We start from the raw sequence: 72,089 nt of genomic DNA on the forward strand, positions 1-72,089 counted from the left end.
GTGGCGCGGCCGCTGCGCTGCGCTGCGCTGCGGGCGACGGTTCGGGTTCCCGGTGTGGCGCAGAGCCGCTACAGGACAGCGGCGACTCGTGCTGCCGCCTCGCCCGTGTGCGGGAGGGGGCGGTGGTGGCTTCGGGTCGTCGCGACGTTGTGGGGAAAGGTGAAGGTGGCAGGGAGGGACGCGAGGGTGTGAGGAGAAGGCACGGCGGCAGCCGCCCTCAACGTGCAAGTACATGCGAGTAACGCAGGGTGTTTGTGGGGCTGCCGTTGTTCCCTCTTAACTGTTCCGGGGGTCCCACATGGCAGCCTGTCTCTTCAGACTGTTTTCTCAGCCTGGGGCCTACCCAGGTCTGCCTGCTTCCTCTGCTGGTCACTTGTCCTAACTCTCCAGCACCTCCTCTCTTACTTCCCTGCTCTTGGTCGTATGCTTCGGCGCCCTTATCAACTCATACAATTTTAATATGGTGTTCCGTTGCTCTTCTTACAGATAAGTTCTTGGCTGGCTGGCTGAACTAGAGGAGAGAAAGAGGAATTTAACATACCCCTGCCTCCAGAGTTTTCTGAGGTCTCTCCATACTTTGTTAGCCCTGAATCTGCTGAGAGGTTTCTTGATTACTGCATCTCTGTGTGTGCAGCCTGCAGGCTGTGAAACACGGTAAATAAAACTGATTTGCTGAGAGGAGGTGGAGCACCTTTGTAGCAAGTGGAAGTCATGCTGCTGTTGTCTGTAGCTGTTGACTTCCAGGACTTCGTTGTATTCTGTCCAGTTTCCTTTCTAGAATCTCCTTTTGATGAAGTCGGGGTCATTTGGGGATCAGTTGTTTTAATGACCTGTGATGCATGTCATATGAACATATCTCCAAAATGGCTGCTCACTTGGATTCCAGTCCCCAAATCAGTAACTTTTTGCTAGAAAAAGAAATGTTTCTCACCCCACCCCCCTTTTTCTGGGTTGAGAAAAAAATGTAGTTGTGTTTACTCCATTACTGTACTAATAGTTGTTTTGTAGAGTCTGTTATAATGTCATAAGAAGATTGTCATGAGAAGAATATTTGCTTATAGGAACAACTACAGTACAGTGTTTCAGAGTACCTTTAAAGTGACTCTGAGCTACTGGGGAAAAGAGAATATCCACCTCTAGACGGAAATATCACTGTATAATATGCACAAAAATAGCAGTGGAAGGGACTTTTTAATCTTGAAGTTCAGTCTAACTATAAGTAATTACAGTGTATGATATCTTAAAAATCTACTTTCAGTGTATGCAAAATCATATTAGTTTGGGATATTTGGGTAGTTTCAGTAGACTATTATAAAAGCTTCAACATTGTGGGGAAGTTAATACTTTGAGTTTGGAGACCATTGCTCACTTAGTGTGACAAGTAACAATCTGAAAGTCGTGTGTAAAGATGGAGTAATAGTTGTAAGCTAGCTACTAAGAATAGCTTTATTTTTAGTAGCACTTCTTGTTTTCTATAGAAGTAGGGAGTTAATAATCAGCTGTGTTATGAAATAAATAAACTGTGTAGATAATAGTGCTAATTTGGGTAGCCAGGCTAGATAAATGAGTTCTGCTGTTCTCAAACGAACTGAGGCTAAAGCCACAAGGAGGATGAAGAAGAGAAGGTGGCTGTATCTTCAGTCTGTAGAAGGAAAGGTAGTCATAGCTACATTTGAAGTCGTCTTCCCTTTCCTTTAGCAATGTTCATCAGCTCAGTGAAGCAACTGAGTTAGTTTGGGTTTGGTGCAGTACTTGAACTAACTGGGTTCCTGGGACCTTGACTAATGGGATACCTATTGAAGAGACATCTGAATGTTTATGCACCATTTACTGTCTGGTTTAGTATTCTTTATCCTCTGCTTTCCAAAATTTTTTTTAATTGAGCTCTTAAGTAAGAAGCTTCAACTTAATTGTTCAGCAAACAGTATGTTCTGTATGCAGAATTGAAGTTGATACTAAATATTTTTCTTGGGAGAAAATAAATCCTTGAGGTTTGAGGATGTTACTTGTTAAGGTCTGACACTGAAGACAAAGCAAGCTGAAGATGCAAAAGGCATTAAAGAACAAATAGGAGCTGCAGCTTCTATTTCTGGTGGTGATTCTTACTTGGAGTATTTGTTTTGGAGAATGAAGGGCATAGCAGTTGGTCTTAGCATGTTGCCAGGCTAGCAAACCTCTGGGCTGTTTTAAGCTGCTCTGGTTACTGTTTGTGCAGGTGATCATGCCCAGTGTTGACGAAGATTGCTTTTGACTAAATGTTGGGACCTTTAAGGCAAAAAAGTCTTGAGAAGAGAAGAAATAAGGCGGGAAAGGGAAAAAGAGGCAGTAAAAAAATCTAGGTTTTAAGTTACCTTTTTTGTTTTTTCCTTTTAAGGGGCTTCATTAACAGGCTTGATAATAGCATATAGGTTTCTTGGTATTGTTTCACATCACCTAGATGACAGAAACCCAAAGCTGTGGTAGAGGGTCTTGGCATACCTGGAAACAGTGGGTGGAGCAGTAGTAACTGTAATAATAAATCTTTGTGGGCATTGTGAAAGTGGATAAAAACAGCAAAGTAAGGATGATGAGTAAGGGTTTATTTCAGCTGCTTAGTTTTGTCAGGCTGTTCTCCCTAGTTTTATTATATACTGGTTTCAGTTAAATTGTACTGTTGTTCCTGAATTCTTTGAACTATTTGCGCTAATTAGGCATGGACTTAATGTACTTAATAAAGTTCTGGGACTCAAATACAGTTTTAAAATTACTGGTGTTTCTATAAAACATAGTAGTAAGAAAGTGGAACTTGCTACTTTGGATAGAGTGTAGGTCTACAGAACTACAATAATGTGATTTATGAGAGAAGTCTTTAATATACTGGAAAGCATACTTACAAAATAGTCTTCAGCAGTATGACAGCTAACTTGCATATTATGAAGGTTCTAATATGGAATCTACAGTTGCTAAAGTTTTGAAAGCAAATACATACATGGCAATAATTGGGTGTAGTGCTGGAGGCTTTATACTAACCTTAAAGTCGTAGTGAATAGTCACATATAGCATAAATTGCTTTTCTGTGCTTTCATAGCTTCTGTATGTAAATAGTAACTTAGAATTCTTTTAATTTAAAATACCTACCTTCCATTGAAGCTGCTGCCGATATGCATGAGGAAAATACAGATGTAACAAACGGATGCGGCAAGGTCAGAAGTGGTACTCAGAATGAGGCTGCCTTACTGGCTCTGATGGAGAAGACAGGATACAGCATGGTTCAAGAAAATGGGCAAAGAAAATTCGGTGGTCCTCCACCAGGTGAGCATTTCTTCAGAGATTTTGAAGTTAGAGTTTATTTTATACAAACAGCTATACTGGGTCAGACTAAAAATTCCTGTAGTCCCAGGTCCTATATCTTGACAGTGATCAGTAGCAGATGCTTAGGGAAAGAGTGTAAGAAACAGAACACACAGAGTTTTGGTATGCTTTTAAAACTTCAGCAGTTTGAGATTCTTTTTTTTGTGCCAGAACTGCATTGAACAGTGTTTGATAGACCTAAGAAATCACAGCTGTAAGAGCAGTTGTTGTGGTAAAGCAAATGTGGAATTGAAAATGCTGTGTGTGTTCATATGACTGAGAACATGCATGGAAGCGTTTAGTGGCACTGTCACTCAAAACGTATCAGTGGTAGCAGGCAGACCTTAGCCTAAACTAGTATGTCTCTGTGGTTACTCTCTGCATTGACATGTGCATTTCTTGACAAACTTGCTGAGATAACACTGATAAAGGTAACCTAACTCTTTTCAGAGTATACTAATCTGTTCCGACATCTAACATAACTTAAAAAAATGTTCTGAAGAGAAAACTTAGTAAGTGTTGAGCTTCTGGAGCTTATAACCTTTATTGGAAAAAGCAAGTATGTTTTTTACAGCTAAGTACAGCAGTCATGGTTTAATATGTGCTGTTCTGTCACTTACTATATTGAAGAACAGAAAATATGTTATATATGCACCTATGTGTAAAAATAAAAACATCTGATAAAAATCCCAGAAAACAGTGAGGACAGTTTTCACATTACAATAACTACTAATAGTTTCCTATGTACATTTTTGGTTGAGATTTATCTTCGTGTAAGTGGGAGACTTTTGCGGGTGAATTTATGTGTTACTACTGTCAAAAGAAACTTTCTCATTAGATATTTTTTACCCATTATACTTCCACTGAAGTCAATAGCAAAATAAAGAATTAAATCTTATAATAGGGAAGTAAACTCTATACAGAGTATGTACACTGCAATTTGGAAGCAGTGGCTGTAGTATCAGATACAGTAAGTGCTTGTCAGGATCTTACTGTTCTGGTTTAAAGGAATCAATTCCTTAAATTTTTGGGAAAAAACATTCAAAGCAGAAGAAATACATACATACTGTTGTTGTTGACATCAGCAATGTATGCTGAATTTTGCCATTAGTCCTGGCTATATCACATGAACTATAAACAAATCTTTTTGAGTCAACTTACGTAATTAAACAGGCAGAAAGCATGTACGTTTTTTTTGTGCTGCTCTTTTTCAGTTCAGTTTTACTTGTTGCCTGTGATCCCATATGTTTTTAAACCATACCCATAAGCATGAATTGTATTGCTTGTTCTCACATGAAGCTTAACATATAAGCATATCAAAATGATTTCTTTTTGGAAGTTTATCTTGTCTAAAATTACCTACATAGTTTTAGCAGCTTCCATGACACAGGTGAATGGAGCCCTATGAAATTCTTTTGAAAATAGCGCTGGATTGAGAACTCCCGTGCATCATTGGACTTTTTCTGAGAGCTCTGTTCTTATTTTATTTAATACATTATAGAATAATGACAGTTGTTTAATTAGAACATTAGACAATATTAAAAGTGTTCTTTTTGCAAAGCTAAAATTTGTTAATCTTTTCGGACACTGAAATTAGATGTGTTTGACAAGACACGTCTTTCATAAATCTGTTCATTAACCTAAAGAATTAGAGGACAGGTATGTAATTCATGTATTTTCATACTTGTTTAGGCTGGAAGTTGCCCTTTTACAGTAAGTGATAGCCTCGGCCAACTGAGACTGGATGTTTGAGAAGATTTGTGAGAAATTACAATTACAGTATGTAAATCAGGGTTGTGTTGTGAATACTGCGTGTTTAAAATGTGGTTTCTAGAGGCTTGTGTTACCAAAAAAGATGGCTTCATTATCAGCTGTGTTCTCTTCTTAGAATSTTGTTTGTGTGGCTGGCAAGTTACCAGAACAAGGAGCTGATCTGGCTGAAAGTTAACACTACAAAATGGTTTGTGTTGGGGGGTGTTTTTAAATCTCTCTGGTCAGCAGCACAATTCTTGCTCAGCTTAGGCTACTTTTGGAAAATGTACTTGTAAAGTATAAGACATGGAAATGAAAACAGTGAGTTTTCATTGCCTTTTTGGGGTCCTGTGCTTAGATTGTTGCAGACAGAAAAATGTGATTAGATACGTAAGTCATTAGGAGAATTACGTGGAAGAAAATTTGAGATGGATTGTATCTCACTAACCAGTGGAGGGTTACAATTAAAATATTGATTAAAGTTTGGTTTACTTGAACTACTTCAAAAAGAGAACCCAACAACCTGTTGTCCAGCACTGAATAAGGTACCCTGTGAGGGAAATTCATTGGTCAGTTGGTAACTGTTGGAAGAGTGGTGATTGGTGAACCAATTCAGTGGTTGTTTTGTTGAACACAAACCCAGCACTGGTAAATACTCCATGTACCAAGTTGTCCTTAAGTCAGGAGTTAGAACTGTACTCCCAGTTGGTAGTAATGTGCTGTAGGAGCTCAGATGATTTGCAAAGAAATTGTATATTCCCAGTTTTTAAATTCTTTTCTGCCTTTGATATATATGATAAATTTATATGCAGCTTGAAAAGTAGAAGGTAGGTTTTTTTCCAGTGGTAGTTAGCTTTTACTTAGTATTTATTAATTAATTACTGAGGATGATGGTAAAAGTTTGAATCTGATTAATAAATAAACATTGTCATTTAATTCCATGACTTTCTTACAGTATTAAGCATAACCTCGTCCATTTTTTTCTTGACTGAGGTTTGTGCTGCTGCTTTTCTTTGGAGTTCCTAAAAGATACAATGTTGAATTAGGTGTTTTTATTTGGGAAAGTGATTGGCAGGCAGTGAGTGATGGCAATACTAGGTTACCAACTGCATTATTTGCCTTATCAGTCCTCAGTTATGATACAGAGACTGGATGTGTAAAAGTGTTGTGTAAAAGTGTTGTGTGAACAGTGTGTTGTGTAGAATTTCTTCCTAGGTAAATCCCAACACTATGGCTCCGGATGAATAATTCTGATCACTTTAGTAGATGCCCTGTGTACCATGTAGTTCTTAGTACACAGCTTATAGAAGAAAACTTGTTCTGCAAAAAGACAAAAATTGTTCAATCATTCCGTTTTTTAAAAAAAAAATAGGAATAAATTACTTGCACTTTGATGATACTTACATGAAGGAAAAAGCTGTAAGGAAATTATAGAAGTCCACCTAAGTATAATTTACTTTGAAATTCAAGCCAAAGTAAAATATTTAATCATCTTGTTGTTGTAACTTGTCAGGTATCATCATTTTTCCCTTGCCTCCTTRTGCTTTGTCATTTAATATTAATAGTTATTTTTCAAACTTTATATTCCTTCTTTTCTACTAGTTTTGTACTCCTTGCTTTTTCTCCTGCTAAGAACCTTTCTTGTGAAAGTTTTAGAAAAATGTATTAGTTAACTGTTTATCTGCATCTAAAACTTCTGATTTGTCTAATCTGTTTTTTTGTAAAATGCAGAGTGCCRTATTTGCTCTGCAGACCTTATTCTCATGTTTTTAAATGTATGTATACATTTTTACATTATCTGTTGAATATATTTTTCGACATACATGGCAGAGATCTAAAGGGTATATGAATGTCTGCTTGACTTAATGGCAGGAACATGAGTCTATTTGTAACTTTCAGATGTGAACTAAGGACTCACTTTTTTTGTAGATACTGTTTTTTTTCCCCCTTACCATTCATCTCCAGCTTGTGGTAAACTGATTAGTTGTTTTTAGGAAGGTATTCTCTCTGTTTTGCTACTGTAGAAGGGATAGCTCTGTGTCCTGCCTTCCTTAGGGAACCCTGTTTCGGTGGATGAAAGGAGAAAGTGGAATCAAAATGTTCTGACATTTTGAGTGATGCGAAGGAAAAAAAAACACTGGCATTGGGAACCCTGACCAAAATTTCTTAAAATGTGGGCAAGAATTGCCTAGAAACAACTGCAACTTCTTAATGTTATGGGAAAAAATACAACTTAAAGTCTTCCTCTAGCAATTCAGTTAATTATCACATACCAGTTGTATTAATAAATGACATATACTTTTAAGGGGAAAAAAAATCCTTGAAAGGTAGACTTAAAGCAAGCCTGTCAGTGTTTTAAATAACACTAGTTTCTGTGGGCTGTCACATAAATTGAAATGAGAGAGGGAAATAAAAAAGCTGGGGCAGGAATGATACTAGCCAACAATTTAATTTCTAAGTGTAACGAATGCAAAATTTTATATATTAGATGAGAATATTCCAGTCCTAAACTGATGCTAAGAATAAATCCCTCTATCCTATCCTCCTGCCCCACCCCCACCCCCGGGGGAAAAAAAAAAATGTGTGAGCCAAGCGTGTGTGTCTGGCATTTGTACTAAGATTATTGTTGGACAATTTATTTTAAGGTTGGGAAGGTCCTCCTCCACCTCGTGGATGTGAAGTTTTTGTGGGTAAGATTCCTCGTGATATGTATGAAGATGAATTAGTTCCTGTTTTTGAGAGAGCTGGGAAGATCTATGAGTTCAGACTGATGATGGAATTCAGTGGCGAGAATCGAGGCTATGCCTTTGTGATGTACACTACTAAAGAAGAGGCCCAGCTAGCCATTAGGATTCTTAATAATTATGAAATTCGCCCGGGGAAATTTATTGGTGTCTGCGTAAGCTTGGACAACTGCAGACTATTTATTGGAGCMATTCCAAAAGAAAAGAAGAAGGAAGAAATACTGGATGAAATGAAAAAAGTTACAGAAGGAGTGGTGGATGTCATTGTTTATCCAAATGCCACTGATAAAACTAAAAATCGTGGCTTTGCTTTTGTTGAATATGAATCTCACAGAGCAGCCGCAATGGCTAGAAGACGGCTAATCCCAGGTAACTTCTTCTTCTTCTTTTTTTTTTTTTTTTAATTAGAATTCTGGGGGAGTGTGTTTCTCCAATTTTTTTGTCATTCCTGTTTTCATTGCTTTATAGTATCTTGAGCCTTTCAGGTAAAGAAGACTTTTTGATTCATGAATAAACAGTTCCTTTTCCTCTTTAAGTTCAAATTTAAAGCAATTTTGAGAATGAATGAACAGACATATGCTTTATAAAACACAGGTTACTGTAATTTATGCCAAGATAGGTATTTGCTTGGGCACACATCCAGTTTTCATTTGCATGCACTAGTCTCTGCATACAAATGCCTTTAAAGTTGAGCATAAAAATGTAATGGTTGGAATGTATCCCTTATTTCCTTTGAGTAGAATGAGTGATGTTATTGGTGTTCCATATCTTAGTGTTTGAAAGTCAGTATTAAACTTTCTATTTGAAAAATCATTTTAAGAGTTTAACAAGTAGAAAAAGACTTTATTTGCACCTTACTTTGTCTTTTGAGGGAGGGGAAGTAGAATTGAAAATAAAGAGGAGGAAATAGATAAATATGCAGTTTAAAGGTAAATAATAGAAAAGAAAGGAAATAAAAGGCAACGAAAGAAATAAGAGTGTCATTGGAGAAGCAAAGCAGTTAAGCATCATTAAAGCAGATCATACAGCATTGATCTCAGTGAAATGAATCACTGAATGTAAAACTAGTTCTGTAATGCTCAAAATGTTACTCATTTCAAGTCAACAAGTTTTTTCTGTGTGGGGTGTTTTCAGTGTCCATTACAAAATACATTAAGGCTCATGCTAGTGCATATGCATGTAGATTACTCTTTATAGGTGTTATGCTCATTATGCTGACTTTTTTTTAGATGTTAATCCTATTAAAGTTGGTGTGTTTACCAACTAGTAAAATCTCATGCTTGCGACTGCTCTTGTATGTACATGCATGTTTGATCAAGTCTTACATTCTGATAAGTAATGATGCTTAATGAACCTAAAGGATACTGATAGGAACTTTCCTAGTTTTTGTAGTCTTATGTAGTCTGTATTTTTTTTTTCTTTAGGTAGGTGATAAGAGCTAGATATCATTTGTTTTTTTTTTCCCTCTTGTGTCTTTCTTACTGGCCTAATGCTTCTTTGCCATAGGAACATTCCAACTCTGGGGTCATACTATTCAAGTAGACTGGGCAGACCCAGAGAAAGAAGTTGATGAAGAAACAATGCAGAGAGTTAAAGTGTTGTATGTGAGAAATTTAATGATATCTACTACAGAAGACACAATTAAAGCTGAATTCAACAAGTTCAAGCCAGGAGTAGTTGAACGTGTAAAGAAGCTGAGAGACTATGCATTTGTTCATTTTTTCAACAGAGAGGATGCAGTTGCTGCTATGTCCGTAATGAATGGAAAGTGCATTGATGGAGCTAGTATTGAAGTAACACTGGCAAAGCCAGTTAACAAAGAAAGTACTTGGAGGCAACATCTTAATGGTCAGATTAGTCCCAGTTCTGAAAACCTCTTAGGATTTTCTAATAAAGAAGATGGTCATCAAAAATCCTTAGGAAAAACAGCAAATCTTTCAGTTCGCCTGAATGGCCAGCACAGTCCAAACCCCCCTGAAATTGAAAGGTGCACATACCCGTTTTTTCCAGGAACAAAGCTTACTCCAATTAGCATGTATTCTTTAAAATCCAGTCACTTCAGTTCTGCAGTAATGCATCTGGATTATTATTGCAATAAAAATAACTGGGCACCACCAGAATACTACTTGTATTCAACCACAAGTCAGGATGGGAAAATACTCTTAGTGTACAAGATAGTTATTCCTAGTATTGCAAATGGTTCCCAGAGTTACTTCATGCCGGACAAACTCTGTACAACATTAGAAGATGCAAAGGAGTTGGCAGCACAGTTTACACTTCTGCATCTAGGTAAGCATAAACACTTTTAATTAGTTCTTAAGAACTGAAGCTAGAAAAGTTATTTTAAAATTATGCTTTACGTGTACATCTTACGTCCTGTGTGTGTATCTTGATACTTTGCACAGTGTGGAACATCAGAGTGAGAGCACTGAAGGAACATGGTGTCAGCATTTATACTGTTGCAATGGGGAAACATTTTTTGCTTTCATTTATTTACCTTATGATTTATAAGGAAGAACTAGATGACAGGTTAAGTGACTTAGGCAGGTATAAGGTCATGTGCATGATGCTGAAAATTTGTTTGAAGGCCTATGTATATTGATTCAATGTTTGAGAGATAAACCAGAAGTGTCTCGTGCATATTTGGATGAATAAATAGTTGTAGTAAGCTGGTTTGATTTGTCTCTATGGACATTCTCAAGGCTATAGCAGAATATCGATAGAGGGCTCTGCTGAAGATAATTTTGGGAAAAGAGTGTAGTTAAATACGTGTAGTTGTTACTTATTTTAAAAAGAAAGTAAACAGGAGAAGGTAGGGCAGTTACTTTTAATTACTTCGAAGTCTGACATCTCTCTCTCTCTCTATATATATATATGTATATATTCTGTTTCTTAAAATGTGACTGCTAGAAAAGGGAAGTTTTGATTATTGTAATAAAGTCTGTTCTCATAATTGAGGATGCAGATCACTACAGTTCTAGCAGTACTTGTTATCCCTGTTGCTTTGTAAGTTGATATACGTAAATAATATAACATGTAACACTTTAACATCTAGTTCCTGTCTGGTCTTTTCCACTTTTGTAATATTGTAGGATAGCATCCAGAATGCAGAACCGACTTGTAATGCAAGGTAGTTTCATTAGTAAATGAATGTCCACCCTAAAGGAAACTAGATTCTTAGTATGCAGATTTGAAGGCTGTTGTGCAACCATACCATAATGGCTTGAAATCTCCTTATGTTTCCAGACAAAGTTTTGTATAATTTATTCCATTTGTTCTTTTAAATGATTTTCTTTCTGCTTAATTAATTCTCCCTTTCTGGCCTGTAGGTCGTAGTATATTTGAAAAAGGGATAGAACTGATCTTTATAGTTTTGCAAGTGTTGGAAATCGTCACTTAATTTTTCTGATCTGCTGAGTAGCATTCTTGTGCATTTATTGAATGATTTCTTTGAGCATGACAAGGACTGTACATGATGTATTCTGAAATCTTACCAGTGTTTTGCATAGTGACATTAATATTTATCATTACAAAAAATGTTTCCAATGACTCCTAGAGTAAGCAGTTCTTTTTTTTGTAAATTGCAGTGGAAATGGTAGGCTGCTCAGCTAATACAAACTAGTTTTTTGTCTCATTGTCTGTAGCAGTCTTTTTGTCTTTTTTTGTTTTTAATTTTTATGACAATTCAGAAGAGGAACAATGCCAAAGTTGTGAGGGGTTGGGGTGGTTTTCCCATTTGTTCGTGTTTTGCTGTGATGATAAGTTGTATTCAAATCTATTATCTAGGAAGTTCAGGCAGGTTATGCTTTTGTGCGCTATTTTTCTGTGTATTAATAGATCACTACATTTTTTTCTGCTTCTCTAGTTTTAAGTAAAGTATGTTGTAGAATGTCATCCTTCTAAGGTACGGGCTTCCAGTTTGAAAGCAGTGACATTCTCAGTGGGAAGTGTTTCTGGCATCAGACTTGGTGACCCCGTGTAGTGCAGCTCTGGAATATAAGTACAATGCAGTCATACAGTGCAATAACAGTAAACCATCCTTTCCCGATCTGCAGTACGTACCTGGGACTGCAACCACTTTAAAAATGACACTGCTAAAACGGAATGTGTATGGCCTTGATCTCTAAGGTCAGAATGAGCTCTTGTGATCTCTTCTTGTGGTGTCTTCTGCTACTGGGTAAGCTTCTCAGTTTGATTCTGCTGTAGAAAAGGAAGAAAGAGAAATGAAAACAGATAAGAAAGTGTTTTTTTCAGATGGTTTTACTTGGTAACTTTGGCCCAGTGGAACTAAATTTCCAGAGAAATGGAGGCAGAAAAATTAGGTAGGATGTTTTTCTTACCTTTCTTTTCTCTATTCTAGTATTGTTGGGTGGGAAAAGTAAGTCCTGCTGGTAAAAATCTGGTAAAATGGTGTTGCCATCTTTCTCTTCCTAATAGCGCTATTCTACACTTGTTCTGGACATCTCTTGATGCTTAGATTTTGGTGAAGTCTTTCTTTTGGATGGAGTTTGTAGTGGACTTGCTTCAGGCTTGACTGTGATGCCTTTTATTGCAGCATAGAACTGAAATTCAGACAAACTCTTCCCTCGTGCTCAGAAGCTTACTTCTCCTTGTTTTTGTTTTTGCATGTCCAAAAGTTCTTAGAGGAAGAAGAATCTCCAAAATAAAAAACCTAATGAGTTTTCTCTACTTTAGCAGCAGTATGTTTTGTTTGCATTTGTTTGTCACTTCCAAAAAGATGATACTTTTAAGATGGTCAGAATGAGCTGAATTTTTTATTTATTTTTAATAATAAAACAGTAAAGTATCTGTGCTTGGTTTTGTATGCATTTATCTAATTCATAAGGCTAATCATCTTTTTCAGTTTTTTTCATAACTAGCAAAATTAGTCATACCTTTATAATCTCTGTAATCCTGAACCAAATTATGAAAACAGTGCTAAACTTGAAATAGTGATGTGGTGTCCTTATTGATGTGAAGCAGCTTCAGGTTCTGTGCCTGATTGTGCCCATTTTGTGTCTTCCAGGTAGCATTATCTAAGATAAAAAATATTTTCTCTCTCATACTGCTTTGAGAAAGAATTGCCAAAACAAGGAAACTATTTCCTATTACAAGGAAATAGTTGAGTAAGAACGATTTTTCACAACTGTGGTCAAAACTAGAATGTAAAGAAGCTTTTTTGTTGTTGTGTTGTTTCTTTAAAGCAAGTATGAGCTTTTCATCTTTTCAGTTACAGTTGTAAGTATTATAGGGAAGACGCTTTAAAGTAAATCTAAATGAATAGTGTCTCTCTCAAAGTCTGGTAGCACTTCAAAGGCTGTGAATTCTTACCTACTGGGATTTGCAAATCCCAGGTTCGGATTTTAAAAGCATGGCCTAGTATTTGTAGCGCTGTCTTACTAACTTTGAACTAAAGTTATTTTTATTTTGGTGGCCTCTGTGCATTCTTGGTACTAGGGATTTGCCCTAGCACAAAGCAGGCAGAGCCCTGTTTTGAAGCAGACATATATGACTGACTTTTGAAAGATACCACTTTTTCATGTTTATAAACATGTCGGTGTTAAACATTGTCCTGATGCCCTAAGGACTCTAGAAATAGAAAAGTTCTTCCCTACCTAACCTGCAGAGGTTGTTTTTGTTCTAACTTGATATAGTATTTTGAAAGAACTGTCTGAAGCTAAAGAAGAGTTGCTGGATGTAATAGAGGATCCCTCCTACTTGCTGAAATGGTCTGACATGTTTGACAAATGATGCTTCATGGACACATATGTGTCCCTGTAAGTAGCAGTAATATTAAGAAAAGCACTAGTATGTTTTTCTTGGAAGCAACTTGCTATAAATATGAATGTACAAAAATGAGACAGTGATTAATTGCTGCTGGTAAGTAATGTTTCTTACAGGATCTTAAAATTTCTACTTAATTTTTGTGATGTGCATGTTTTTTCTTTTAAGAACACATAAATTAAGGTAAGTGGATGAAAGGGGCTGCTTTGAGAGAATTTGAAAATTTAACTGCATAGACAAAATTGTTACCAATCAGAATGAAAAGCGAGAAACTTCTTTCTAATATTCTGTGCCATGCTAAAGTCCAGAGAGCATCCATTGTGCAAGCGTATGACTTCGCCAGAGGGTATAAAGGTTAGTTTCAGAACATAATTCTTGCAGTGTTTTAAGAACAAAGTGAGAAGGAAAGCTGCCTGCAAAATCTAAGATAATCAAATGTGTACTTCAGATATTCTTTCCTTTATTATAGACACTTTTTATTATTAGTTGCCCATTTTCTTTTCTTTTCTTTTCTTTTCTTTTCTTTTCTTTTCTTTTCTTTTCTTTTCTTTTCTTTTCTTTTCTTTTCTTTTCTTTTCTATGTGTTGTTTAATCTCTACTGACTGGTATTAGTAGAGAAGACAGACTCGAGACTTTGGCTTCCTCGTATATTGGTACTGGGTTTGAGTGGTGTGTAGCATTAAAGCCTCTTTCTTCCTCACTTCTGTTTTAAGCAGATTGAAATTCAGATTCCCTGTGCTGTTACTTACATTGGCCAGTCACAGACTCTTCCTGCTATAAATCATCTGCTTGATTTGATCTTGATAGAGAAACCATTGGGTACAGTCAGTATTCTGTTAATCCTTTTTTCCCTATGCCTTGTTTTGATTTATTTAGGCAAGTTTGTTAGGTTCTGCTTTCGTAAGGTTTCTGCTTTTTTAAAGGTAAAATACACAGTCTAATAAACTATCTTGGCTTTTGAAGCCAAGAGAGGATAGTCCTTATCTAGTCCAATCGCTTCAAAAGGTAGACGCAAAATTTAAAGAAGCTACATCTTAGTATCTCTTGAGTTGATAAGATGTATGAGACTCCTTTAATTTTATTTAATCTTTCCTTGTTCAAATGTGGAGTTGGTGTTGATGAGGAGACGTGGACTTTTTCAGAAAGATGTAAATGTTTTTGCGGTGTAGACAGAATTTTAATAGCTTACCACAGCTCTTTTCTTTTGAGGTATGGGAGCCTGCCCTTTCCCATTTGCAGTTATTGACCTTCCTAGTTAAAAGGGGTCAGAAATATTGTCAACATTTTAATGCTGTGTGGTAGTTAGGCAATGTCTGGAAACTTGCTGCAATGCTGTGTTCCAAAAGATGTATCTGAAAAACCACATATTCTACTGGTTTTGCCATTATGGAGTAATGAGGAACAATCCATGTAATCCATGCACTATTATAAGCAATAGTTTTCAAGGTACTTTGATCAGTGCTGCAAATGGAGAGGATGATTTGTTTGAGAAAAGACAATTTGTTGATACTTACTGTCGAGTGTACATTTTGGGTTATGCAAGAGGGTCCTGCAAGTTTGCATTAATATAAAGGAACATGACTTAATTACTGTTTCAGATTTTTGGGGGATCTAAGCAGACATTTCTATGCAAACACTTATTTTTATACAAATAATTATATCTTGTACAATGTAAGTTGAATGTATAAAACAAGATTTTTTTTTTCGCAGCTAAATTCTGCACCTGACAGAATCTGGAGAGGATTAAACTAAACAGGAAGTCTCTTTTTCATAATAATTTCAAATATTGTTTATATTTAGTCAGTAGAAAAAGCAGAACTGTAATTGCAGGAATAAAGGTTTCTACAGACAAACGTAATGTACAAATAATCACTGGATACTGAGTTTGGAACTTCAGAATGTTTCTCTTGGTTGTTACAGGTAGTGAGTGTATTTTTGTATCTGTATGTTATTATACTGCAAATAGAGCTAAAATTGTTTTCTCATTTTGAATACATTGGTACAGCAGTATCTATTTTTCCTCAACACAGTAAACAAAATATATAGAATCTGTTGTTTTCCCCCAAATGTTATGATTATTAATCTCCCTTATCCAATATAAAACCTCGTGATTTTTCTTGTTGTTCTACTTACTTTTGTGTTCTATTTTATGTACCAGAATACTTAGTTGATACCATATACAGTAGTCCTAAACAGACCGCGGTGCAACAGTTTACCACATGGTGTCACCAAAATATTTTGAAAACGATACTCTGAGAAAACAAAAATGCATGATTTCACTGAAAGATGAATAAACTATGTTTTAAAATTGCTACAGAAATTGTGAACAGAACAAGAAGGGGAAAAATTCAGGTGTGTGCAAATATATGCAAATTACCTGCCTAATTGCCAGTTTATATGAAAAACTGAGCAGGACTGCATGTTGAAGTTCCAGAAGAAGGTGAATGTTTAAGGTAGYGGTGGGGAACAGAATGGGAAAAAACAGGTGAATATACTGTAAAAGGAATAATTAGCTTTCCCATTGATGTCAGTCTCTTTTCAGCACAGATAAGTTTGTCTGTTAGAAGTAGCCCAACAACTTGATGTTACTTGAAAAAGATACTTGACTGTTAAATGTACTGTCCAGTTAGAAAAGTATGTTAGCATTTCCTACTCTTGCCTCTTCAGACTGCGCCATAAGCTGATGAGGTTGAGGCAGTTCCAGTTTGGAGACTGTAGTGTTAGCTGGCACTGAATCTGTATCCCACCTTTGGTCCAGAAGCTGTACTGGTGTGGTGCCAGTCCTAAACTGAGAGGCAGTGCTGAGAGGCAGCACTATATTGCTCAGGTTTGCTGCTCCATTAATGTAGCTCTGCAGCTTGTGTCATCAGGCTGGCCCAGCTGGATGACTTTAAGCTATAGGCAGGAGACCCTGAAGTTGTGGATACATGCTCTTGTTGTAGGTGAACTTCTGCCTACTTTTCTTCAGTGAAAATAAACATCTGAAAACTGAAAATACAGAATGTTCTTAGAATTTGTGTTTTCACTTATTACTGGAAGAAGTCCACTGATACAGGGAAATTCATTTTTGTTACTTGGGTTTGTTAGCTTATGGATTTCGTGGTTTATTAAAAAAAAACTGCACTTAAAAATTTTAGGCATAAAAGGTATACATATTTGATTATAATTGCATGTTAAATTATATCCAAATCAAATTGCTGAACATTTGTTAAATTGTTGGTTAAAGAATACTTCTAGAGATTATATTTGCCAGTTCACAGTTTCAAGATAAAGTACTATTTTCAGCTGGAGAACAAATTGTTTTTTATAAACATATATGAAGCATTATTTATTATAAAATCACTGTAATTATGTAATTGTACTCACTGTTACATTTTATTAAAGCATACACAGGCTATGACCTATCTCCTAAAGTAAAAAATTGTGCACTAAATTTCCTTGTGGTATTATGCTGGCTTCTTTTCAGTTCATGTAGTTGCGTTGACAGGCATTTATTTTTAAAGTGAAATTAGTTACAATAGTGTTGCAGATCAAATTTGAACTTCAAGGCTGAGTTTTGTATTTACTAGTAATTTCTTTAGCTGCTTAGGAACTGTGGGCATTGATTAAAAGAACAGTTTTTTGTCCTGCGTGTGCTGTAGCCACATTCCTGTGGGGGGAGGTGAGGGAGAATCACAAGGGTGCCCAGATTGTAGTTTGTCCCCTCTTGTCTTTCCTTTTTGTGTGATATCTTTGGAAGGCTGAGGATAGTCTCTTTAGTTTCCTTGTGTGAGTATAACAGGGTTAGGTTTCATAGTCCTGTACTAAATCCAAATTATAGCAGGATTCTGCTTTGCATACAGTCCCGAAATATGGAAGTTTTTCTAGGGATTTAGGCAGTTTAGGTGGGAAAACTTTTTTTTTTTTTTTAATTAAGATACTTTGAGTCCTAGAGTGTGGTGATGGTCTCTGCCTTCATACCACAATGTTATTCCTACTGTATTCTGTAGAGATACACCCAAACTGTAACTCAGAGTATGTTTAGCAGTTTATTGTGTACAAGAATCCAAGAGTTTACATCATTATTTAGCTGAAGGTTTTTTAGTAGAGTGACAGATGTTCCCCCTCCCCACAACTGAAACTAATCTTAGATATGAAAAAATATTTGCACCATTCTTAGTCCAAGTGAAAATAAGTCTGTTGTTTTAAATAGAGAAAAAATTATGAGCAGTGATCCTTGCTTGATAACAAAGCATCATACATATATATTGCAAAACATGAAGACCAAGACAAAACATTCAGAAATCTATTTATAGTGTTCATTCTGCAAAAATAAATGACTACTTTGTTTTGTTACTTCCATTATTACAAAATTAACATGTTGGACTTTTTATCTTCATACAATTTTATGAAAAACTGAAAGTTCTTTTATTTTTGATGAAGTTAAATACTATATTTCTTGCATCTCTTAAACCATTTTAGAAATACAGCAATAATCAAATTCTAGTAGTTGTTGCTCTTGTTGAATATTACTTCAATAGACCATCTGATTTAAATGGAATTTTGTGTAGAGGAAAGTGAGTTGATAATAAGTAAGGGTAACCAAATTGTGGTTCTTGACTGTTATAAAATATCCTTTATATTTATCTTAAAAAAAAAAATCTTTCTTTCTTGCATAGGTCTACATTGATGTTGTCCTCCTCCTCCAGAGTAACAGATAGAAAAACTGAAACTTAGCAAACTGCTCTATTAAGATTGTACTAGGAATCATGTTATTTCTGTCTTTAGAACAGACAGAACTATAATTTTGGCAGATCTTTATAGTACAATAAGTCGTCTTGTATCTTGATTTCTTTAACCTTTGTCCAGTCTTCCCCTCCTTAATCCTGCATTGCAAGATTTACCAAGGATTGTTTGGATGGCTTCATAGTGCAGTTAGTATTATTTTGCTTTGTTTTGTTTTTTCTCATTAGTTATAAAAGTCAGATTTCTTGAAACAGTGTGCCTCACAAGTGAATCTGGGGAGTGTAGAGAGAACKAGATATCAAAACTGTCCAATGACAATTAAGTAAACTTTACCTCCTAGGTGGATGTTCTCTGTTTGGCTCCTACAGTGTCAAGCCTTGATGTTGTGAAATGCCTTTTTTCTATGCAGCATGTGATTATGCTTCTTTCAGTGCTGATGTGAAGTCATCTCTTGAAAGAAATTTCAAATTATAAATTAAGGGAGAGGAAAATCTGTCAGCACATGTGGACCCATACAGCTTATCGGAAGATGCAGAACTTCCTCTTAGTCCTTAAGATAGCACTCTGTGTAGCAAAGGCTGAGTCCTGGGAGTTCTCTCCCAACTGAGACTGGCTTGAGGGTAGTGGGGAGGGTGAAGGAAGAAGGGAAATCATTTTAGTAAAGTTTCTTCAGTTTCAGGGATCTGCAGGGTTTTAGGCATGTGTCCCACAACATCTTTGTTCCCTTGCACAGGTTTCCATGTGGCAGTATAGAAAAATCTTGTTGAAAAATTATTTATGAAATTAATTCTTACATGGAAGAGAATGTTTAAAATACAAGAAAAATTCAAAAGGGTACTGAGGCATCTGAAGCAAACAAAAGCATTTTATCCTCTAATTATAGCATATAAATTACAGTTTACTCCAGTTCACTACTTAATATTGTTCATTATATATGTTCTGAAACAGTTTGTGCATCTTGTGAATTCACTTGTTTAAGTTTCTTAAATACTACATGCCATAACAATTCATAATCAAGGATAAAATTTGTAAAAACTAACTCAGGAGTCTATACTCAGCATCCAGCTTTCAGAGCAAAGGTATCAGTAGAAACTACTGTTCTAGATTTTTGGACATTCTCCTTAATGGTGTCACATTCAAGAGTGAAATATTTTTATTTTACTATTTCATAGTATGGATTTTCCTTACTTCAGCATGGTCATGGTCAGCTTTATCAAAATTCATTGTGTATTGGTTTTGGAACAATTACAGGCAAATACTAAATGTTTTCCACAGATGGTAGTAGTTGTTTAAGCGTTATGCTGAGTTTCATCATTATTCAGTATCTTTTCTGTTTCTCTGTGAAGCCTTGATTTCTAAGAGTCATTTCACCTCCTTACAATTTTACAAAAAAAAAAAAGAGTTCTTAAAATCAGAAGCTGTATTTTGTTGCACTTCAGTGAGTAGTTCTTTTAAATTAAATTTTTTAAAAATATAGCAATTGCTGTTTGTTTAGCAAATACAGTTGTTGATCTTGTTTTTTGTGGATTTAGGAAGACTCAGAGTGTGGAGTGAGATGTTCCTTTACAGTGTAAATTTGGAAGAGTTAAATATTTATTAGATGACTTCAATACATTCGTGCTTTGTTTAACCACCATCCCTGAGGAAGCCGATAGCTTTGCTGTTCCTGAAAGCAGCATAGTGGAATATGGTGAATAAACCTAAAAAGATTGTGTTCGGGGCAGTTTTCTTTCGCTCCAGGATGTACCTTGGCTGCACTGATTAGGCTGTTAGAGAAGCTGGTCCCAGGGGTATCTCTGCCTGTGGCCRTGCTCAAGGAGGCTCTTAGAAATGGTCGGTTCAGTCTCTTGTTTTCAGAGGAGACCAAGGCTCTACTGCTGATGACCTGCTGATGGATCACCACTTCAGTAGTGCCGAAAGCTAGGGTTTTCGCTGCTAAGACAACCCCAGTCTGATCTCTGTATTGGTTGTATTTGCAGCGTGGGTTTAAATTTACGTTCAAAACTGGATTGTTATTACACTGATGACTTGAACTTTTTCTTTAGGTAGTCAGTTTCGTGGGAAAGAAGAGGACCAGTGAGACACTACACTTCAAAGAAGTGTTATTTTTAGCTTTCTACATTTCATTGCAGAAAGATAAATGCTCTTTCCTGAAATATGCTATTGTGGATGAATTTAAGTTATGTGTGGTTGTCTGTGACTTCTGAGGACTTTTTTTTAAATTGGGATTACCATCTTTTCTGAGTGTCATGAATGAGGTTTTTTTGTTACTTTTAAAGCTTATAAGGCAGTTTGAAAATAGTGTTAAATCCATGCTCAGTGTTAACTTTACTGCTGGAAGCTTCTAATTTGAGTACCCAGCATTTGTCCTGAAGATGCAGTTATTTTTCTATCTCTGCTGCTTACAGATAGGAAACATAAAATTGTAAGTCTGAGCCTGTATAGGAGAACTTGGAAAAAAACAGGTAAGAAAGATTTGACAATGTTAGACCAAGTTTATCCATAATGTGACTGACTTCAGTAGAGTCAGTAGCTTCAAAAGAACACTGAATGTAGTGCCTTTTTCTGTTCAGTTGATGACTGCACTGAAGGCAGAGATTGTTTGTGAAGTGTTTGTAGCGGAACTTGGTACTTCCCCTTGATACAAAGGATTAAATATATGTAATATGAAAGACTGCTGCTATGATATCATTATATGTAACAAATTAATAAAACTTCTGATTTTAATGAACACAATAGCTAGTGATCTAATACATTGAAGTTGTCCTTATTAATATTTTCTGTTCAGTAGAGGTGAAACAAAGGGGAATTATTGTGAAGTTTCGTTAAAAGAATTAAAGGCTGAGAAAATAGTGATCTTCAATACCACAGACTTTTTTTTAAGGTGTAAGGCTTTTATACCCTTATTTATTGTGCTGTATGTTTTTGTAGGTTTGAAATTGGAAGAAAACAAAACTGAGTGTATTAGTTCTTTTTAACTAGGTCCTTTTTGATGTTGCTTGAAATGTTGACTAAACATTTTCTCAGTAATTTGATTTAGTAGTGGGGAGAGGGGAAGAGGAAGGAGAAGGCAGTGTCTGGAAAAAACTGTAAAAGCTTTCATTACACCTTCAGTTGAAGTTCCTTCATAGTTGAAGAGCTTCTTGAAATTGAGAATGCAGTATACTTGCTGAAATAACAAGTTTTTTTTCCCCCTCCTTCCTTTCTCTGTAGCCAACTRTACGCCCTATTTGGCTTGATCTGTCCCGAAGAACGTTGCCCTGAAGAGGATAGTTGAGCAGTTGAAAAGTTTGGAACTTGTTACTTTGGATCTTGCCATAAAAGGAAGAAGAACACCACATTGATACACAATTACCGGAAACACAAATTACATGTTTATTAGCTAATAATTTTGCAAAGAGCGTATGTATTTTAAACTTTCACTTTAAAGATTAGTGAAATTAAATGTTAAATTTAGTTAGTTTGATTAAATTTGTTTTGAAGAGATAATTTGTTTAAAAATATTTTATTACCTGTAGTAGTTTATAAACAGTAGCTCATTTTTAGTGTTGAAATAATTTGCTCCAATTCCTACCTTTGTACAGTCTTGGGCAGAATTTTTTTTAGTTCATAAGTAATAAATCTTAGGCAAAGCTTAAAAAAATCCCAACTGGCTACTCTGCCTTTTCATAAACGAACATAATTCCTAATATTTCAGTCCTAGATCTAATGTGAAACTTAAATACCACACTCAGATTTGCTTCTGTAACTTAATGCAGATTTTTACTGGATGAGCCTGTTCAATAGAATCTTTGCTTCTGGTATAGCATTACATCAATGAAGGACTGGTATTTTGAAGGGCTTTATTTATGTCAGCATAGCAATAAGCTATACCAGTGGCATTACTGCGGTCTTTGGGGCTCACAGTATTAAGTAATTCTTTGAGACAAAAATGGATTAAAAAAAGCATTAATACTTACAAATCTTAATACTTACCTTGTACCTTTACATACAGCTCAGTAAGTTGCCTTTCCTGCTGTGAGCAGTTCTGTGCTGCAGCAGGTGGGCGCTCCCTGCGTTGGAGGCCGCGCTCTCAGCTGGGGTGTCCCTGCACACCGGCAGTTCCACTTCCCTGCAGTAGTCATGTTGAACAGCAGCTTGCTTGCTCTCCAATCAGGCCATATTCTTATGAGAAAAGACAACATTTAACATAAAAACTACTTTCATTTTGAAGTTTAAAGTTTTTAAATCGGGTATGTGTAATTAATTTCTAGTAAGCTATCTTTACTTCTGTAGCTTGACTACTTAGCACTCCTCAGTGAAGTGCTTTATTTATTAAATGACAAAAAATAAAGGTCAGTATTTTTTTTCTCCTGAGATGAGTACAGTGGATCAACCTTCTTTTAAAATTTGGTTATATTTTCCATTTCTGCCCAAAGTATGGGCCAAGTGGCATATGTTAAGAGTCTAATGGCCTGACCTATGCAAGTGTTGGTTGTAAGCTGTTTTGTCTGAAAAGCATTTGTCAAAAGGGAATATTATGTAGCCAGAAAACAATGCAATGGAAAGATTTCTTTCAGGTTGAATAATTTTACTTAAAGCAGTCAACTACTGTGGTCCTTTACATATTTTAGTTAAACATGTTACACCAGTATATTCTTTTATTTGATGTTAATTTAGGTGCAGTTATAGTAGTTAAGCTTAATTTGTATTTGATATTAGATACATAGTAACTGTTTAAGCGTTGTAATTTATAATGTTGAAATCATGTGTTTGACTTCTGTACTTGAACATTGATATTAAATTTATGCTGTTAGTATTCAGTGTATGTCAATTAATCTTAGAATAGTTTTACATGGTACCTGCAGGAGCTTACCTTGGAGAGTTCACTTTCCTTTCACTAGTAGCCAGCTTTGGCCATAGGCTGCGGTTGAGGTGCTTTGCTGAGGAGAAGGAAGATAATTGAGTGAAGCCTTCTAAAAAGAAAAATATTTTTTAAACAGCATGTAGCTTGTGCCATCATCAAAAGCTATTAAATTCTATGATTTCCTAAGAAACTTTGTTGAGAGGAAGGAAAAGGGAAGGGGCTTGCTTTGCTTCATGTTTAAACTTCAGTGACTGGACCCTGAGACCAAGATAAAAATCAGTGTTTGAGACAGAATAATGAAGTATTGATACAGGATGGGGGAAGTAATTTCAAAGTATTTGAGCCTGTTAGACAGAATTCCAGCCTACAGATTGCAAAAATTAGCTGTATTTTTATTTGTTGGCAGTTTTACTAAGTTTTTTTATTTTAAGTTTTTAAGATAAGACTGTGGTCTACTGTGGTAGACTTCTGGTATGTGCAAGAAAAGACTTCATAAAACACAAGATGCTGTAGTCTTCCCAGTGGGAGTCTGGGCCAACCGAAYCTTGGTACTGTGAGAGGTGCTGGGCACTTCAGGGGACTGTGTGAGAACGCGGATGGATGGTGCAGCCCTGGAGCACGTACCTGCACCAGGGTGGCTTGCAGGGAACAGACGCAGGTATGGTCAGTGCTGCGCCAAGCACTGCTGTGTGCAGTGCTTCCTTCGTCGTCAGATTTTTGGCCTTACTCCCTCAGTTGAAGCAAACTCATGCAAAACCAGTTTTGTTACAGATCACTGAGCAACTCCTATCATCAGTAACAAACTTTTGATCATGGTTCTGTACAGTAATGCTGGGAATGCTTAAATAATTGAGAAAGTACATGTTTGAGTGTAATGAGTACTAGGTGGCTGTATGCCAACTACAGCCTCAGTCAGAATTTGGGTCTTTATTTTGCAGATAAAATCAAAGGTATAAGGAATAAGCTGAAGAAGCAGTTGCACTCAGTTGCTGTAATTCAATGTTTTTGAAGTTTATTTAAAACGAGCCATTAAAAATCTCTAATCAGTGCAAAAATGCTTGCATTTTTTGAGATTTATAGAAGTCTCACTGGAGCTTATTAACCTTCAGGAAAAAAAATCTATTTCTTCTAAAAAGCTGTGAAAAAAAGTAGAAATTATGTCACTTAAAAAAAGTACAATACTGCTCAAAAAATGAATACATATGCTCCCCTGGGCTAAAACTGGTGTAAAAACTAAAGCCACTCTGAAAGCAAAGGTCTCTGACTTTAGGGGAAAAAGAAGGTTGGCCCATTTCCTTTGTGCTAAACCCGTGGCATTAAAAAACTGTCCTAAATCAAAAAAAAAGTCATTTTTCTTAGTTACCTTTTCCATCTGTTTTATTTCTTTATTACCTTGAGGTAGGAGTCAAGTCCATGCTACAGAGCAAGCGTGCTGGGCGTAGCAGCCTAATATCCCTAGGCAAAAAAACTGCTAAGAAGGGGGAGAATGCAGGCTAGCCTGTCAGCCCGCTCCACCTTCCCCTTGTCGCTGACAAGGCTGGTGCGACAACCGGGTCGGGTTGCGGCTTCTAAGTTTTCTGTGAGTGAGCAAGTACGCATAAGAGAGTAAAGGCTTTGCCCCCTCGCTCTGTCACAATCTGGGGTAATGCTAAAACTTTTTGTTTAACTGGTCTTTTCATCCAACTGGCGTGGCTTTGGCCTTATTGCAGAAAGGCGTAATAGTTGTAAGGCTTGTCTTTTTTATTGAAAAAAGGTTTTTCTACCCGTTTCCAATAAAATGTAAGCAACAGCCATGCAAGTCAAATGACTCGTTCACTGTCACACCAGGTGGCATTTCTAGGACTTTGGAATGCAAATACACGCGTGTGGGAATTGTAGAAATTAGGCACTGTTTGAAGTTGGCTGGAATTTCAGAAAGCATGAGAACCCCTAGATACCTTCAGAGCAGAGACCTGCAAACCCAAGACAGTTCGGTCTTAGTTCCAGGCTTACATTTTGAGAAGCCAGTGATGCTTTTACTAAAGCTAACAAGAGCGAGAAAAATTTAGAGTTGAAAGAAATAATACACAATAAAAACTGTTGAGTAGCTTATTGGCTTGTAGATAAAACAATGGTGATTGTACACTGCACTTGCATAAAAACTGTGCTTCAGAAAGAAGGCATAATGCCATTTTGAGATGGAGAGGGGAAAGCTCAGGAACTTGTGACCGACTGCCGTAAAATAATTGGCACAGTCAAAAACTGAAATAAACTCCAGGAAGCAGAAGCAGCTACGAAGCAGCTCTGTATCTTACAGAGGCTCGTCCCTACATTACAGCTCAGTGTAGGGGGAGAAGCCACATTCCTTTAGAAAGCCATTTGGAGCATGACTGACCTCAGGAAGACCCTTTCCATATCTCTCTCTCTTACCTGACAATGAAAGAACATTAATAAACAGCTTTGACCAAAGTTAGAATATTTTGTGTGAATATTGATGGAACATGGTCAAGAGCTAGTGAAAAATCTATGTGAAACTCAACAGAAATAACTTGATGGAAAATACGAGCATACTGCTAAGGCAGCTTGCCAAGAAAGTACCCATTACAGTAAATGTAACTGTGTGAATTACCACCTTGGTTCTCTCTCTCTCTCTCTTTTTTTTTTTTTTTTTTTTTTTTTTTTTGGTGCTGCCGGAGGCTATAACTACTATTGACTTACAGTTTTCTGCAGAGGGAAGTATTCTCTAGTGTGTAAAAACCAAATACAGAGTCATACAGAGTCAAATGATCTTTGTCAAAGCTGGAAATGTTGCTAGGTGCGAGCAGAGACGAAAAGGGCAAGAACAGTTTCCAGCAAGTTAAACAGTTTGCAATGAGAAGTCAAAATACTTCAAGTAAAACCAGCAGTCAGCACTCTGAGCAAAGGAAACCCTTGTCAAACCAACAGGAAATACAAAAGCTGTGCCTTAAACCTCACCCCTTTAGGATTTAGGAGCTTCCTTGGTTTCATAGGCAGAGCCTCATATTTGCAACCGTCTCTTAGAGAAGGGAGATTAGTAGGTTGGATTCAGATTGATGAGCGAAGAGACCTTTGACCAACCCATATCAACCCTTGGTCTTCTTGTGTTTTAAGCTCGATATTCTGTATAGGAGGGAAAGGCCAACAGTGTCTCGGAGCTTTTTGTTGTTAAAGAAGAAAATGGCTGTGGTCATTCAGCTGTCTGCAAGTCCATACTTTGCATACGCAGACAGGTGTAGGGTTGGTAAGAGAGGCTCAGAAAGACCAGGCAGAGTTGCAGGGGAAGGACCGGCCGGGCTCAGGGCCCCCGCTGTGCTGTTCCCCCAAGAGTAAGCTGGTTCTGCCTGAGGCGTTCAGGGGCCTCCAAAACTTAAACGGCAAAAAGAGGCATGAAGGTAGGTGGAGAAAGTCAACTCGCGGCACCTACAGGATGACACGGAGGTTTTGAGAACCACCAAGAGGGTGCAAATGCCCAATTTCAGTTCTGTCTTGGTTTAGGCAACTTAGGCTAAAGTTCACGTTCCTCAGGGAATCCAAGGAGATTTTCTCGTTTTAGTATATATGCTTTTCTTTTTTTTCTCTTTCTTTTTTTTTTAACAAAAGCTATAGAGGCCTATCAGAAAACAGTTAACAGCTCATTTTTAACAGCTTTTTAAAAGGGGGTGGTGAAGACCTTTTGCACATGAAGTCTTACTGTGAAACATTTAGTTTGGATTATGGGAACATTGATTACAGATTTCTTTTCACTAGACAAATAAAAACCTAAAAGAGGAGAAAGCTACCTCCACTTCCTAGAGCAACATTCACAGGAGAAGACTTCCTGGATTCTTAACACAAAGACATGTATTTTGATGACATTTTCACTATATAATTTTCCTTGTATATTTTTCCCTCCTAACAAAGGTGCCTGGCTTTCAGCTACCGTGAAATCATATTTGTTCTAGTCATGCGTTTAAATCAAGTATTTAGGCTATGAATTTCCTAAATTAAAGCCAAAGGAAGCTGCTAGATCGCTCAGTTTGTCACACGATTAAATTTCATTACCCGTCTCTGGAGCAAGCCCGCTGCTGGGTCTGACAAAAGCACATCTTCCAGACAGGCGTCAGCAAAGCCCGCAAGGCGCCGAGTCCTGCAGCGTAGATCAGATCAGGGTCTCCCGGCTTTCAACGGCTGCAGCGTTTTAGTGCAGAAATACCTGATTTCCCCCCCGTACGGAGGGTATTTCCCAAGCTCTTGGGAGCTCCCGCTGCTTTGGGCTCACGAAACTTTCACCGCTGCCTGCCAGCTCTGCGTGCTGGTAGCAGCTTGTCTCTCTTAATACCTGCCAGCAGTGTTTCCCTGCTTCCCTTTCACAGCTCCCTGGGAAGTTTGTCTGGTATTTTAGTCACCGCTTAACGCTGCTGCGAATAAAACCGCCGGAGCACGCCGGTGAGCTGCGAGGCGTGCGAAACTCCGCTGTAGTCAGCTCCGGTCGGGCCCCGAGGGAAGGCTCCTGCGGCCGGGGTTCGCGGCCGCAGAGGGGAGCCGCTGCCTCCCGGCCAGGCGGCCGCACCGCGGGGAGGCAGAAACGCGGCGCGGCAGCGTTGGCCCTGGGCAAAGGGGCTCGGTCCCAGCACGGGACGGAAGGAAACGGGCACGTAAAACCGCTGCCGGCCGCGGTGAGCGTGGGAGCGCGTTCGCCCGGTTTCTTCTTCGCGCACGCCGTTTCGGTGCAGATGCGAGCGGTTGGAAGAGGACGGTACGTCTGCTGGAGGAAGTGTTTCGGGTGTTGTGTACACAAAAATGTATACTTAAAACCCGTACGCCATGTGAGATATTTTCATCCAAGAGTAGGAAAAAAGCAGGACTTCTTTAAATAAGCTGCAGTTATTAAGAGCATCATATCTTGTCACTTTTGCAAACAATTCTGCTACTGCTTATTTAGGACTTTCAGCGGTAAACCTGCAGGATGTATAGTATGTATGGGACCGCTTAAGGCAGGCATCTGGTGAACGCCAAAGTGCTTCTGTATAAAGCTGGTAATGCAGCCAGGCAACGTCGTGTTCAGCTCCTCGTTTTCCTCCCCTGGATGCCAAAGCCCAGTAAAGGAGAGCGGCTGTAGCTTCTGCCAGGGCGAGCAGCGAGGGCTGGCCCAGGAGTCCTGCGGCAGCAGCGTCCCCGCAAAATTTTTGCAGTCTTTGCAATTACTCGCCAGAAGAGTTGGGTTTTCCATTTTTTATGAGATTTGTGCTTGTCAGAATTGCTCAGTTATATGATACAACAGTATTCTGTAATGGTCCTGTACGGATATCACTTTTATTTATTTATTTTTTAAACAAGGTATCTTTGCTTGAATTTTCAGTAATCCACTGGAATGGGGAAAAAATACTCTATTAGGGGAGGAAAACAGAAAAAATAATTGCTTTGCATTTTTCAAGGGTTCTTTTCCTGGCATCGACTCTTCTACATCCTTTCTCCCCACCTCGCTGCAGAGTCGTTCTGCATCTTTTCTGCCTCAGGAAGAAATAAATATACGTTGAACTTCCAAGCTATTGCAAAATTCAGCATAGTGACAGCCACCTGTGCAGAGGACAAACGATGAGAGACTTCCCCAACTTAGTAACAGCTGTATTACAAGCAACCCTGCAATTATTTAAAAACTCCATCTTTTTTTGCCAGCCAAAGCAGAGCGATTCCTGTATTCCGTGCTCACACTCCAACACACGTCGTTGCCAAACAGCAGCCGAGAGGGATGGAAAAGGCACCGAACCAAGGAAGAATTTACTGGCAGTCTAAAGAGAGGGAACATCTCAACACGAGGAAGCTTCGTTTCAGGATCTTGTTTAAAATACTGTATTAAATAGCTTGAAAGGGTTCAGCACGCATTTCTTCAAAACGCTTTTAAAACTCCACTTTAAAGGAATTTTACACAGACTCGTGGCGGTTTCACTGAGCTGTGACCACCACAGTGGAAACATCTCTGCTGGGCTCTCGCCTGCACTGGGCGTTTTCTGCCTCTAGAGTACTCCGTACACATTTCTGCAGGATGCCCAACTAGTCGGGATAAGGATTTTTTTTTTCTTTTAAATACATGAAACAACCGGTTCATACACGTAAGGCACGCATTGACTTGCCTCTCTACTTTATTTCCATTCCTTTATAGCCTCTCATCTTTTGGGGCTTGTCTGATACTCCCTGACACCCCGAGGCAAGGGCCAAAACCAAGTCGTGCTTGAAGCAAACACCAGCTCTGACCAGGAAGAAATATTTGCTACAGGTGTGTATTTGCCAATACGCAAAAATTAAGTCTTGACCTACAAGACAAAATACTTCCCTATTAGATTTCCAAAGGTCTCCAGCTCCCAAGCGTTCAGACCTTGCATGAGACTGATGTCAGTGAGCCGAGACTTCCACGGCAGACGGAAAGTAATGTAATTTTTTGGGGAGGCTTGAAAATATGAAAACTATTACCCCTGGGGGAAAATAATCCAAAACAAAGACATTCCCTGGGAGCTCAGAGAAGAGCTTCAAAGTGACTGGCTGTCTGGAGGGATGGATGTGTGAAGAAAGATTATGAAAGCTAAATATGAATATTTAGCTAAGCACTGATTTAATAAGGGATCAGGAGATAAGTCTACAACTATTTAATTCGCAGAATATTATTGCTATTGGTGAAGCAGCCTCCCAAAAAAAAAAAAAATAACCGAGATGTTCATTTTCTAGTACAGTGGATACGCATCAGAATTTTGAAGAGTTGCATTAAGACAGTGATTTCTTAAATGTCACGGAAGAATTTTAAAGTTAGCTCTTAAACATCATCAAATCTTATCTGCACTGGACTTTAAGGTCTTCAGCAGCTACACCACAACACGAGGAAAAAAGAGGGAAGGCTGTTTGTGATTTTTCAGTGAGATTCTCTGGAAACTCTTCCCCTGAAATTAAAGTTCTTTCAGTACGGGGAGGTTTGACACTGTATGTTCGCTTGTGCTAGAGAGGGGTGATACACCCAGTCCGGGCAGAACCTGAGTGCCTGACAAGCAAAAAAACCCCCCATCCGTAGGCGCCCCCCCCACCCCCGAGCATTGAAGGGCAGCGAACGTGCAGAAACGCCCCCTTCCAGCCACGCAAGCAATCTCGGTACCCTGAAAAGGTAGGGTTTGGGCTAACTTCCAGCTTTTGAGGAAATTTTTTTTTGTTTTTTGAGGAAATTAAAAACGCCTTTCAAGTCACTGAGGCGGCCAGGTCCTGCCGGCTCTCAGCGCTTGCTGCTACGTTGCTGTTATTTTGAGCCGGGGATCTCAACACATGGGCGCAGAAAATGAGTTTTTAAAGAGGAATTAAAAAAAAATCTATTGCTATGGCTGAGAGACTAATCTGACGGGGGGGTGGGGGAGGGGAGAAAAAAGCCGCTTTAATTATCAGCCTTAATTGGCCCAGATAGATGAACTGTAATTCCGCAGCAGCCCACCACTCCCCAGAGGCAACGCGCTCGTGTTGCTGACCGGTTCGGCCTCCTTCCTTCAGCAAGAGGAGGAGGCAGCGGGAGCTCAGCAGCGCACAAATTACTGGCGAAATTCCAYCCTTCAAATGTGACTATGCAGTGATTTTCAGAGGTACGGGATTAGAGCRATGCTGTACCTTCCTTTGTGCCTTTTTCCCCTTGAAAGGGAGGAAATAGCTATTTCAAAACGCGCGGGTCCCCAGCCGGCGCCTGCTGGGTGGATCCGTTTGCCACCTGGCTACAGGAAAAGAAACTCCGTAAGGTTTCGCSTCCTGACGTCCTGATCGCACGCGGTTTCCTTTCCTCTGTCCCGTGCCCGTATCAACCTTCGGAAGCTGCTCCTGTCTGAACGCTGTGCTTCCAGAAACCTTTCCTGTGCTTTAATCTTATATTGGCTTGAATTAAAGCTAGTGTCACAGTCCTTAAAACACGGAGGCAGCAGATGACTCTTGCAGCACTTAATCAGGGCTCAATTTTCCTACACTGGAAGTTCAAGGGAACGATTGCACAAGCCTTCGTTGAGAGGGCTTATTTCCTCTCTTGCAAGTTATACCAATGAAAATGCRTTTGAAATGACCAGAATATTTAAAGGAAAACAAAACAAACAAACAAACAGAAAAGACTGAAGCATTTAATGTTTTAAATACACAACAAAGCCACAAGCTACAATTAAACAAGTTCCAGTTAATTTTCTTTGGTCTTTTTGCATCTCCTGAAGCGATGCCTGGCTAGCATCCCAGCACRATCTAGGAAACGCTAGTGAAAGACTCAATCTAACATATGCAATTAAACCTTTTATTAGACACATATTTAAGTACCGCATAGATCATAATTTGCTCCACATCTCAAAGGAAGTTTCACAGTCTCTTACTATGGAGTTAAAGCAAGCTAGTTAAAATAAAGCAGCCACGTTAAAACATTTTGAACTCCTTCGAGAAGCGCTTGGCTATTTACGGATAAGCATCCCCGGGGCGTTACCACAGCAGGAAGACTTCCTCCCCTTCGGAGGACCACGAACCGTCCCGAGACGCTCCCCGAGAAAGCGGACAGCCGAACTCGGTTCCCTCCATAAGCCAAGTCACCATCATCCTGGAAAAACCCCGTTGCTGCCACGGCTGTTGCCAGGTTTGTTCCAGACCTTCGCTCCCCGGGCAGCTGGGGACCCACCTCACTTTTTGCAACCAAGCTTTACTCCCGGCCAAGTTGCGCTCTGTTTTTCTGACACCCTCTAAGTTGCGCTGCAATTTATGCACTGAGGTTTACAGGCAGCAATCTTTCCCCCTTCCTTGGTTGTGCTTTACCAAAAGAAAGAATTACTGTTTCTGTTTTCAAAAGCATTCATCACTGATCGGATYCCAGCTTTCACAGCTTTATTGAAGCTTTTTGGTCACAGAGTTTTAGAGCTCCAGCTGCCTGTGGGAAAAGATAAGTTGTCTGATCAGTTAAGCAAAGTTTTCCAACTGACCCTCATGATAAAGAATAACTCGTAAGTATGGCCCAGGGGAACTGTGGAGTCTGCAAAACTAGAAGACAAATAATAAATGTTTAATAGGGCCTCTACAAAGCGTTCTGTATATTATTTCAGTGCAACGGTCATTGGATTTGAGGGGTTTGTCTCGCAAGTTGGGTGACACTGCAGTAAGTGCATGATTGTGAGGGTTACTGTAAGCTGGAGTGTTCTCTTTTAGGTGGCTGCTAAAACTTGCATGGCATGATGAACGAAGACTCATTCAGCACTTTTCATCTGCTTGGTTTTCCTCCTACCTTGCCAAGGCCACCTCTATTTGATTCTGCCAACTGTCTGAGCAGACCTGTCGGTCAAACACAGCAGCAAGAGCTTTGCTCCCTAAAGGAAACTGCTTTCACTTTGGTGACCCAAAGGAACTGGATCACCCCTGCAGAAGATGCTGGAGGAAAGCCTTGTTTTCCTGGGCAGCATTCCCCCTGCTACTCAAAATGGAAGTTTTCCAGGCAATTTTTTCCATCGTTCAGAGGCATTTAAGGTCCCAAGGTGTCACTCTTAGCAAACTATCCAGCCAGTCAACAGACTTGCAAAGGGGAGTGAACTTCCAGCAAGGAACACAGCAACACCACCAYGTTTGCATCAGGAGGTGTCCGAGGCCTTGCTACCCTCATAACCAAAGGAAAGATCTTGGATGCATTTCTCCTCTCTTCTATTCTGAGCTAACATTTCTCTGTTATTTTAGAGGTGGAAAACTACAGTAAAGGCAGATCTAGGGGAAGCGAGAACCACAGTCAGGGAGAGAGAAGCCATGAATTCAGAGATATTTATAAGCACAAGTTGCTTAAGCTTGCATAGTCTCAAATCTAAAGTTTCCTTGAGCTGGTAAATTAACTATGATACTGCCTTGAGAAAATATAATTCATTACTGTTCTGTTTGATTTTCCCCTCACATCAAAGAAATAATAGAAACTCGAACAACAGACTCTTGAAAGAGCAAGAACGCAAGGACCTCGGAGGCTTTCAGCCACACAGGCCACCCTTACGCACACGCGTGCGATCCCTGTCTGCTCTCGCTCTTGCTGCTTCAGTGAACCACCTCATTGCAACAGACTTCCCAAGCCTGTCTGCCTCCAGCTGGCAGCTGGCCRTCACCAGCGCATCTCATGCAATGCCCCACTTTATGACTGCCTGTGCCCTTGTCTTTGTAGGGATCCCCAGGGTCTGAAGTATGCTGCTGCTACCAGAGAAGTCTCGTCTGGCTCACAGCTTGCTTCTGATGGGTCCCAGGAAACCTGGCAAGTTGTCCTCAATAATTGCTCAGGCATCTTCATCCTCTGGGACTTGCTATCAATCATACTCAATTATTGGCACAGCACMACACTGTGAATATTGTAAGAAGCAATAAAATGAAAACTGCTTAGATGGAGTCACCAGAAATATGTTGCTCAATGGATTTCCATACTTCTGTTGACCGTGTGAACGTACTGCAAGGGGAGCAGTAACAGTTTTATGCCATCAYTTTCCCCATTGCACTAGGTGCCCTCAATATGTTTTTTCCTTATGCCATTTCTCCATCCACATCCATCTCAAGTCTTTCTCCCCCTCATAGTGGCACTARTCATGATAATCCACAAAAACCTGACTATATCAAAGTCAAAAGATTTCTTACTGGTTTCAACAATATTATTACGTACCATTGCATCTGCAGGGGGCTGAAGTTATTGATGGACAAATTTTAACTACAGTTATGTTGCATGCTTCACGCAATATTRGTGTTAAAAATTGCACATTCGTCCCTTGCACACGAGTACTCCCTCCCCCTCACCTGTGACCGCAGGCATAAATTGCAGCAAGACATGAACGCCTGCAATTTTTCATCTTATTTCATGTAACATAACATTTCCTGATCCATGCAAATACAYGCATACAGGTAAGGGCCAGCGGAATACACAATGTCTAAATTTAAGTGCAAGCCTGTCTCTGCAGGCCTGACACCCTCTGAGTCCTGCTGCGGGGCTGCTACAACACTTATTTCAATGCAGAAATCTCAAGCATCATGCTACGCCGGCAGCCTGCCGCGGCGATGCAGCGACTGACTGCATGTAACCAAAGCCAGGGCAGGAGAAGACAAAACAGGTCTGGTCTAACMGGACTGCTGAGATGGTCGGAGCGATGGTGGAGCGGGACGCCGAGGATGATCCACACGGGCCCAGGTAGTTAGTGACTCTCAGGATGAGGCCTTTGGAGAGCGTGGCATAGTTAGAACGAGTATTTATAGTTTATTAATAAAAACTGATGAAATGGAACAAGGATTAGAAGAGATCTTTTAATCCTCTTCGCAACTACATTTTTTTTAAAGACATAAAATTAGTATGTCATTTTTAAAATTCAAAATGAAAGACAGTTACTTCTGATTAAGTTTTATTACTACGGTAAGAAGTATTTAGTCATGATTTTTTTGGTACTAAAAAGATATAAAATGCAAATCCAGAGGGATTCAGCATCTACTTAGTATTACTGTCCGTCTATGAAATCAAGTAAGTTAAAATACAGTTAAAGGTCATTCTTTTAGGCAAAAGAATCCCTATTTGGGGAAGATTTGTCTATTTTTCAGTAGGGCAAAACTGTTTTAGTTCTCCTGGCTAGTGCAGCTGTCTTTTCAGATGAAAAAAAAAAAAAAAAACTACATCTCAACAGCTATCTTCGAAGGGAAAAAAAAGGCTGCACACAAAAACAACTACATTACAAATGTTAACGTTCAAAAATATATTTATTGAAGTTGGTTAAAGATCAAATTAACGCCCTGACATTAAGGCAAAGCTTCAATTGCAAGGAGGATATCAGCTCCCATTTTAACGTTGGATGTCCCCATGCCCAAGGAGGCCACCAGCGTCCTACGGGCACGGCGGCAACATATGTCCAAGTAAAAGCAGTCCTTCCAAGTCACCGTTACCGTAACAAAACAAGCGCTTTCACACCTGTACACACGTTTCTCACCTGTGTACAACGTTTCGCACCAAGCCTGCACGCAGAGCATTTGCTGCTGCTCCTTCAAGAGGGGTTTTCAGCAGCTGTTCAAAACCGTTGACTTTCTTCYTTGCTGGGCAGGGGGGACTTTGCACCACACCAACAAATTAACTTCCCACTTCCGAAGACCTGTAGTTAGCTTTTAATATCACTTGTAACTGAAGAAAATGCTCAAATAGTCCCACCTTTGCCCACGAGATGCGCTGTGCACCAGCCCACGAAGCGAGCCAGGCGTTCGCCTGCTGCAACCCGAAACGTCGCTCCGCACTGCGCGAAGCTCAGCTGCAGCCCGACGGACCGTTTCCGAATGAAGAGACACGTGAACGTATCTTTCCACGAATGTTTCCCTCACCTCAGCACTCCCCCGAAAYGGTAATTCCAATAGGGACCAGGCCGAGCAGACCAAATTTAGGTGAAATTCAACTTGCGTTTAAATCAGTGACTGCTGCTAGCGGCCAGAATGAGGGATTAAACTGCACGCGCTTGCTAGAGTCTAACCAGAAACATGTATTTTAAAACAGATGGTAGAAGTTGCAATAAAATTGAATCACAAAACAAGACCATTAGCATAAATGCTTCCTCTTGTAATCAGCCACCACTGTGTTAGTACCAGCCGGAGGGTAGCAGATATCATTCATTTCCTTATCTCAGAATCCAAACGTATGCGCTGTTTCGCTCCCTAATTTCTTCTCCTCCTTCGCAGGTCCTTCCTTCCCCTTCACCCCCCACAGTACTTCTCCAGTTGGGCTTCTCGGTGACACAAAGTGCTAGATAATATTTATTAATAATATAGTATTATTTATTTAATAATAATATAATCATATTTCCTCAGTAATAAATACTCAGTAACCCCGTGAAACAAGAGCAAGCAAAGTAGACCACTAGTACGAAAGCTAATGCAGAAAGAAGGCGTATAAAAATGCGGGGGAGACGGGTGCTCGCGTTACCTCTCCACCAATGTTACAGCGCAGTGGATGCGGAAGCAGCCTAGAAATGAGGTTTCAAGCTTAAATTCTCACTCCAGTCAYTTCCCTGCCTTTGTAGTCAGTGTTTTCAGCGGACAAAACGAGTGAAAGTTTGAAGGAATAAGACTAAACGGTGAACAAGGCCAAAAGATCAGGCATAAAAATTGTAGGCACGGGGCTGAGCTGTGAAATCATTAGCTCCTTCCCTTTCAAGTTATCAGTAATTATTTATACAGAGAAAAGAAAAATGCCACCATTTTATGTAGAAATATCCAGGGTTTTTGTTCTCCCGAATATAAAGGAACAAAACCTCCACCTATTATTTTCCCAGCTGGAAGTTAATCCACATTAAATCTCTCAGCAGTGCTGCAGATTTCTGAAAAGCTTCGCAGATAATTGAGTTGCAGCTTCAATATGCAGGATCCGTCAGCAGGCAAAAGAGTATCATCCTCTATTTGTCATAAACATTAAAACCTGCAAGAGGAACAGTGAGGAAAGAAGAAAAGATGAACCTGTTCAAAGAGTTCAAGCGCATTTCTTCTCCTGGCAATTTTACGAACTACACTAGAATTTTGTATGGTTATTTGGAGGCCTTAGAGTGAGGGAACTGGCTGGTTTCAAGCCAAAGGGGTTAAACTGCAAACGCAAGTCAAACCAGAGGACTCCCGTTCACCATTAACATTGCAAGCCTGTTTCTTTCTCTGCAGATCTATCATCTCTTGGTCTTTTCACTGTTTCACTGGCCTTATCTGCCTCCAAAGATAGCTCATTTTCAAGGCAGCCTAATGGGCTTTTACTGCTCCARGACCTCCAAGAAGCCAGCTGTCCCCGCAGTAGATCCTGTGCTAACTGCTCAGGCAAAGTCTCACCAGACTCAGCGTACGCATAAAACGAGTCTGGAAGAGAACAGCTCCAGAAACCAACTGCTCAAAAATGAAAAAAAAATCACCTTAAAATCTGCCTGCTGCTTCTTTACAAGCAGTACAAAGGGCAAAACAGAATTAAACCTTTGTGGGATGACCAAAACTGACTGAAGCCACGTTATATTGTTTTAAAAATTCCAAGTGGCACATCCTGTCTTGCTAAATAGAGAAAGCAGAACAACCGGCTTTCTGCTCCCAGACGTTTATGTTTTAGTAACTCTGACATGACATCCCATTTCTAATTCTTTTGCTTCTCTGACTTCCTGACACAATAGAAATGATTCACACTGTGTGGGAAATATCCCTTGCCATTAAACCTGAATCATGCGCAGCTCAAGTCAGAACTCCTTGACCTTACCTGAGCGCCTTGCTCCAGCTGTAAGTGATTACCTGAAGTATCAGGTCCTYGGGGGAAGAATTCAAAGGCATTCGGGAGAGGTGAAGCATTTGAATGTGGAGAACAGATTTGCTGCATTGTGCTGTTTCCTGGTGAAATTACTTTTACACTGTTATGATACTGTCTTCACTCGCTCTCCTGAGCTTGTGATGCACCTTGTGCTGTCCTCAGAATGAGTCCTGCTGAGCACCACCTTGCTGTACTAACAGGGTACCGAAAGAGAGGAGCTGCTTGCAATAAGGCACCAATCTTTGTAAGAACGGGGAAGATATCTGGGTCCTAACTAATCTTCATAGAAGAACATGTCCACATAGTGACAGCTAAGAGTTTTCTTTTAAGTGGTACGCGAGGATGGTCAGTTAGGGTTGATCTGAAAAACTTCCAGCGTTGTAAAATGTTATTGCACACATCATCATTAATATTATCATTATTGTAATTAGATTTATTCTTCCTTTGAAATATATAACTGTGAGCACAAAGCTTAGCAAATATATTCTACATCATACATGTGTTCACAGTTTAATACTGTCTTATAAACCAGCTCAAAGAAACACGGAAATTTAGAGAACCTGAGGGCAGTACTCATGAGATGATAGGCGAACTCRTCAATTGAAGACTGTGCTCCTTCCTTCTCTGTCCCCTTATATTCATTGCCGTGACCTGGTATGAAGGTGATGCCATCTAATGCTTCACAGCGCAGCACAGACTGTGAYGTGCACTGGACTTTCAAGAGTGAATGAGTTATGGAGTTTGGGTCTAATGGACACAGGAGGCTGATGAAGAAGGCTAACACGAATTCCTGCACRGAGGTGTGCTTCCTCCCAGAGTCACGCGAATGACTCTTCCTCTCAGTCCCTGGCAGCGTTGGTTGAATATTCAGTGCTCTACTCTACCAAGCAGGGCAACTACCTCCTGGYTGTCACGCCACAGCAACAAGCCCACGTCTGTGGGTGAGGGAACCTCACAGCTGGCGAGCAGCCACTGCTACAGCTCCTCTCCTTCCTACATGAAAACAAGCTGTGTATGCAGAAGCAGGAGGACACCTCCTCCTCCATGATGAAAATATCAAGACAAAACAAATCAAGAAAATCCTTTCTTCTGGTAAGGCAGAGCCAACAAGCCTGTCAATAGCATGGTGGAAAATTGGAGTAATAGGACAGTGGAAAAATTATAGTTAGTGAAGAATGAAGTTTATTGCTTTTACATTTAACAGCCCTGTGGAGAGTAGGAACAGCTTTTCTGTGGAAAGAGTTTATGTCAGTGCCAAAAATTTGAGCTGACACCTTAAAATAGCCTGCCAAAGGGGAAAAATAACAACCTTTCTTACTAAACTATTATAGCAGTTAGCTCAAATTAGTATATTGCAGTACTGCTGCTCAGAGTTATGAGTTGGGGAAATGGTGACTATTAACTGTCAAGTTTAGGTCCATGTTCATAKAAAAGATACAGAGCTTCTTTAGCAAGGGTTTTCTGTGCAATTTGTTTGGAAATTCAGCTACTGACTGAAAAATCSCCAAGCTCTTTCAGATGGARAGAACTTTCTTCAAATAGATTAAAAACAATCTCATTTTTCTGTACAAGAACTTTTCAAGAAATTCTAGTGGGACACTCATTATCTTGCATATATTAAAGCTAATGGAATTTTAAAAATTTGKTTTTCTGCAAAAACAAAAAAGGACAACACAACACAATGCATCATTGCCTGAATAACTAAATTAGTCTCATATATTTTAGTGTTTAGCACTCYTATAATTAAAATGCCATTACAATGTTTGCAGCAGATTTGTTTGCAATAGAGATTTTTACATGTACCTCTTCAGTATTGAAAATGCCTCTAACAGCATGTATTTCTTCATAGTACAACTAAAATATACCAATTATATCAATTGCACAAGTTGCCTTTGTGTTCAGTACTCTAGTCTGGCATTGAAGGAAAAAAAAGTCTATAAACGAATCAGCTGCTAATACAGGCAGAAAAATGAAGCTGGTAAAATATATCATCTAAACATTTTCAAACAAATAAAAATCTTTAAAGAAATATCATCAAGGCCTAATGAAGACTCAGAAGATAGGTGAACATCTGATGTCTAGATCAGGAAAAATCTGTCTTTTGCATTGCAGGCCATGTGTACTATTACTCGTACAGCAAATTTATCTCCTGTCATGTTCCAGAAAACATATACTTAAGCATAGGTCTTAATCTACTAGGATAATTGAAAATGAAGAGATCTATAAATGCAAAATTCTGAAATAAAGTAATTGTAAACAYTTTCTGTGAGCGGTTACCTGTTCATCAGCTCTGCAGTGAGCTATTCCAGAGCTCTGAAACACTGTCTGGGGATCAGAAACGTTTCCAAGAAGTGCGCAGGACTGTCAGATCGCCACCCGCTGCTGCACGGGTTTCGGTGGCTCTGTGCCAGGTCTGAAAGACCCTTCAGCACAAGGCAAAAAACTCTAGCTGACCTGTGCAGCTGTACCGTGAACACTGGTTATCAGCCGCCGTCTCCAAAGCGCGGATCTGAAAASGTCAGGTGAGGAGAACAGGTCTCAGGAAGAGCCAAGGCTGCGAGACGAAGGTCCTAGTGGATGGCAACAGAAAACGGTCAGCTAGATGACCTCCGAGGTTTCTTTCTCCGGTGGTTAGCAACACTCAGCTGGAATGAAGGCCTTAGATAAGAGGTGAACCACACTGGTTATAAACAGACGCCATTTGTAGAGAGTTGTGCATCTTTYGATAAGCCAGTTTTGAGTAGTAGTTCCACTTTTTTAAAGACAGGCCTCCCATTTCTTTGCTGTGAGTTCATCTCAAGTCTGTATCAGGCATCACCGACCAGTCAGGCCGTGGCTAAAGAACAGAGCGGCTCAGGAATGCATCTTAGATCTTCAAAAGATTCTTCTAATCTTGAGACCCATCTCACAGTTCAGAAAAGGCAGTTCCTGGTATAAAATGTTGGGCAACCATCAAACATCTTTATTGCTGTCTTTTGGATATGATTTGTAAGTCTTTACCAGTTGTCATCACTTAGAAAAATTTTTAATAAGTTTATAGATATGAAATCTAATCTTTTGGCCAGAAACGAACACAACTAATTATATTCCATTATCTACATTTCCCCTGAGGTTTCTGTATTTCTTGCTTTCTTCCCAAACTGTAACATAATGTGACTGCTGCTAGTTATGTAGTGTGTTATTTATTCAAGCAATATAAAAATTTTGCTTCACAATTCCATCTGGGGGAGAAAGTTTCATGACCTCCTTTACCATAGTAGAAAAAAAAAAAAAAACCTTCAAAATTTAATTTATGTGTTTATAGTATCAATGCACAAATTAGACCACAGACTAGACTTGTTGAAAGTATTTCAGATGAAGGGTTTATTTACCAAAATGCCTTTTTGGATTCCTTCAAGCCAACATGAAATAAGAAGAAAATGAAGACAATCAAAATATTTCTTTCAGAAATTTCAYCTGTAAATCATTTAAATTCTTTAAAAAAATGTTTGGAGTCCAAATTTGTCTGATTTAGTCAAGGCTGTAAAGAAAAACGAGATACGATGTATTATAACGTCAAATATTAAAGGAGATTTGAAATATATATTTTCAGGCTGAGGAAAACATCAAAACTGAGCCCAAATGCATTTTTATGAGTTTTCAGTTTGCCCAGGAACCAAAAACAAATAACGATTATCATAGCTCTGCCTAGGAAGTCCTGGGCTGTGCTTCACACTACAGACCATCCTGCCGCTTCGCTCTTCCTGGGTTGCACTGTGCACTACTACGATGGTCGTTACTTTTCACGGGAAGGTTTTCTGGAATTCAGTGGGTCTGACATCTTCTCTGCGTAATCTGCAGATTACTTTAATATTACAAAACGGTTTAGCAGCAGAGATGTGTTATTTATGATGGAAGATACTATCGAGTGGCTCAGTTGAGGCAAATTCACCTGATCCTAAAATTGCGGGGACTGGAGAAGGTGCTTATGGATTTTGGCTTTGCATTGCTGGAACTGCGTAGCTGATCTAATAAGCAAATTCCTAAAGTTAAATGAGAGGTATTCTTCCGTTGCTGGTTTTTCATCTGCAGCGTCTTTTCTTGCTCAGTTACCTCCTCCCGAGCACTTCTCCAACGGTCGCTGCCCGTCCCCTCCGTGCGAGACCTCTGCTCATCAAGGCACGCTGCTGGGGGAGCCCTAGGGAGCCTCTAGCGCTGAGGCCCCCGCTGTAACACGAGATCTCARTTCTTCTCAAGTCCGGTTCTCCTGAGACGAGCTATTGACAGGATCGTTAAACCTTGATGGGATCGTGGGGATCGTTAAACCTTGCCACACCACCAGAATTTGTATTCAAATACCTGACAGTTACTTATTTGGCATGTACATTAATAAATAAATAAGCTGTTTTCAAAAATTTGCTGCACTGACTGTGTATATAGCCGTGATTGCGTATCATGTGTTCATTACCGTATGTGGCAAGTGCAGCGAACTCYTGTGTGTCTTGTGCAGCATCTGGAAGATTATTTACAACTTAGTCATTCAGGAAGTGGGAGAAGGAAAGACAGCTGAAACATTTATTCCCTAAATCTTCTCATAATTTCATGAAATTAAAAAAAAAAGTACTTTTTAGCCTGGAGGAAGGCTGGTTCCTCTCAGATGTAAATCTCTGCTGAACAGTTTGATACAGCACTGAATTGTATTTCTGTGGATACTGTAAGTTCAAATTCTGTTGCTGAAAACCTGAAAGTGCTATTATTTTTAAAATGTACTACATAAATAATACAGATACTGTATAAATAATAAAATAAACATAGTGTTTTCGTTCATCACTCTGCAGCCATTTAGTTCATACTRCCTAGTCAAATGACTTTTGCATGCATTACCCTCCTGGTAAGCTCAATCAGAAATCCCAGGAAAATGCATTTTGCTCTGCCAAACCAAATAATCTGTTGCCAAGAAACACATAGAGCTTTTTTAATTGTTCCTTCTTTTTAATCTTTATACGGTTTAGGCAAGAATAGCTTAAATATTTGATGGAAACAGGTCATTAATCAATGCTTCTGTTGACAAGTGGTCTCCATCTTTAATGACAGGTTTTCACCTCAAGCATTTTCAGTCTGATCCAAGGCCCACAGAAATTAACTCTTGCAGGCATCTTGTCTTACAAAAATTCTTTTAAATGTCATGTTCTAGACGCAAGCAAAGTCTTCCAAAATCCTAGTCCAAGCTATAAGCAAGGCCCAGGCCCCTCTGTCCACCTCCTACTAGTTGCAATTTATTTTTACTGAATTCACACGACATTTATTTATCTTAAGCCTTGGTTACATGAGCAGGTTACTATAAACCAAGCTGAAATGTGGATTTACTGTGTATTAATGATTCCCTGGTAACTGCTCAAATATGCTTTCATATCCAGCAGTACACACAATCTGTTTTTTCTTGCTTGTTTTTTTTTTTTTCCCCTCTCTTTTGAATCTTACATTTATGGCGGGGTAAGAATTTGTACAGTGACTGTTATCAGTCTCTACTCCAATGGCTTTGTGGTCACTTAGTTTATGTACTTTGCCCTCGAGTTTTTTATTGCTGTTTGCCATTTTAGTGTATCCGAGCCCTTGCGGCAAAGGAGATTCACAGCGTGAAGTTGGTCAGAGAGCTACCTGCCTCTTCCAGGGACCTGGGCATGGCTCGATTCTTACGTTTGGATTGCAGAAAGGGCTTGGTGGCCACTGATGTATTTTAATTCAGTTATGACGGAAAAATAATTAATAAAGTGGAACAGCTTTCACTGCAACTCAGCAGTACTGAGGTTTTGTGCTAGCCTCATTCAAAGCTGCGCTCCTGCATCTGAGGAGAGCTGGTGTCCTCTCCGCTCTCCCCGATGGGATGTGTAACCTGCTTTGCACCTCGAAAGTGCATCTATTGCAGCCATTAAGAAGAGGAAGAGGTGACAGGTAGCTATAATAAATCAGCTCTAAAGCAGCTGATCTAACAGATCTCATGAGATTTCCTGTAAGCTAAACTGGTCGTTCAGAAACCTGGGTAGAACACTGACAACGCTGCTGAAGAAACCCCCTTAGACTGAGACACCAATCACAGCACGAGTTAGGATATATAATCCTCTGAAGGACTGCAAAATTGGTATTTATAATGATAATACTTGCAAACAAACTCATTTAGACAATTTCTCTTAYGATCACAAAATGTGAAAAAGGATTATCAACACAAAAATAACCATATCTTTGGACTTGCAGAGGGTAAAGAAAYCCATTACCATCAGCCTTTGCAAGAATTCAGTCACTTCTTGAAACATTCCTTTAAAACATTTCAAATACCCATACAAAGTTTGAAACCTTCTTTGCACTAGACATGGTGTTCAATTATTTTAACTCTCTAAGATCGGTACTGCCCCTGCAACAAGTTGTCCCATAAAGCCAGCTGAGTAATTGTGGAATTACACAAATAGACTCAAAAGCAAACTTATCTAAAATGCAAGATAGCACAGTCTTGGTGCAAGATTCTCCTTGTTAAACCTGCTCTGAGTATCCTCTAGGATTTTGCTATTTTTTTTTTCGTTAGTGACTGTTGTGAACTTGAGCACTAGATGGCGAAGTTAGGTAAACTGTGATCACGCTGTCAACTCGCTCAAAATAAATAAAGGAGTAAAAACGTTCTGCTATTTAGTTGAGAAAAACAAAACAAAGGCAACAGCAGAAAAAGTCCTCAGTATCGCTGTGCTCTGACAATTTGCCAGCAGCCTCTGATTCTCCACAGCCTCTCTGAAAGGTTAAAAGGGAGATTGCTGAGCGCTCCGTCACTCCAAAGGTTTTCCAACAGCGCTCTGATTCAGAAAGACAGTGATTCAGTGATTTTCGGTGGTGCTTTTCGGCCTCTCTCCTCTGGAGTTTGCAGCCTTTCTCAGCAGAGGTGGGAGAAGGTGCTTGTGATGGAGCAAAAGGCAAYTGGCTTTAATGCATTACTCACAGAATGGTTCAGGTTGGAAGGGACTTTTGGAGATCATCTAGTCCAATTAATTGTATTTTCTCTGTAAATTACTGCTGGCCTTCATTTTTTCATGCTTCTTAGAGATTTCAAGATTTCTGCTTGAGGCAGAAAGGGAAGGTGGAAGCCCTTCCTCACTCCAGTTCCAGAATACAGGAACAAGGTTTGCACGTATTTCCCTCTCCTCCCTTTCCTCTCCTCTTGCCAGTATCCATCACTAAAAACATAAAACATCCTAATTAAGAGCTGTCATGGTCTCAGGGAAAGAAGCCCTCAGAAGAGCACGTCCAACGTTGCTGTGAGCACTGTTCTTTGGCTAGGAGACTGCCAATGTAAATCAACACTGAGCGTATGGCTGGGACATCCCAGAAACCTCTGTAAATCACACAGTCCTGCTATTCTGGCAGTTGCACTTTTTAATCTTTAGGTGGCCAGCTGCTTTCAAGAAGCCTAAGGCATCTTTTATATTTCATGGAGTTTTCTGTAGTGGGTTTCTTGGAGACAGCTTTAAGATTTTTTTTTCCTTTTTTTTTTCTTTCTAGTACCGTGGGCTTTTTTCCTTTTATAGTTGGAGCTCCTTGAGAAACGAGTAGGCAGGTCTGGCATCTGGTTGCCACAGGAGAGACAGGGAGAGGTGAGATTCCCGACGGCCGCTCAGTTACTTGCCAGCACGCGAATTCCGCAGAATTGCCCTGCTTTTCTGGCTGCCGCATTTGGAGCTGACCGTTGTAGGCGGTCACGAAGGGTCGGTCACCTGCCCTGGCAATGCTGTGATCAGAAAATAACTGTGTGCCAGAAGAATTAAAAGGCATTTCCTTCCTCCAGGTTTCTCCTGYGGGAAGTGCCACAGCTAAAATGTCTTCCCCGGTGCATGAGACGAATTGCTGTGCTTACACAGCTCCTGCAAGTAGTAGGAAAAAATCATACTCCTGCTCCCCCTCACACCAGGAAACCCAACCAGCAGTTTGGGAGAGGGATGAGGGCCTCCCCAGGGGAGGCCCGTCTGGGCCATGAAGGTCTATTTTTGCTCTCTCGGCCCTGACAAATTCTTATTAAAAACCTCTACTATGCTTTTAAGCATCCAGGTAGATCAACACGATAGGTATTGAGTGCTCCTGCTATTAGCTCTTTTATTGATCTTCCAATTGACGTTTCCAGCAATCAGTAAATGTACTGGCTGTCAGCAAAAAACCTTAGCCCAAAATTGCCTGTCTCTAAGTCTGTAAAGAATTTCTCCACCAGGGGAAACACAARGCTAAAGTAAGCATTTTGTTTCTCTTTCCTGACGCCTGACTTCCCTTTTTTTGACTGGGAAGACTGATTTCAGCAGCAAACTCTCTTCAAGATTCACGTTAGAGAGCTTGTCCCCTATATAAAGTGCATGAAAGGAAAAAAAGCAAGAAATGGCATGATCCTGTCCAAAATGTGAAAGCAATGATTCTGTCTGGGTTCCTATGACAAGAGCCACTGCAATTAGGTTTCTTCTGGAAAGACCAGTGTTCAGCTCATTCAGGAAACTAAATCTGCTTGCTCCCAAATGACAGCACCTGCGGCAGGCAGCAGAACGAGCGTTTTCCAGCATGACATGCGGGCTGGCTTCGGAGACACTCGGTCCCAAGGGTCTGCGCAGGAATAAGCGGTGACGTGTGAACTTATTTTCTTGAGTTAAAGGAGGAATTTTGCTGTTGTTGCTTTCTACTTGTTTTTTTAGTGAGTGGAAGGGGTTACTTGTAAAACGTTTTAAAGAAGTAACTCCTGGTTCAGGGCAAAAGGAAGTCTTTCAGTCTTACTCTTCTGCCACTCTCAGGTCTCCTTCTCCTGCCTCTTCTGTTTGCGTATTTCCTTCCGTAAACTGTTTTTCTAAAGGTGCTTGCCCTTTCCACRTTGGCATGGAAATGGTGCTAATAGGTCTGCAAGGACCACAGAAGCCCATCTYACCTGGCTCCTGTGCAGGGAGCGCGTGTTGTCCACCCTCTCTTTCCACAAAAACCCCCCACCCCACTGTCAAAACGCTTTTCCTTTAGCTTGCCCAACCACACCAAGACCGCATTAGCAATAATTAATGTCACCGTTTTGTCCATTTCGATTCTGCATGGATTGATCTTTCCTAGGGTTTAATTTGGTCTTTGGTTGATCTGTGCTTTGATAGCTGCAGTTATTTCAGGTGACTGCTTTTATGATGTGTAATTCATATGTGTTTCCTTGGTGTAACTGCAGACTGCCTATTAATGGTGGCAATTTTAATCACTTAACTGTTACGGATAAAAATGCATACACATACATATACATATGTGCTTTAGTAATCTTTTTTTTAAAAAAATGTAACAACAGAGAATATAAAGGCTCAAGATTTTATTTAGAAACACTTAGTAAAAAAGTCTAACCAATACCATAGTCTAATTATTTACTAATGCAGAGTCTAGATTCTTTAGACAAAATCTTTGTCAATAAAAATTAATTATGCAAGCATTATTCAGATGAAAGTGTTCAAAATAACCAAAAACATACTATGATTCTAAAGCGAATTACCAATATGTATGAATTATTTATGGCACTCAGGGCASTCAGAAGTTAGTGACACTGTGCAAGAGAGTTATTAATGAAACAGTTTAGTGGATTGACGTCTTTTTCTTACTCCTGTTGAGCAGCTTTAGAAAATAAAATATTTGCGCTGTCCTCTGACTTGTTCTTTGTAAGGAACAGAATTGCAGCTTACATGGAGGTTTATGCTAGAACTTCATATTGGATCCATTTATCTGTCACATATATTTTGACCAGACTTTTTTTTTTTTTCTATAAAAGTACGGAGGAAATAGGTGGGCTCTTGACTAATAACACAAGTTATTAGTCAAGAAATATTTACATTTGAAGAGGGAGCAATAAGAAAGCATCAAACTTAAAAGAGAGAGTATTCTTATATGGCACAAAAATAATATATAAAACACTGAAAAGGGAATGAGAATGTTCCAGGGACACTAGACGATCTCTTCAGCATTTCCCTGTCCTAAAGGGACACTGGTAGAAACTCCTTCAGCAAACCTCTTTTGGGTTATGTCACAAAATTGCCTGTCCTCTGAAAAATCTGGTTTTCTCAAAAATGAGATACTTGTATGACTGGATCACTAGCTTGATCTGCTAGAGCTCTTCTTGTGTTTTCATTTGTTTAATTTAGAAGAGATTTAACTMTATCTGTGCACCATAGACAAAAGCTAGGTTTATAATAAAATTTAAATCAATTTTTATCGGAGTTTTGCACAACAGAAAATCATGAAGTTCTGAAATCTAAATACAGTATTTTCCAAGGCATTCTAAATTCATTTCTTTGGTTAAGAAAGAAATGGGCCATAAGATGTAACAGAAACCTTGGTCTCTCATTTTACATCTCATTCTTTCCAGACACACGGCCTTTTCCTCCCATCAGCTCACTGACCTAGATGTGCAGATTCGTACAAAACTTTCTTTGTAGCAGCTTCACCCCACTTTTTTCATGGATTTGTCTTTCAGGTTCCTCCCTCTTTGCGTCGCTCTTGTTTCTTCCTTGAAGATCAGACACACATGTTCTAGATATTATTAGTGATTCTGTAGTGTCCTCTGAATAGGGCTCTTCAAAAGCCATCTTACCGACTTTGCCGTGCTCTTCTCCCATGCTAGACCAGGAAGCAAGGAGCTAAGYGTGTAGAGAGAAAGCAGACTCGCCACAGCCCTTGGTGCTGATCTACCCGAACATCTGCATCTACAAGGGTAGGGTCACACATCCACCCTAGCCGCACATCGAGGCTGCCTGGCGGCAGCCAGCTGTGGCAAGTGGAGATTATATTACCCTTTTACGTCACGGCAGACCCAGCGCTGCAGAGATGCAGCTCCAAGGTTTGCAGAGCGGAGCTGTCTTGTCTTAGTGCAGAGCCATTTCGGTTTAGATTGCACCGCTCAGCTTTTCTGAAGTGGCTGCTTGACACAGGAGAAGAAGGAAAGCGAAATTCTTTGGTTTGAAGCACTTTGGTATGCGGAAGGCACTTCTGCTGTAGGTGCARCGTACTTTCATTTTGCACACGGCAGTCCGGGAAAGCGCTCATTCGGCACTTGGAGCAGGCTTCCCCCGTGCCCTGCCGTCCGCCCGGCACGTTGGCACATGCACTCTCACGGGCGGCCAGTAATTCATCTTGGGAAAGGAAGACATAGCAACAGCGGCAAAAAAGCGTTAGCTCTTCTAAAACCATCAGCACATTTAATGAACATCACTGAAAGAATGTAAACCCTCGCAGCAGACAGACAGACAAGTCCCTCCAAGTGCTTTGCACAACAATCACTAAAAAAGATCACTAAAAAAAAGTTGTAGAAGCAATCCCAGGTACAACTGGGATTTCTCTGTGCTTAAGTCACTGCAGTTACATCCAAGATACTGAAACTATTCTATTAACAAGGTCACTTCAGGCTCCTGCTGGAGGCACGAGCATGCACAGATGTAATGCAACTCCAGGCTAACATTGCCCCATGCTGTAATCCCACGTCTAGCACCTCCCCAAACAAAATATGCATGCTGCCGAGACCCCAAACGTGACAAGGACTGTATGCACAAAGAGTTGCAAAATCCCGGAAGGAGAAAACGCCTCGAAGGATGTAACAAGGTGAGAAGAGGCCGATGAGAGTGAAAGGGGAGTGGGGAAGCCGGGACTCGCCAAGCCCCCGCGCTGCTCCGAGTGACCTGCCTGAAGAAACCACGCTCTGGCTCCTGCAAGCTTGCCCAGCATCCGCAGTTTTGTAACTACTTACACAGCCGATACTAACCCTAGCTCAGGATTATCAGAATAGCTGGGTTTATTGTTGTTTTGACTGGAATCATGATAACATTGTTCTTGCCTTTGTTATTATTCTGTAATTTCACAGTAAACTATTTYGCCTCAAGCTGCTAGTCTCAGTGTCTGCTATCATATCCTGAACAGATGTTGCAGCTAAACCTTTCCATGCAAAGGAGCATCTACTTTCATGGCTGTCTAGGACAGAGCTTGCTCCAGCTCCCAGTGAAGTTAAGGAAAGACTGTATTAAACCGCTGAAATTCCTTTCTTGCCCAGTGTTATCCTGTAAATTAGACTGACTCTCTGTCCTCTCCACAGAAAGGAGAGATTCAGGATGCTAAACTACAGCAATGTGTGCAGTAGAGAAAGGGATTTAATTCGGGTTCATCAAATGGTTCCTTCATAAATCTCCAGAATAAAGAGGACCTCCATATTTTTTAGACTTTTAATGGCAAATGTTTATTTTTGTATATTTTCTGGCTGCAACTACTAGCCTGAAGTTGATTTTCCATTGGTTGAAGAGAGATTGTAATGTTGGAAGGTAAATAACAGGTTTACAGTAACAGATACGGAAGAAAATTAACTGATCCAGGCAGGCATTACTTCTGTTCAGGCAAATGTCATCATTTCTATAACAGCACCATTTGGCCCCGAACATTTTTAGAATTAGTTGTTCTTTCTCCTGCAAAACTGGGCATGCTGACATTTTTCATTTTCTCTGTTTAAATGGACTCTGTGATAGTAAGGATAGTGTATTTCACATTACACCGAGCATGCACGGCTTTGCCTAGTGAGCACTTGACCGTTTTGCACTTGGTACAGTAGGAAAAGCAGGACAGAGGGAAACATCAGGAGTTTTACTTTTGTAAGTGTGATTTTGAATTTAACATCTCTTTCTGTCTCTCTCTCTTTTTTCTGTGAGTTATCTTTTCAGATGCTAAATGTGCCAAAGTGGGTTTGTTGCTCCCTAACTGTATGGTTGATACGGGGATTTCACCGTATGATTAACTAGCTGAGACATTTTTAAATTGAGATTTGTGGGATGTCTGCTGGGCCCAGAGAGGAAAATCTATGCACAGGCAGAAACAACATGATCTTGAGCRTTATCTGCCTCCTGGGCCCTTATGGAATTTGCCGGTGAGGGCACCTGTCAAAAACGGGAAGTAAACACATGTCATCTGGACTAGCTGTTTTCACGGTTTGCTTTGCATATATGTTTGCATATTTGGCAATAAAGCTAACCCTATTTATCTCTGACCATTTTGAAGACTCCCTGAAAGAAATTGAATAGCAAACAGAAATTATTTGCTAAAGTTGGTAGTACTTAGGGTTTAAACCTTTCCTGAGCAAGCTATRCAAATATATAGGCTATGTTTTTTCACAAACTGCCGATACTGATATTTGCATTGGTAAGTTCTGGTGTGTAACACTGCCCCTCTGGCACGGAGAACGCGTGGTAATCCTGCCACACTGTGCGCACATTTAGAAGTACGATTTTTGGAAAAGATTAACATCGGGACCAGAATAACACAGGTAGGTACTGTTTCCTCATAATTTCCTGGGCATGGAAATATTTTAAAGGGCAGTTCCAGTGCAGTTACAAGGACATTGGTGTGAGAAATGAAAATGCCTCACCCAAGCCAGACGCTAGCATTTGTTTTTCCTTTGCCTGCCACACCTCCACCATGTACCTGTGTATCCTTCTTACGTGGCTTTATTTTGCTCTTCTAAACGTCGCCCAGAATTTAAACTACATTCCAGTTTACGTTACTAAAATCTGGCTTAATCTGACGTAGATTCGTAGGACTTCGTGGCTGTGGAAGATACGTATCGGTAAAAGTGATGCTGGTCGTGCGTGGAGCGGGGAGGAGAATAAAAACAACACGGAAGGCTGCGATGTGGGTGATTCACATTTTGAGTATTCTGAAACAGAAAATGCCGTGTAACAAGAAGCTTTCGCATTCTTTAGGAAAATAAGTCTTTGCTAATTGAAAGGACAGCAGTGACTCACCTCGCAGCAAGACTAGATTTATCTGCTCAGTCACACGGAGGCCAGCAAACAACGATTCAGTCAGGAAACACTCACTGCAAGCTGAAGCCTAACTACGGAGGAGAGAAAGTGGTATTTGTTATGACACAGGAAATGTATCTTTAATTAACCACCTGTAAGCTCAAGCGAAAGGTTAAGTTATTCAGTCACACGCAAGAATAAGTCACCCATCAGAGCGCTTTTTTGACCTCAGCTGTGAAGCTGTTAGCAGGTAAAGTCAAATTGCTTTGAACACTAGCTGGGCTGGCATATTGCATATCTGCTACAACCAGATAAACTGGTAACAGTCCTTGGCCTCCGGGAACAGTTATTAGCCCCAGGGCAAGACACGGGGCTGGCAGCACTCGTCCCCACGCACAACGGGCCTTGCCTGGCAGTCTTGTCTGTTTTCCGTGTCGCAAGGTGACTTCAGTGAGCTGCTGCCACGCAAGCGTTGGTTTGGAGGTGATCCTTTGAWACAAGTCCACTGTGCAAGTGTGAAGCACTGGCAAGCTGTGGCTGGGTAACTGATTCCAAAAGGAATTCGGACATTTAGGCTCCATCAGCAGCAGRTAGCCAGAGCTATCTCGTGGCGTATGAAATGCAAGCAGTTGCTCCTGTCTGACCCATGGGTCTTAGGAGCATTATGGACAAAGAAGTTTAGATGGTTTTTTTTTTTAGTATTTTTTTTCCATCTAGACGGACGAAATGTAAGAAATGGATGGAGCCACATAAAATCAGTGCTGATACTAATGAGAGTAGTCATCAAAATCCCATTCTTCCCTGTATTATTAGAATAGCACTTTTGGGGAGTGATGTGAAGGAAGCTGCTGCTAAATGGACAACTGTTCTGGACAGAGAGGGAGGAATAGGATCAGCACGTGTGAGGTAAGAGGACACACGCTGGGGCCGATAGGTTGGTGGTAAACGTGCTGCGGAAAGGCTCAGACTATCCAGCCAGGCTGGAGGTGAAAGTTTAAGGCTTTACATCCAAGAAGGAATGGTGAAATCTCAACATTATTGAAGAAAGCACTTGGAGGTGTGTGTGGGGMGGATGATTTCATCCCTAGAGAGAAAAACTGATACCGTAGATGAAAGAAAGCTGGTGAAGGGATTTGAAGAAGGCCATATCTGAGACAGCAGGAAAGAGATTTAATTTGTGTGAGGCAAATCATTTAAAACACCTTCAAATCAATCCTTCTTTAAAATAAAAAAGGCATTTTTTTTTTTTCAAAACAGGCTCGTCTTCCTTTGGTTGGAGCAAAAGGTATTAAGTGATTTTAGGGAGTGAGAAGCTGTCCACGTACTTTTCCTGATCTATTCCATTGAAAGATCATCTGCCCAGTTGTGCTATTACAAAGTTTAATCTGGATACGTTTAAAGAGCTACTGATAAGACAGGAAGTTGGTGGTGATCACTAACTACGTTGTAGCCTTACGTYCTAAACCATCTGAGGCAGAAAGTTATATGATAATTCTTTTTTGAACTACCAAGTGTAACTGTAATAAAATTCCAGAACATCTAGTTGCCCTRTAAATTGCTTCATTTTGTCTACAAAATTACATGGTAAAATAAAATGTTAGAAACTTTTTAGATGTTTTTACATTGACTTTCCTGTGTTTTGAGATATTGACTTAAGAATATTTTTCAATCGATTTTCCTGCACACGCAAATCTTAATTAAATGTTACAACTGCAGGCAATTCCACAAGTGTCTGTGATGAATTAGGCTCACTATGAATTGCTAATTTTCCTTTATTTCCTCCATACTGCTTGCTCAGCTGATATTCTCTTACATGTAATTTTAATTTATGGTATTGTAATTGATAAGTATCAGTTAAAAYGTCAATCTGATATGTATCAAAAGGTATCAAAAGCATATCAAAAAGGTATCAAAATATATATTAAAAGTGTGAAGCGTAAAACATGCAGAAATAATGACTTCCGTGTGAATCCACTTCTACGCTTTCACACTTCTACAAACTGGATTCTTGCAGTGCAGGAGCTCAGCACTGGGGGAGTAAAGAAACCATCTGGAGTTACCAGCTGTGTTACCTATTCCTTTCTGGAGTTTATCAGAGCAGCCAAGAGACCATTGTAACAGGCACCACTGAACTAAAGTCTATACTTTGATACCTGGAAGTGCTTTGGAGATCTTGGATGAGAGCGCATGTCTCACCCACACATGAGACCCAGGTCCATCTTTACCCGTGCTCTGGTACACAGGTGGGAGAAGCTGGGCCAGCTTTTCCCTTTGGCCAGTTTGGGCCCTGTGGGACTCTTTGGTCAGGTTTCCAATCTCGAGGACTTGAGCTGGGCTTTGTGTAGCAGCTGCTCTCTCTTCTCCTCTGCTTCCTTTCTCTGGAGCAGGTGTGACAGTGCCAGGAACCTCTCAGGTGCAGCAGTTCCCCTCTCTAAGAAGAGCTCTTTCCTTCTCATTAGTTGCCATAGCTCAGCCACTTCAGCATGCTTGCATGTAGCACCTGCTGGGAGGAAGAGAGGAAACAGTACAGGACTCAGGATGTTACAACAGATACCTGCTATGCCTTTTCCGCTGGCACCGAGGACGTCACAGACATCCAGTAGCAGGGTAAGTCAGAACAGCTATTTCACTACTGCTGTTGCCTTCAGGAAGAAGCAGCCCCAGATCAGGAAATCTGAGTTGTGCTAAGCAAAGTGATCGCAGGAGACAGTCGAGGTCAGTATCTCCTGTAAAATATCTTTAACAATAGATTTCCTCTATTATTTGTTTTTATATAATATTTCTCACAAATCCAAAATCAGTATCTTTTGTTGCTCCATCTTTGTCCGAATTTGTTGTGGGACTAGAAATCTGACGTAAAACTTGTTATAGCCGAGTATGACCACAGACAGACCTTGGCTGGAAAGCGACAGCCAGAATATTCGTTACCAATTAAATTACAAAGACGTGAAAAGCCCGCAAGGCTGCGAACACCACCAGCCCTTGGGCTGGATCCCACGTTTGCAGTGCTGTTCCTTTGTTGATTAGGATGATGGGCTGGTACATAAAAGGACTGACTTGCACTAAACCTGGACGTCTGTAATAATTTTAGTAAAACAGATGTTCTCATTGTTAATGTCGTGCAGACAGATATTTATGAGTTTCCTGCCATTCAGTTGTTGGATTTTGTCCTTTGAATAAATGGCTTTTGGGGCCTTGTCTTGGGCTGAATTTACAGCAGTGGGATTTAGCTTTGTGCTTAAACCATTTCTTTTCCTATCTGTTACTTTATATGATATTATTCAGTTTAATTTTCAGTTTTTGGTATTCTTTGTGAAGCCAAGACTGCTACGGGTTATAAATGAATAACAAAAGAAAAAACATGAAGCAGTTCTTCAGAAACTGAATTAAATATCAGAAAAATTCTCTTATCTTTCATTACGTGTTGTTTCTGTTTCTGCCATACTTGATTTGTTTTTACGGAATTATTACTTAGAAAAGCAGGTTAATACTATCCTTGGACAATATGACCAGCGTAAATTCTTCAAGCTGAGAGTGCTGAAAATATGTCCATCCAGAAGGAGATATTGCTRTAAGTAGAACTAAGGGTCATTACACAGATTTGACTGGATAGCATATTAATATCACTTCATGATGATGATTAAAAAATAATTTATTTCTCACTGATTCAATTTTTATATAAAAATTTATATTTTACCCATCTGTTTACGTACTTCTCCATGGAAAGGGAAGATTCAAAGCTTCATTGAAATTCTGTGGGCAGCCTTATGCCTCTCGCTCCTCTGAGAGGAAAGTGCTTTCCTGATGAATATAACTACAATTATCTTGAAGTACAGTAGAATCTGGAAATTAGTTTTAATTAATGTTGGTAATACATCTTTAGTTTTAATTAATTGCAGACAAGTGAAAGTGGCATCTTTTTTTCTGTAAAGCCAATGAATTACTGGAAATAAAGCATCCCTTCAGCTTCTGCTATTCCTTTTTTTTGTGGATATGGGAAGAACTTGTCAACTTCTGCTTGGACTGTAAGAATTATTCAAAATATAAATAATGAAGTGCCAAATAACGAGATTCTGCTGCATGTAGAAGCACTGCAATATCTCGTGAAGTAGAAAATAAAGTCTGGTTTATTTATGGTCTCTTGACAGGAGTCTGAGCAGCTCTTTCTAGTTATTTTTCCTCTTTCCAGTTGTGCTTATTAGCTTCCTTTCAGGTGAGGCACCGGGGCAAGAATTAACAAATCCTCTAAAATTTGGGCTCAGAAATAGTTAAGACACTAAAATGGAAGGTTCTCTAAGAGAAGGTGTGTTTTGATGAGTAACTGTCAAAACAGGAAATGATTTCTAGCCTGCCTTACAACTCCGCAGCCCCGCTGGAATAAATGGCTTTCTATCTCGCAGTCACAGCTACCATGTCTGATCAGTATTGAGAGCATTTAGTAACTGTCTCTACAAAGTTTCATAATTCAGGCACTCTCTGCTCTCTCCCAAGCCTTTCAGATGAAAGGAAGTACAAATGTGGAGAAAGATGGCAAGTAACTATGCACAATTTAATTCTAAAGCAAAACAGAGAATATTACCCTTTCAGACAGATGATAAAACAATGAAGGCCCAAAACTAAAAATTAATCATAGTACTATTGTAGGCTTGATCAGACAAGAAAACACCAGCAGGTGGGTTAGGGAGGATATCAACTGTTTTAGCATCTTGACTTTRGTAAGTTTAAGTGGTAATCCTAATTAAGCATATATTTTCATATCTAAATGCTTAATAATTTTAACGTGTTAGTGAATAGWTGACTATCCCTTTTTCTCACCAACAAAACTTTATACATTGCTTACTCAGTGAAATAGAATAATTAATCGCATAATTATATAGCTTTTATCGCTGCGTGACTTGTATCAGACATATTGAAAACTCCTACTAGAGTGGAACAAAGTTATCCTTTGAATTATTTTTAGTCAGCTTGATAAGTGTATAATTGCTGGAGATAAATGAAGATGGTACAGATGAAATATGAAGCACCTTGAAATGAATGAACTCTCAGAAGACACTCCTGCTACTGCCAGGGGTAAGACAAAGAAAAGAGCGTCAAGATGATGAAAGTCACTTTTCTCTTGTTTCYTTTAAAGTTTCATGTTGAGTGTAGTTCAGCTGAATTTGGGAACTTAATCCCACAAGCTTGTTTACTTTTTAAATCATGTAAATGCCATGTGAAATTTAAGAATAAAGAGGTTTTCATTTGCACAGAGGTATGCAGAAACCCAYGAGCATTTAGAAAGTAAAATAAAATAGTGCCAGGCAGAATGACATGGTAAACTCCTTGGTGAGATAATCACAAGCTTTAAGCAAAGCAGCACTGGCTTTCTAAATCATTTCACATTTTTTGATGGGCTCCCTTTTTCCCATCTATAGATGGCATCTATAGATGTGGAACTGTAACAACTCTTTGATCTGAAAGCTTAATGCTGTTGTTGAGATTTTGACATCATATGCTTTCCTTTGCTGTGTGGGACAACTAGCTAAATTCACTATTTTTTAAATAGCCAGAGAGACTCTAGGATATTTTCCTTGTAAGAATGCTAGAAAAAAAAAAAAAAAGACTGTAATTCCTACAATTAGAGTGACCCTATGTATTTGCTTATGAAAACTCATGTTTGATGGTTGTCATCAGAAAACACCTTGACTAGCTTAAAAAAGTACAAAGCATTCACATTTTAACTTTAAATAGAAAGTGAAAGACATTCATAAGTCAGTCTTAATCTACTCCTTTTCTTACACATGCCTGCGGTAACTGAGCAAAATTGTTTATTGTTTGRTTTCAACCTGTCGTTATTTCTTTCACCCTGAAGTATTTTTCTCTGTCACTTAGTTGAACTCCACTTAAAAATGAGCTTTATAATTAAAATGKTATTATAGATTCAAATGCACAGTGGCAGGGTTGACATATTAGGAAAGAGAAATTTTGCTCTGTCTTCTGGAATCAGAAAAACAGACCTTATATTAGACCTCTCTGCTATTACAGTTCAGAGAACTCTGATGAGCCAAAATTCATGKTTGTAATTTACTTTTACATTTATGATATATATAAATGAATTCAAATAATTTCCTTTGAAGTATCGTTGCTCATAACATGCCAAATATTGATTTATATTTATCAGTTTGGTGGCTCTGTATCTAGGTTACAGTTTCCATGAAACAGACATAAGACATAATTAAATTCCCACAACACAAAATGTTTGGTAGTGTGACAAGTCTCCCTTACAATGTTGTTGTGTGGGTTAAATATTGATGTTCTTACCTTTCCTACCTTAAAAGCATCTCTTACAAGGCTCCTGAGAAATAATCTAATTAACCTACAAAGAGAAAGAGATTTGCTAATTTTCTTGCCATTGTGAAGGAATGCATTACTTCAGTATTAGGCACATTTTAAATTGATTGTTACTGAAGCAAGATATTAGTTTATACTTGGCTAGTATTAATTTATATTTGGCTATTAAGAATACAGACCCCGCTATGTTAGGCACAGGACAAAATCTGAAGAAAAGGTTGGTTCCTGTCGCCGACGGCTTATAGCTGAAATCTAAACCAGCAGACAATGCTTGATGTGCAGAGACAGATGGAGGAATATGAGAAAAGCCGTATCAGATCAGCCATCATGATAGCCCCCAGCATACCAGTAGCATAACTGTTGCTAATTGCTTCGTTGGCATCTGGGCAAAAGAAAAGGAGATGAAGGAGAAGACGGCATAGCTTTGCTGGTGTTTTCTGAGAACTCCTCCCAAAAGTGAGCAGCAGCAAGGGGAAAGACATTTATGAAAATATAGCAGGTTTGGTGACGACAACTGCATCAAGCGCTGGTCAGAGATAGCAGTCTGCACCTCAGCACTAAAGGTGGAATACGAGACTGGATGGGAACAGGATCTGAAAGGCTTTTGCAAGGGAAAGGAGATTATATCTGAAGTAATCCGTGGAGAAATTTGGAGACAGAGATATAAGGCTACAGCGAGGTACCAGGAAACAGAGCTCCAGACCTTGTGCTTGCCCAGTGAGCTGCATTCTGCTGGACTGAGATGGTCAGAGAGAAAGAAAAGACCATTTTCACCTCCTGGACTTTGGGGAACCGAGAAAATCAGTGTGTTCGCCATTTCCCTTTCCTGGGAGGGTTCTTACAAGGCAAAATACATCATGCTGGGTTAAACCTTTTTAGACAGCCCCAAAATATAGCAGAGAGACATCTCAGTGTCACATGCAAGGAAGCATGCATGAGCTCTACTATAGTCTGAGCTCTCATTCACAAGCCATTTTGATTTAATATGGGCCTGTGTTCTCCTAAGAAGTCCTGCTAAGAGACAAGATACTTAGCATATGTGCAGCTGTACCCCAATATATCCAATGATCACACAAGTTCTGTGCGTTGCTGGAACAAGCATTTTACTTTTTGCCTGCGTAGAGAAGCTGACAGAAAACAGTACAGATTTCTGCAATATGAGGAAACCTGACTGCAGGTGCTAGGGTCCGTGGCACCGCCTACCCGCTCTGGCAACGCACAGAGAAAGCACATCGCCCCGCTCGCCACAGACGCAGCCTTATCTTAAGGTCTTGAAATGTGCATTTTTGACTGTGTAGGKGTGTGGTGTTGTGAGCACGAGGGCAGCTAGCCTGTTAACTCCCTGTTACATTTAACACTAGATACTCTCTTCGCACTTGGCTGCTTTGCAGCATTTTATAAATTCCTTTTATCAGGAAAGCGCACGCTTTCTGCCACTTCCGTGCCCAGGACTTTGTATACAGCTGTTGGAAGAAAGGTCTCTCTAATATTGCACAAATGGCAACTCCTGTACGTTGTCCCTGCGTTTCAGCCATTTCTCCTTATTTTACAAAGCTGTTCTATCTACTAACCGGGTATGCTATGTGAGGTCAGAAAGTTATAGTGGTAACGTAGGATTTTGAAAGGTAGGAAAGGAGCTTTTGATGAACAGTTACTCCGTAATCATTTTCTACCTGAAACTGGAACGACAGGCTTTCTTTTCTATCCTGTGACGTACACGTTGCTGTTTTGCTACTGCTTTTTTTGGCTATGGGAGCATTTGCTCACTTAAGCCAATTATCTTTTTCAGTGGAATTTATTTTCCTTCCCTTTGGCAAGATAATGGATGATCAAATGGGAGATAATTGAACTAATTTGTCAAAAGAATAGCTCAAATTTTTAAATGATATCAAAAATTTATTAATAATATTTAAAATTATTGTACACATATAGAACATAAAAATATGACCAAAGTACGATATGAATACTCATTGCAACTTTATTAATTACAAAGTCTAGAAAATCAATCCCCTTCCCCAAATATAAGAACAGCACATTTACATGATTTCCTCAGGATATGAGTATATATATGCCTTGTTGCATTACTAACCCTTATGGTGCTTACTCATCTTACCTAACAAATGTAATTAATTGAATACGTATGAAATACCTAACTTCTTTTTAGAAGCAGCAATCTTCCATAAGCAGCTCAATTATCTTTGTTATTAYTATTATTCTATCAGATTCTCTTACTATTATTCTATCAGAAAGACAAATTTTCCATGCTAATATGGTTTTTTTGATCTTAAATTATTTGTAATTTCGCATAAAAGTGAAACCCTTAAGGAAACTGATAACAGTTCAGTACAAAGTATTGATAATAATTTTCCTTGGAGCTTGAGCTGGTGTAGTAACACCAGGAAATGTTTTACAAACTTTCCCTTGATGTTGGCCATTCATCCCTTGATCCCAAATGGATACTCTGTTCATCCTCTTTCTAATAATGATGTAGAAGTTATCATCATCATCATCATTATTGTGGGTAAGAAGAAGCAGACAGATGAGAAAGAAAAGCTGTATTTTAACAGCAATGCAGTACACAAYGTGGTTTCATATGCCCAGAACTGCTATAATCTGACAACAGGTAAAACTGTGTGGCACATATTTTTAATGATTTCATGTTTCTGCTTTGTCTAGAAATACTCTGGGGGAGTTTTCTTTCTTTAGTGTATTAGAAAGAGATTTTGTAGCTTATGCATCTGTCCTCARTTTTCAGCACATACAGCTATTATTCACATTGCTCTTCTAATGCACTCCCAATGATTACATAAGATGAAAGCCTTGGTTATTAAAGACCATACTAAAATACTTACCGACTTAATCGGGGGTGACAGTACCTCATTAGGATGCTACGTTGTCTTCTATTTATTGCCAAGTCTTGACACTTCTGCCATTACGGCTCCACAGGGTCACGTTCCCTTGAATTTGGTGAGACTCGTGGATGCTCAGCATCCCTGACGGTCTGGCCRTTGCCTGTATCTTCACTGCAGGCAGAGTTAAGCACGTGCTACTTGYTTTCGTACGCTTGTTTTCATCTTTAACGTTTAGCGTGCAAACTTCTGGCACTGAACTGAATTAGACAGCTATATGCCCCATGGTAAATCCTACAAGAGGGGGTGATGCTAACTAAGGCTGGGGGAAATTTTTAACAGCAGTGATTGCTCAGTCAGAGATTGTATGTACCTGTTCCCAGAGAACTATACCAGTAGCTCTGCAGGCAGGTTTCTTATTAGAACTGTTTGCTTAATTCCCACTGTGGTTTTCATTGCTCCAATAAACAGTTCTGTTGTCTTCAGAATTTAATCCTTGGATCATTCGGGTCATGTTTATCATTTGTACAATCACAACAAAGGAGAAGCACATTTTTTTTTTCTGAAATACAATCAATTATTTTATCACCTGGGAATTGTTTCTATCAGCCACTGAAGTTCTCTATCCCCTAAATGTAGCAGTAAGTGGAGGGAAGAATCTTCTCGTATTCTTTCATAATTGTATCAATAGCTTTAATTGACGATGATTTAGAACACAAAGAAATACAGATACCAATGAGAACTACTATGCAAAACTTTCCTCATTTGCGCTGCTGTAATGTACTTATCTCTTATAATCTCTTATCATTTTAATGACTAAATATCTCTAAAAATATAACTTCATAAATCTCTATGTTACAAGTTTTCTCTAACAAGAAGCCACATATTAAGATTCTTATTCAATTTCTATGCAGTTTGTTTTCAGTCTTTTACTTCTACTGAAGTGTTAGAACTGAATGAAAAAGAGGTGTGGGTTCCAGGATTTGGGTCGGATACTTTTTGCCTAGGTGACCCTAGGATTACTCTAGAGTAATAAAGCCATGGAAGTGAAGATCAATGGAGAAATTTGCAATTTGGTTTTAATCATCGGAATCGGAGAGTCAATGGAAAATTTATTTGGTTCGGAGAAACTGTCAGCAGAACGTAGGTTGTGAGCAAAGTGTGTCTGCAATCGAGAACAAAGCCASTCACTAAGCGCCACGCTCAACCCTCTCGCAGGACACGTGGGGTTGTCAGAACGCTTGTACTCATGTTTCCTGAAGTTATTTGCACATCTCTGCAATATCTACAAAGCACCTGCTGCCAGCAGGAAGAGCAGACATCTCCAAAAGAGAAAACTGCTGACAGAAGAGTAATGAAGAGTCGCACATGACTGTTTTCTGAGCCTTCTGCATATTTAGGTTTGGTTTGCTTTTATTAAGAACTTCATTTAAACTGAACCAATTTATCCTTCTCTAATTGCCTGCCTTATTCTCTCTGCTTTACTGTGTCTCCTCCTGTATCAGCGTCATTCTTCATGCCTCAGCTTTGAAATGCCCGGCTTCACAAACCCAGGTTTGTGGCTTCGTACTTGCCATGCAAGATTTTCAGTGTTCAAATTCAGGTTTTCAAATAGGCCTTAATACAAATTCCTGGCCTGTAGCAGCAAAACTTCAAGCACAGTCAGTGTCCAGAAATACTGCTACTTAAAAGATCATTAGAAYGTATATGTGCTATGCATACAAAATTCCAGGTGCAAATCTTCAGGCTCATTTTAGGTCTATTATTACTTGAAGCTTTGCTGTGAAAGGGCAATTTCTTTCAGTAATTTAATTAAGTAGCATTTTTCTAGTGAAAAGACCTGTCAGGAATGATTGAATAGAAGTGAAAATAGAGAAAGGGGTATAAGAATAACCTTTAAGTATATAAAAGGCTCCAGCAAGTAGGAAGAAAATAAGCTGTTTTTCATTTCCCTAAGGAGTAGACAAAAAAATGTTGGTCTTAAATTGCAACAGAGAAATTTCACTTATACATTAAGCCTTTGTACTAGCAAGGAGAGCACTGGAGTTTACAGCCTGGGAAGGTGGAGGACTCTCCATCAGGAAAAGTACAGAAGAACATGGCAGATGATAGACATCTGCTACAAAGACATAGGGATAGTTCATCCTGGCTTGGAGAAAGTGCATGAATCTTTTAGATCTAACAGTCCAAAATCATCTCTCTGATCGCATCAGGCAGTAGCAATCCAGACCTAAAACAAGTGGTGGACTAAAGCAATTAGTTATCTTTCTCTAAGTCATATAATAGGGATGACTTTCACATAGAGCGTGTCAGACTGGCTACAATGCTTGCTTTTATACTAAATGCTTTCCCTTGGTTTGATTTGTTACGGCTTTTCTTCATGCTGCATTGCCTATTTCTCTGTATATRTGTATATAACTAGCAGCATAAAAGGAGGTATGTACATCTTCTTCCTGCTGYCTAAAAAGATATTGCAATGCACATGAAGTAATTAGATGTTTTGGTTGCTGTAATATCTACAGAGTACAATTTTTACAGAGCAACAAATCATGACTGATGTGTGAGAGACCCAGCGATATAGCGCTATGCACGAGAACGCACTCATTGCTGGAAGAAGACTGTTCCCTTAGTGACTGAATACTTCAGTGTAAGATAAATCGACAGAAATTTGCCCTTTTCTGCGGCAAATGGTTGATGTTTGCTGCTCTAAAAATCAGTATCAGAGTACATAATGATGTGCAGTAAAGCAGAATTAAGGAGTTGATCTAATTACCAGTAAAGAGAGGATTTTGAGAAGGGACATAGTTACAGACATTTGTATGTTGTATTTAGTGAATGCTGGATTGTGTCTAGAGAATTCTAAAAAACAGTTCTGTTGTATAATTTTAACAGTGAGTAARTTTACTTGCTTGAACTGGGCTTGTTCTAGGTGCTTTGTAGTAGATGTCATGCAGGTGATTGCTGGACCACCAGATTCTCCACATTCTTACTTTCCCTTGGTAACTAGTCTGTTTTCTCTCATATCAAAAGTATAGCATTTGTGAGCTTTGTCTTCTAGCTCAAAAATTCTTATTTCCTTTTCTGTACCTGCMTTGGATTTGACCACCAAACTTTACACATTTTTTTCAGCAAAGTCATTACAGGCATGAACGCACAAACCTAACACAGTGGCGTGAAGGTGAACTTCAATTCCTTTATCCATTTACCAGTACATACCTATCATACTTCTTTAGGTGATAAATGCTCACATCTCCTAGTCAATCTGCGTGTCAACAAATGAAGAAATGCAAAACATGTGGCAATGACACTGACTGCACAAAAAAGTTCAGATGAACAATAATCCATCTGCAGAGTTGTCATTCTCTTGTTGCTAATTATTTGCCCWCAGATAGCCAATAGGGCAAGAAACAAATGCAACTCCTTTTTTTTTTCTGTTTTTTCTTTTTTTTAAAAAAATTTTCTCTAATACTCTGATCACCTCCTCCAGTCTTTGTGGATAGGGCCTATGGATTTAACAAAGACAACAAAGGGATTTTCTCCATTACTACTTTATTTCAGATCAGAAGCAAGCTTTTGAAGCAAATCTCCAACCATCCCCGTTTACTGCACCCTAGACTGCACCTGAGAGTGGTCATGGACTATGCAAACGTGATTCCTTTTGGAAGAAACTGAAACAGAAGATGCACTTCAGGAATGCTTTCAGTATGCTCAAGCCACAAATGGAGGTACAGTTCATGAGATCAAGTTAGAGTTAATCTGAAGTAAAATCTCTGAAATCTGTRTTGTGTAGGCTAAGTCTTCAGCATCAGATTAGTCTTTACAGATTTGGTCTTATTTTTTTGCAGTACCTGCTAACACAGAAATACAGTCAAAGCCTGTACACTGGTGTAAGAGCACATGTGTTCACAGAGTCTCTAAGACAGCTCAAATTATACTATTAAGATGGAACTAGCTGTCACCTTTAAAATCTGTATGTTATCTCACAAGTGGTACTCTCGATTTGTTTCAGCTGAGAAATTTGTGTAATTGTTTTTTGTGGCAAAGGCATATTTAAGTCAAAAGATAGCAACTACATCTCAATTTGCAAAGGTTCTCTATKTAGGAAAGACAGAGGATGAATCTTCTCATTGCACCTTTGTTTCTGAATCTGAAGCATAAATTGCAGATATTTAACGTTAGAATCATAGAACCGGTAAGGTTCGAAGAAACCTCTGGAGATCATCTAGTCCAACCTCCCTGCTCAGCAGGGTCACCTAGAGCATGTTAGACAGGATTGCGGCCAGGAGGGCCTTGAAGATCTCCAGAGAAGGAGACTCCACCACCTCTCTGGGCAACCTGGTCCAGTGCTCCATCACTCTCACAGGGAAGAAATTCCCCCTCACGGTCAGGCGGAACTTCCTGTGCTTCAATTTCTGCCCATTGCCTCTTGTCCTGTCACACGGGGCAACTGAAAAGAGTTTGTCCCCATCCCCTTGACACCCTCCCTTCAGGTACTTATACACACTGATAAGATCCCCCCTCAGTCTGCTCTTCCCCAGGCTGAAGAGGCCCAGCTCTCGCAGCCGGTCCTCACAGGGCAGCTGCTCCAGCCCTCTGACCATCTTACATAATGTTTCTATTTTACAGGGGCTTAAAATCACTACTACTTAAAATACTGGCATTCAGGGGGTATCAGCAAGAGCCCTCTGTGCTCACTTCTCACTGCAAGAAGCCGTGCAATGGCCACGTGGCTTTTTACCTGCTGCTGCATATCTCGAGGTACTGTTTCCTACGGGGACTCMCTCTCCAGCTAACTAATAAATGGTTAACAGGTTTGCTAGGGGAGTGATAACATTTAAAAAACAAACAAACAAACAAAAAAAAGGTGGGATAAGTCAGTTGGAGGGTGCAAAGATGAAGTAGGTCGACAGTGGGCCCATTACTCCCCTCTGAGCAAACCAATGCACCAGCGTGGCCAGTTCTTAGGATGCTATTGGCAGCTTTGCAACCTGTGTACATCTGACAGCTACTGCAGCCATGAAATTAATGAGTCTCAGATTTCATTATATGGAAGTAAGTTTTCTAGTCCTCAGGGCTGCAAAGAAAGATGATTGGAAACATGGAAAAAGTGCATGTAGAAAGTCAAGATCAAGGAGTGCATAAAATATGTATTTTTAACTAAAACAAGAATCCCATGGCTGTTTAAGTAATCTCATTTGGGGCTTTTTCTTCAGCAAGTGGAAATATCAAACCTCCCTCATTCAAAGTGAATAACAATTTACACAAATATGTCATGCTCTGCCTTTTAAATAGCGAAAACCATTCTTCGGTATAACACTGGCTTTGTATTTGTGTATTGTTGAGTGCAKGCAACAAAGGTAGACATTGATCTAAAGAACATGTTTATAGAAACATAAAATATGTAAGTAATCCATATATCTATGTATTTTTTTAATGAACAAGGCTGAGTCAGCATTTTGCTGTCTTACTCYTTCATGAACTAGTAACTGAGAAATCCAGGTATATTTTACTTGATAAAATGGACAGACTTGTCCATCTTCCCCCCCCCTAAATCTCAATTGGATTAAAAGAGTAGTGGTAACATTTTAGTTGTTTTAAGTTCATTCATCTACATAAAACTTACAGTAAAGTTGCCACCTAAGCTGCACAGAAGTTATTTTCATTAATATACAGGTGCACATTGTCACTGTAAYGGTAATTTAAGCTAAAAATAGTACCCACTTCCATGATATCTGTTCTTCTGCTCATACTTACATACTACATTTTTCTTTGGCTGACTGCACGCCCGCGTACCCTTTCATAAAGCTTTGAAGAGATCACCTATTTTCCGTTCTGTTTTGGCTGGCTCTGACTTCATCACGGGTTTAACGGGCACAAAGGACTGACAGACAGCTGTGTGCACGTTACCGCTCTGACATACCGGGGTGGGGACGATGCCACACTGATGGCTTGATGACAGACCGTACAGAGCGGTGGCTTACCTGTTGTGTCTCTTTTTAAGAGAAAAAGCGAGCTCTTCACAGCAAGCTGTCTGACTGAACGAACAAGCAGCTTTTGGAATACATACTTTGACTGCCTGGAAGGGAGAAAAAGGAAAATTACTCGATTTTCAAGAACTGGACTTAATTACAAAATATCAAGTTGGTTTATGTAGGAGGCACCTGAAGAAGCAAGTACAATTGGAAAAACATGAATGAACATTCCCTAAAAGCAGAAACTTTCTACTTTGTTCAAGACAAAGTGCTTTAGTACAGTGCTTGGTGTGTTCTGTATGCGTTTGCCATTGAAACACTACAGATTACAGAAAGAATATAAAAAGTTTGCTTTTTGCAGATTTTTTTGTGGTAGTACCTTTGTTTTGCATTTATTGAGGCAAAAGTATTTGGTATACTYACATCAYCTTTCATAAACTTYGAAGTTTATGAAAACCCTATGGGTTGATGTTTCATGAGCCCCATCTCTAGTTTCTAGAARTACTTGAACAAAAACACCCTGATGAATCCGAAAAGTATCATCGTATCTATCCTACTGATTGAAAAGTCAGTTACTCAAGCTGTCAARCTCAAAAAGCAAACCTGTGACAGACTTAGGAATTAAAGGCCAGGAGACCTCACTCTTAAACATTAAAAGTATTAAACAATATTGTGTTCCGTATGTTATGTGAACTAGAGACATTAATTCACAAGAGGACTTCAAAATTTTTTTTTTAAAGATGGCATTAAGGGTAGGTATTTAAGTCCAAAACTAAATCCTCAAAACTCTGGATCAGCTGTCACCTAACATTKTGATCCTGGAAAGCTGTACAACAAGCCACCTGCTGATGCTGCTGAGCTGATTAGATGCCTAAATACTGGTGTTCAGATCTCTCAAGCATATGGAGAAAAGAGTAAATGTAATTTCTTGCCTCTTAGACAGTGCCTAACCATTGAACTACCGGGTGGTAGTCTGAGATGGGATGCAGTTTCAGTTTCCTTTGACAAAGCTATCCCACATTGTTTAAATTTGTAAATCTCCATTTGGCAAGAGAGCAGCAGAACCACCATTTAATCTGACGGTTAACAAATTCACCATGAAGGCCTGGGTCAAATTTCATATTCAGGGAATATTTAAATATTTTATACAAAGCAGAACAGCTTCAGTAGGAAAGACAAACATTCCCCTGTTTCTGTGCTACCCTTTTCAGTTTCTGTGGAAAAGGCCTAACTTGGTTTGGACATGGGGCTCCAGCATTGCTCACAGCTCTCCATCTCGGGCACCGAGGCAAGTTCTTCACTCAGGTAGAAATGAGGTGCAGAGCGAAACTTCAAGTGACAAGGTTCAAACTCACCGCCAGTCCTCAGGGTCCCCTGCGGATAGCTTACGTGCACCCCTCTGGTCACTCAGTTTTCTTGAGCTTAGCATTGAACTTGGGTGGGTTTTAGCAGATCTAGGTCCCACGGGGTTATACCAGAGTAAGTAGACAAAGAGGTCCACAAGATCCAGTTTTCAACAGAACTGTTGATTTAATAATAATAATAATAATAATAATAATAATAATAATAATAATAATAATAATAATAATAAAGAGAGAGAGAGATTCTGTCTGTTTTTTTCTTTATTTTTAGCAGAAGAACAGCAGGGATCAGGTAGGGATTTTCTCAAGGTTTTTTAGAGCCCTAGCTAAAACTCACTGAAACTGGAAGCCAGTTGAGGTCAGTGGCAGATGATGACTAAAATCTCCTTCCACAGATTTAACAAACAATAAACACAAGTTTGTTGTTGACAAATTCTTRTCAATCAGTGGCACTGATTTTAGCAACTTTATAAAAGTTCTCTAGGAAATGAGCCTGGCTATTCCCACGGTAAGAGCTGGCCCCTTGTCAATCCATTGTTCTATGGTTCTAACAGCGATCTGACAAGGAATCAATGTTATTTATTGTTTATTTAAAAATCAGTAAAGATTGACTCAATCAATAAAGCTGACTTCATCACCGTGCAGAGTGAGAAATTTGTGGACCAAGAAATACTYGTGCAATGATAAGACACAAAATCCCTTGTATATAATGTAAACCTTGTTGGGGAAGTCCAAATATTTTAAATCTGTCCTTTTTTTTTTCCTCCTTGAATGATTCACAGCTACAGCCCCCAAATCAGCAAAATTTTAAACAAAAAAAATCAAGCTGATTACTAATATAAGTGGTCTTATGAAAATAATCTAGCCTTAGCAAAAATAGTGTGGTAATAGGCCAAACATTAAGTGAAATACTGTAAAGACAATTTAAATATAATATAAGAAAATATTTTTCTACCTGGTGAGAGCTTGAAATGGATTTCTGATATACTCCCATAATGCAGCAAATAGGAAGCAGTGGAACAAAAGATGATTTATAAAATAGGATAGAAATTTTAGGTAAGGTGGAAACAACTATGATGGTGAAGTCTTCCTTATTCTCCTGAGTTTCAGCTGTAGAAGATTCAAGGCAAGAAATTTCAGACTGAGATGTMTAAATATATGTTTAGGAACATAAATTACATTAATCTCATTTAAAAAAAATACAGAAATATAAGAAAAGCAAGCAAAGTGTACAGAAGAAAATCAAATAAATTCTTGCTTGGCCTTTCATTTAAAAATTGCTGCTATAAGAATTAACCGATGTTGGCTTTAAAAATCAGAAGCACTGATTCATCACAGTTCATACAGATGCTTGCATTACCATGTATTGCATAGCAGAATAAATGAAATCTATACCAGTGTTTAAAATTTGAGAAAGGTCTCAGGGAAATAAAAAATATCCTACATGTATATTTTCATCACCTGAAATGAGTTGAATGATCCTCTCAAAGGCTACATGTTAAAGAGCCAGGGGGCWGGAAATTTTTTAGTTTAATGTGCATAATTATATGAAGAACCTTTTTCCAGTTGAAGGACGGCCTTTTCTGTAAGTTTCTGACTTACATTTTTGGACCAAGAATAATGGTAAAAACTCAGTTTTACAAGGCAGATGATATATCCTGACCTTTCTAACATTATCTTGGGAAAGACATTCTTCCTATGTAATTTATAGAAAGTGAATGCAGTTATACACTCTGGAAAAAAAATACTGAACAACAAATGGTGCTTGAAAMCTTACATTCAAAAACAAAAGAGAATATGTTTTGCGGTACTTTGTGACCTCTTTTAGGACCAAAATTTGCATCATTACATGTCCAATAATACCTTTGGATAAGGTCAATAGAAAGGTTAAAGTAACAGTATGTTATATAAAAGTTTATATAAAGTTACATAGAAACCTAAATAGTATGGTAAGTATTTCTGGAACTGCAGCCTTGACACATCTACCGTATTTCAAATGCATTTCCTTTGCAGTGATGATTCTCTTGATTTTTTTTTTAAACTTAGCGAAGAACTCGTAGTTGGCAAAACAGATCTTTTTGAAACTAAATGCTACTGTATTTATCTACTCAGAAATTAAAAATCTATGCTCAATTGTTTTATGCAAGATACACTTCAGTAAGGGATTAAATGATCTGAGATTCTTTGTAGAGTTCCCTGAAAAGACATCTTTTTCCATGTAGATATTTCTTTGGGGTCATCATGTGATGGTTAAATTGCAAACGTATGTGGCGAATGATAGATTGTCACTACATGATATAGACTGTTTTAGATTATTCTTACACTTTCTGTTTTAATTGTTAGTAGATAAATTTTGTTTGTAAGATAACACCACAACATTCCTTGAATTGTGCCCCTGTCCTTCAGCAAGATTATAAACACCTATAATTATTAATTTGAGTGTCTGATGTAGTTATTGAATATAGTGCCTTCTGATAGAATAATTGCTTTGCCATTGGTAAGCTAGGTTTAATTTAACAAGCTGACTGAAAAAAGAATGCCCATCTTCTAAAGCAAATCCATTTTGTCCATTTATAATATTTGTGCAGGCTTGAATATATAAAGTACTTGGATGTGTAAATATGGGTTTGTGCRCACAGTTACAACCTACGCAATATTCATATAGTTTTGTTCTCTGGCCATCCCTTTCTACAAAGTATCACAGGAAACTACACCCAGACTTTGAGCAGTGCTGAAAGCTTTGGAGCCCATTGGCTTCTAGCGAGCTTGTGGTGCCTCTAAAATTCAGGCTTCAAAACCGTATTTGTAAGCCAGCTGGGGTGACGGGCGGCAGTATTTTTAGAAGCTGGCTTGAGAGATGCACTTTTCTAACGTGCTGGTTCAGAGGCGAGGAATAAGGCCATCTTACCCTTGCACTGCATAATCACATTTTGCCAAGCGTCCTCAGATCCTCTGCCAGCCCTCTGTGGAGGAAACAGCCTCAGCTTCCTCTCTACCCGATTTGCGAGCTAGGAGGGATTATAGCTGTGTCACTGCTTGCCGTTTGTAAAGGACTTTCTTCCTCCTTTTCTAAATGATGCCAGAAGCAGTTACAATGCTGATGGCCAGGACCAGATTGTAAAGGACTTTTTGCGAGTAGGAAGACACGTGAGCTTATACACCACAGAATTTAACACGTCAGGCTGATTGCTACATCTTTTGAATTTTTAACCTGTGTCTGGCTGGATTTTAGCTATGGTAATGTTACAGAACTGCTTCATTTGGCTTCTTGGCTTAGAATTCAGCCTGAAATCAAAAACTGAGAGGAACAGCAATATAACGCGGACAGTCTGAGCATGTATGTCTTGTTACTCTCTTCTTTTCCAAWGATCAACCTTCCATGATGAGGAAGCCCTGAGCCTGAGCAAAAGCTTCACAGCGCACAACGCACAGCTTAGCAGCGAGCCACAGACCCTGTTTTGAAACCCAACRTTTCTGGAAGGTGCCCAAGGGCTCTTCAGGAGGCCAGAACACTACGTGAAATTTTTGCAGATTGGTAGATAGGTTGATGCAATGCTTATCGTATATATGTTTTGAGTCATTTAGAAGATAYACACTTTGTTTCTGCTCAGCTTCARATGTKAGATAACAAGCCCAGATTCTACCACTCCCACACAGCTAAATACACTTGTAGGTACACACTCTGTAGGTACKTGTAGATGTTCTTAGCAATGCATACACTGATTTGGCAGGGGGACCTATATGAGAATTCATCCATAATTTACTAGCTTAGTATCTTCCTTCTAATTAAGTAGAAGTCATTGAAGTGTCTGTTTTCTTGACAGAAGGACAAAATTATGTTTTTTCAAAGCATAACTTTGATCTTAGTCTTYAGCACAATTTGTATTTTAATATTTGTACTTAAATTTTCTATGAAATAAAATATATAATTACTGCCTATGGCTCAGCAAAAAATGTAGCTCAGATGAGATGAATGCATGTCTGGAAAAAAAAAATACTGCAAAACAGAAGTGAATTCACTGGTGTTGCTTACTAACTGCAGGCAGTCACATAGCTAATGTATGCCCAGTGACAACAGGTATAATATCTAGCAGACATAAGATTAATGGCTTTGGTATTAGACAAAACTAAATGCCTGAGGAACTTTCAATAACCAATTTAAAAGTATACTGTCATATGGTGGGCCAAGATAAACCTAAGGAATAGATTGAGCATGTATCTTTACATGGTAGATTTCTCTTAAGCCTATGATAAATCTTTACCTGACAGACAGGAAAAAAAAAAAAAAGTCATTTGCCACGTCAGTATCACAAAAAATCCTTATCGCTAATGGAGCAGATGTTATCAGC

At 39.3% G+C, this 72,089-nt stretch overlaps 1 protein-coding gene across 1 annotated transcript; it reads left to right on the forward strand.

Annotated features, from left to right (window-relative positions):
- The first annotated feature begins 634 nt into the window (after positions 1–634).
- On the forward strand, positions 635–21,734 carry RBM46 (RNA binding motif protein 46). Its single transcript, XM_085300652.1, has 5 exons — positions 635–654; positions 3,130–3,291; positions 7,728–8,195; positions 9,333–10,115; positions 21,549–21,734. The coding sequence occupies exons 2-5, from the start codon at positions 3,141–3,143 to the stop codon at positions 21,572–21,574; spliced, it is 1,428 nt and encodes a 475-aa protein (XP_085156778.1). The 5' UTR covers positions 635–654; positions 3,130–3,140; the 3' UTR covers positions 21,575–21,734.
- Positions 21,735–72,089: the final 50,355 nt, after the last annotated feature.

This window comes from Rhea americana, unplaced genomic scaffold (assembly GCF_003343005.1).
Source record: "Rhea americana isolate MKP2758 unplaced genomic scaffold, rheAme1 scaffold_167, whole genome shotgun sequence".
NCBI classification, from domain to species: Eukaryota; Metazoa; Chordata; class Aves; order Rheiformes; family Rheidae; genus Rhea; species Rhea americana.